Genomic DNA, 72,089 nt, shown 5'->3' on the forward strand with positions numbered 1-72,089 from the left:
TCTTCATGTAGTTCAGTCATTAACCTTTTAATTTAAACTTTTTAATTTGAATGAATAAAGATAATTTTGACATATTATACATAATGACCCAAAAATTTAAATCCAACCAAACAAAAATTTATTTGTTCCTAAGATTATTACATAATATTCCAAAATAATAAATTTTATAACCAAACATAAAAATTAGGGTAAAATACAGAAATAAACCAAATGTAAATCGAACGAGGCTTATTCGATTTGTTAATTTTCCTACTAAATCGAACCAGGCCAAATCGAATTATCAAGAAAACATGCAAATCGATTAGCGTGAGTCGATTTAAGCATGCATGTAACGTCCCCTGGTAAATTGAATCACCATGATTCGATTTATGCATGCAAGTAATTAGCTAGTAATTCGAAACAAGCTGTTTTGATTTATCAACGAGGTAAAGGACATAAATCGAATTCACTAGGTTCGATTTATCATGTATTCGCCTAAGCCACTAGGATATCACACATTTTTATAGTACTCCTAACATTTTTTAAGTCATTCTTTTAAATTATTTTGCATGGAATAAAATATTTTTTGTGGTATAATTTAAATAAATTTATTTAAAAAATTATAAAAAATATTTACTCAAATTCTAAATACAATATTCTTCTACATAATTAATAATTTAAAAATTAAAAAAATTATTTTATTTAATGCGAAGCAATTAAAAAAAGATTAAATTTAAATATAAATATTCATGCATGTACTCAAATTTTAAATAAAATATTCTACGTAATCAATACTAATTTAAAAATAAAAAAAATTATTTTATTCCATGCATTAAAAAGAAAAAATAAACTAATTGTAGCGACCCTCAATTTTAAAAATATAAATATAAATAAGTTAAAATTTATTTTATAAAATTAGAATTTTTTTATTTTTAAAAAATTATTTTTATTATTAGTAATTGAACTAATTTTATAATAATTTGAATTTAATCAAATCTATATTATTATTATTATTATTATTATTATTATTATTATTATTATTATTATAAACATTGGATATAATTTTTATGAGTATTATATGTATTATAAGTTTATATGATTTTACTCCCTAGTATTATAAATTTACTGTTGTTATTATAATTACTACGTTACTATATATTATTATTACTATTATACGTTTATTATTATTATTATTACTACTACATGATTATTATTACTATCACTAGTATTATTATTACTATTATTAATCGTAAAACATGAAAGTAAAAGGCAGTTTATATTTTGCATTAAGTTACGTATATATTATTATTATCATTATATATTGGATTGTGTGTATATATATATATCATAAGGCTTATATAATAATAAAGAAAGCCAAGGCGGTGGCTTATAGGCTTCCTTAAGCCATACGCACACACATATATATATTGTGTGAATATCGTAAGAGAACGATAAAAAGAAAAAAAAAGGAAGAGCGTAGCCGAGAGAGAATAAAAAAAAGAACCTAAACCCTACCAAACTTCTGGTTTTGATTTCTTGCAATCCGTAACTCCAATCAAAAATCTAACCCGATAAAAGTATTTGTATCGTCTTCCTCTACATGTTGGCACCATTTTTGATCGGTGGAAATTGACGGTGACGTAATTCCTCTACTCTTTGAGTTTGGCCAACGAAAGATTTAGGAGGCACAGACGATTCTGGACGTTTTCTTCTTCGATAGCTCGGTTAGAAAGCTTCTCCAGAGCTTTGAATATTTTGATTTCGTACGAAGGTATGGTTTTGATTTCTCGTAGTTAATGTTTAATGTCACGTGAAAACTTAGGCTAGATGACCTTAAGATAGGAATGAACTGAGTGAATAATTGATGGATTGTGTATATGGTATAATATATGTGGTTTAGCTGTTAATAATAATTTGCTACTGAAGTTGGTTGGTTTTGGGAAAAGATTTAATATTGGTATTTGTTTGATTTTGAAATAATTTGTTACTGAAAACGATTTGAAGGATTGAGAGGTGTTTGATTTGATAGTTGGGACCCTTGAAGGGTGGCAGAAATTCGAGTTTTAAAGGAGATACTGCCAAAGTTTCTATAAGAATTAGAGTTTTGATTTGAGGTGTTATTCTAAAAAGGAAAGAGATTATCATGTAGCTTGTGTATTTGAGACTATTTGTTGACCCTCTGTCGCAAGATGTGACCGGGCACTCTAACTCCCCGGATTCCCCCATGGGCATGCATATAGATATGAATATTGAATATTATTGAGCTTGGAGTTTAACTCCATGGAATACTATATTATTGAGCTTGGAGTGTGACTCCATGGAATATTATATTTGAGCTTGGAGTTTAACTCCATGGAATATTATTGAGCTTGGGGATGCGCGCACAGAGGGACTGTCCAATGGTTAACTACCAGGATGTGTCGGGTTGGCTGTATAACCGACAGATGAGACTCATCAGCCATAGGACAGGCATACATCATATGCATTTGTTTGCTTTGTTTGAGTGTGCATTGTCTTAGCTTACTTAACTATTAAATTCTACTTATCTGCTACTTGTTCTACTTGTTGTAAATGCTTCTCTATTTGTGTTTTTCTTGTCTGTAATGTTGGTCTATGCAACTAAGAGGCCCCTTGTCTGGCGGAGGAATGACGAGGGTTGTTCCACCAGAGATTCGGAGAACTGGAGGAGTCAGAAAGTGAAGTATTAAGTTAAAGTCAGATTCAGAACTAGAATACCTCAGATAACTTACCTAACTTTTGGGTTAGTTTATTTTCCTTAAAAATGATTCTGAGTGTCGGAATTTTAGGAATGCCTCTGGCTCTCCCGAGACCTTTTACATTAACTATGCAGGCACCTTTACCATACTGAGAACCTCCGGTTCTCATCCCATACTATGTTGTTTTTCAGATGCAGGTCAAGAGACACCTCGTTGAGCGTCTGGGTATTCTCCTTACAAGCGAAGAACTACCTTTTTGACTGTCATATTTTGATTTTGGGCTATGTATACATGTTTATAGAATCTCCACATGTACATTTTGTGTTTTGTCCCTCCTAGAGGTCGACTTGGAGATACAGGGGTTTACTTTGTGGTTTGACTTTTATTTTGGGTTGTATATATATAATCATATACTCTGGCCGGCCTTAGCTTCGCAGGTCGAGTCTGGAGCTTGCTATCTAAGTTTTGGAACTCTGATATGTATATATGTTTTCAGCTTCCTTTTGATTTTTTCCTGTCCGTTTTACATATATCCATGCGAGTGTGACACGATTTCCTGTTTATCATTTTTGATTAGCTTATCCTTCAAGGCTCCTAGATATGACTTCATCCAACTATATCTATGTACATATCCTTTTCTTTTAGAAGTCGTAATACCTTGCCACCTCTGCTTTACGACTTAAGCGTAAGGCCCTGTGTGGTAGGGTGTTACACTAATAAAATATTTAATTATGAGACTTATTTAAAATTAATATTTATTTATTAAATAAAAAATAACATATAAAATAATATATTTTAATATTCTTTTTAAGTACTTTCAATATCTTATTATTATTATTATTATTATTATTATTATTATTATTATTATTATTATTATTATTATTATTATTATTATGTATGATCAATTTTTTATTTACTTTATCCAAAAAGGATCAACAATTCATATTATAAGAAAATTATAATAAAAATTTCAATAGAAAAATAAAAAATTATAATATGAATTGTTGACCCTTTTTGACAAAATAAATTTAAATTGATATTACAATTTTTTATTTTTTTATTGAATTTCTTATTATAATTTTGTTATAATATGAATTGTTGATCTTTTTAGACAAAGTAAATAAAAAATTGATCATACATAGTAATAAGGGCAATGTACTGAAATAAATAAATTGAGTGAATCCTTTACCTATATACATGATTTGGAAACTTGTTACGTGCATGTGCAAATTGATTATTATGTAATCTGTGGGAGCCAACCACGGTTTTAAGTTTATACATAAACCGTGACTACATGGCACGGTTTACGTTTGAAGAAGATGGATCATAAACCGTGGTAAGCTACCACGGTTTACTAGGGGAGACAAATATACATAAAACCTTGTAAGCAATAACAGTTTATGAAGGACTTTCAATAGGCATAAACCTTTGTTAGCTGCAACGGTTTAAGAGGAGAGAAACTATATATATATATATATATATATATATATATATATATATATATATATGTAAGTGACATTCAAACTGCTCAAGAGATCATTGTCACCATGGCAAGTGAGGAAAAGAGTTTTCTTGTCTTAGTGCATTGTCCTGGAAAAATCCAAAGAAGCAAAAAATATGGTGTGAAGTTCACTAACAAAGAACCATTGAGTGTATTCACAGTTTATGCCTTGAGTAATATAAAATTATGTGACAAACGAATAATATTAAATTAATTAATTTTTTTGCAATATAATTTAAAAAATTAATAAATGTCAAATCAAGTACCCTATATAATTTATATCAAATTCAATAGTCTACATAATTAATAGTTTAGATAGTTTAGGAAATTAATATACTAATGTTTTTAAACGAACTTTCTTGCGTCTTATACCAATTAAATAAATTGGCCAATATTCAAAACAAATATTATTGTAGTAGACAAAATTAATAATTTAATTTAGTTTCAAAGTAAATATTTATGTACTCAAATATCAAATATAATACTCTACATAATCAATATTTTAGAAAAATAGTACTATATCTTTAATTTACTTATATAATCTATATTCTCAATAATTCTTCTATCTTTTTAATTTATTCTAAACCTTTTACGTATAAAAATAGTACTATGTCTCTTTTTTTATCAATTTAATGTAAAAAAAATTATTTTTTTTATCTTATCAATTTGATGTAGAAAGAAAACGATTTTTTTATTTGATATATATTTTTATTTTTTGATATGTCTTTACCTATTAACAATTGAATGGAAAAAAGTTCCATAAATATTTTGTTAACTTATTTTTTCTTTTTAAATTGCTTTGTAATAATTTTTTATTTTCTAAAATATTGATTATGTAGAGTATTATATTTGATACTTGAGTACATAAATATTTACTTTGAAACTAAATTAAATTATTAATTTTGTCTACTACAATATTATTTGTTTTGAATATTGGTCAATTTATTTAATTGGCATATATATAAGACGCAAGAAAGTTCGTTTAAAAATATTAGTATATTAATTTCCTAAACTATCTAAACATTAGTAAACCGTGGTAGCTTGCCACAGTTTATGATCCATCTTCTTCAAACGTAAATCGTGCCAGGTAGCCACGGTTTATGTATAAACTTAAAACCGTGGTTGGCTCCCACGAATTACATAATAATCAATTTGCACATGCACGTAACCAGTTTCCAAATCATGTATATAGGTAAAGGATTCACTCAATTTATTTATTTCAGTACATAATAAACCAACATTCATCTAATATTACGCATATCATCCAAAATGAAAAATATAACGCTAATCACCCAAATCACATTTTTATGTAAATCGAAACAGATAGACTAGATTTAGCTTTCTATATAAATCGAAACAGTTTGGTTCGATTTATACATATTTGCATGTTGTCATAGTAAATCTAATCGGGCTGTTTCGATTTATGTATGCATGCATGCTGTCCTAGTAAATCTAATCAGCATGCATAAATTAAATCAGTGTGTTTTGATTTACAATATGTAATTTGAGAAAAATATATAACATACTATATCAACAAAATTATCATAATTTATGAAATTAAGTATAAAATTATTTCTTTAAAATATTGATACACTATACACATACACATACATTAGGATTTTTTAAATAAATATTTTATTTGTGGATATAAGTAATTTGTAGCATATTTATCAATTTTTTTTTACATATTCCATTTACCGTGTAAACAAATTAAGATTGCTTATATCTCGTTTACACTGTAAACGATATAAGATACGATTTTATTTGGCATTAATAGAATTTTAAAAAAATATACATAATGAGATAAATTCATAGTTATCTTGTTTATACAGTAAACGAGATATATGAAGTTATAAATATAAAACTATAATTTTTGAAAATAATAAAATAATATTAATAATTTAATTTAGACCAATTTAAAAAATAAAAATTGATATATTTTTTTACTATTTAGATTGACTTTAATTAAATTATATCTCATCTATATTTTAAATTTTAAATTAATAACTTTTTCATGTTTATTCGTACTGAACTATTTAAAATAGATGATTTCAAATAACAGTATAAATAGACTATATCAATATTTTAAAGAAATAATTTTTATAAATATGAAAATATAATTTTTTATAAATATAAAAATATAATTTTTGAAAATAATAAAATAATATTAATAATTTAATTTAGACCAATTTAAAAAATAAAAATTGATATATTTTTTTACTATTTAGATTGACTTTAATTAAATTATATCTCATCTATATTTTAAATTTTAAATTAATAACTTTTTCATGTTTATTCGTACTGAACTATTTAAAATAGATGATTTCAAATAACAGTATAAATAGACTATATCAATATTTTAAAGAAATAATTTTATAAATATGAAAATATAATTTTTATAAATATAAAAATATAATTTTTGAAAATAATAAAATAATATTAATAATTTAATTTAGACCAATTTAAAAAATAAAAATTGATATATTTTGTTACTATTTAGATTGACTTTAATTAAATTATATCTTATCTATATTTTAAATTTTAAATTAATAATTTTTTCATGTTTATTTGTACTGAACTATTTAAAATAGATGGTTTCAAATAACAGTAGAAATAGACTATATCAATAAAGAAATAATTTTTATACTTAATTTCATAAATTATGATTATTTTGTTGATATAGTATGTTAATTATTTTTCTCAAATTACATATTATAAATCAAAATACACTGGTTTGATTTATGCATGCATGCTATGCTATGCTAGTAAATCTAATCAGGCTGTTTCAATTTATGCATGCATGCATACTATCCTAGTAAATCTAAACAGACTGATTAGATTTACTAGAACACCATGCATGCATGTATAAATCGAAACAGTTTAATTAGATTTACTATGACAACATGCAAATATATATATGAATTGAACCAGACTATTTCGATTTACATAGAAATGTGATTTGGGTGATTCACGTTACATTTTTCATTTTGGGTGATATGCGTAATATTGAATGAATGTTGGTTTATTTATGTAAATTATCCTAATAATAATAATAATAATAAGATTATTGAGAATACTTAAAAAGAATATTAAAATATATTATTTTATATGTTATTTTTAATTTAATAAATAAATATTAATTTTGAACAAGTCTCATAATTAAATATTTTGTTAGCTTATTTATTTTAATGCATGGAATAAAATAATTTTTTAAATTTTAAAATATTATTAATTATGTAAAATATTTTATTTAAAATTTGAGTACATGCATGAATATTTACATTTAAATTTAATTTTTTTAATTGCTTCGCATGAAATAAAATAATTTTTTTAATTTTTAAATTATTAATTACGTAGAAAAGTATTATATTTAAAATTTGAGTAAATATTTTTTTTAATAAATTTATTTAAATTATACCACAAAAAAATATTTTATTCCATGCAAAACAATTTAAAAAAATGACTTAAAAGATGTTAGGAGTAGGGATGTCAATGGGGCGAGGCGGGGGTGGGGGATGCCTCCCTGTTCCCCATCCCCGCCCCCAGAATTAATCTCCGTCTGCGCCCCGTTCCCCGCCATGGGAGAATAATTGTCCCCATCCCCGTTTCCCGCGTTCTCCACGGGCCCCATTCCCCATCTCCATATGTTTAACATTCATATGGAAATTATAATAAAAAAATATTAAAAAAACCAAAAAATAAACTATAAAATATTATTACAAACACACAAATATATCTTATCCAAGATTATAAGTCCAGAAATATAACATAGCAAATCATAGTCCATAAAATAAAATATTGAACAATAGGGTTAGGGTTTTTCAATGAGTGAAATTACAAAAAAACTCCTATATTAGAAATAAAGTAAGGGTTATTAAGTAAGTTCAAAAATTCGGAGAATTATCGGGGATGGGACAGGGATCCCCGCTCGGGTCCCCGTGCCTGTCTCGGGAGAATTTCGCTCTCCATCCCCATCCCACGGGAAAAATTCTCCACTATTGGGGTCCCATTCGGGGCGGTCCCCGCCGGGATCTCCGCCTCCTGGAGATTTTTGACACCCCTAGTTAGGAGTACTATAAAAATGTGTAATATTATAGTGGATTAGGCAAATACATGATAAATCGAACTTAGTGATTTGATTTATGTCCTTTACCTCGTTGCTGAATAGCTTGTTTCAAATTACTAGCTAATCACGTGCATGCATAAATCCAATCATGGTGATTCGATTTAGGGCAATTCACGTGAATAAATTGTTTCACCTTCAAATTACGCAAATGCATTATTTTCAAAACGAAAATGCAAATGCATTATTTCAGGTATCTATGAAAACTGCTACTGGCAGTAGTGGTTTACAGAAGCACAGAAACTGCTGCTGCCTGCCGCGGTTTCCACATGATTATGTTTGGTTATAAACCGCTACTGCCAGTAGCGGTTTATGTGCGTTGGTCTGCATGTGTAAACCGCTAGAGCTTATAGCGGATTACGTTCAGTCTGTGTGAAAGGGGCTGCCTGTATAAACCATGGAGGGGCCAAATGTGGAGGAAGAGTGTTATTCACAAATGGAGGGGGAGGATGGTTTTGTGGCTCTGGTCCACTGCTCTGAAAAAATTCAAAAGAGCAAAAGGCATGGTGTGAAATTCATGGATAGAGAATTGCTTAGTATTTTCATCCGATCTTCGAGTATGTTGGCAGAGATTAAGCTCAGCATATTACGGAAGCTCGGTGCGTGTGAAACGAAGTGGGTAAAAAAGTTATTTTACAATATTTCTATTACCGTTGTGTCAGCAGGTGTGAGATGAGACCTTTGTGATAGGGTCGGATGAAGACCTGCAGGTCTTGTTTCACTATAGGCGTAGTTTTCCGGAGGTGAGGATATCTGAGCTGCTTGCGAAGTTAGAAGATGGTGTCAACAGCTCTGGGGCATCAGCACCGAATCCTCCGTCGACCACGGTCGGTGGTGCCTCGACATCGTTGCCTGTGGTAGTAGCGGCAGTTCTGATTCCTGAGGCCGAACGTGCTGGGGCTGTTCATGCTAGTGTGCCTACTGTTGTGCCTGATTTTGATTTTGAGGCAGGACTGGATCGAGTTAAGAATGCGTTGCGTGACGATGATTCGGATGAAGAGCCGGTCGATATCGGTGGGGACAGTGATGATAATATTCCAAGAGGTGCACCTACAGCCCATGGAGGTTCCGGTTCTGGAACACAAGAGTACCATCCACACTTGTCGTCCTTGAACTTGGAAGCCATCAGCCAACACCAGAATTTAGAGGCAACCTTCGTGGGGCAGGGTATGCATGATGGGAATCCTTTGACGGAATTCCAAATTGGCCAATCGTTCCAGAGTAAGGAGGAAGCCGTGCTGAGTGTAAAAGATTATAGCATTCGGCGTGGAGTTGAGTACAGATTTATGGAATCAGACAATCTGAAATACCAAGGGAGATGCAAGGAGTTTGGTAACGGGTGCACGTGGTTGATTCTTATAGTCATGCGAAAAAGGAAGAGCACATGGGAAGTTAGGAGGTACAACGGACCACACACGTGTATGGCCACATCGATATCGAGCGACCACAAGCAGCTTGATTATCATGTCATATGTGCGAGGATCTTTCCATTGGTTAGAGCTGATGCGTCAGTGTCTATTAAGGTGCTGCAAGAGGCAACGGAGGCGACATATGGTTTCAGGCCTAGTTATCGGAAGGTGTGGTTGGCGAAGCAGAAGGAAGTAGCATAGATCTATGGCGATTGGGATGAGTCATATGGGGATCTGCCCCGCTGGATCCTTGGGGTCACATCCACCATAGACGGTTCCGTTGCTCTGCTGAAGACCTCCCCGGTGAGAGTGTGTGATCAGGTTGATGAAGATAGAGTCTACTTTCATCGCATGTTCTGGACATTTCTTCCATGTATTGAGGCATTCCGACACTGTAAGCCGCTCGTCAGTATCGACGGAACACACCTATATGGCAAGTATGGAGGGACGTTGTTGTTGGCGATTGCTTAGGATGGGAACTCGAATATATTGCTTGTTGCATATGCAGCTCACCGAATAGGTCCTGAAACCACTCCCAAACTGGTCGGCCACCCTCCATGAATTTCTCAAACTCAGCAAGGCAACCACTCACAGCTTCCCCATCCACAGGCAACCCTAGCTGAAACGCCACGTCTTGCAATGTCAAAGTGCACTCTCCGAAAGGCATGTGAAATGTGTGCATCTCAAGACGCCACCTCTCAACGAACGCGCTAACCAATGACTCATCCAACCAGAACCATTGGCTGTTTAGCCTAGCCAAATGGTACAATCCAGCCCTCTCTAAATATGGGATGATCCTTTCATGCATGGGCATATTTTGTTACCGTCTCACACTGTATATACACCTAGTTGGCTGCACAGAACATGAAAGAAATACAGGAAACAATTAAATTCTACTATCCACAATAAATTCTCCTATCTAACAATAACAAATATCATAAACCATCAACAAATAAGGAACCAATAAACAAATTAATCTATGAACCTATAACTCTGTCGTCAAATAATTGTAAAAAATAAAATAAAAAAGGGACAAATCATATATAAAACGGATCATATGAGCCTAACCAATAACATTTTCCATAAAATAAACCAACAACATGTAGAATAACATTCATTGAAGAGAACTAAATTCAGTTAATTAATCATATTTACAAATTAACGAAAAAAAAATCCCAACCCAAACCGACTAAACTAACATCCTAACATGCAAAGCCTAATTTCAAAATACAGGAATTAATCTATAAATTCTAATTCATCTACCTTACATAACATTTTTCTAATTAACAAATGCTAACGCTAAAAAAATAGTAACTAACCTCGTCACCAATGGAACCGGCAATATGCGCAACACCGATCAGTCGGTACAACCTCCTTCTGTCTGCCATGATATCCCGCCGGAGGTTGCCACTCAGATACCTGGGACCTGCTCTCAAGTTGCTCTAACCTCTCTCTAGAATTTCCTCTCTCTAACCAACCTCACAAACAATCCAAATGAATAATCCGTGGCTGCCTTCCACAGTTTAGTAGGGAAATTGGTAAATCGAATAAGCCTCGTTCGATTTACATAAAAACGTCCATTTGGGAGATCAATGTAACGTTTTTTGGTTTGGGTGATTTGTGAAATTTAATATTGCATTTGGTTTATTTTTGTGTTTTATCCTATATTTTAAGATAAATTCAATATATTTATTTTTAGATAATGTTTATTTTTGTTTCCAAAAATACCCCTAAAATTAAATTTCTTTTATTTTTAAAAAAAAATAAAATATATAACTAATCGAATATTACTATGTTTTTTCATTTAAATTTTTCTTAAATTTACAAAAGATACCTTTTATAATAATTTACTATAATACCACTAATAATAAATTTATTATAATAATCCTAATAACAAAATATGTTATTCTAATTTTTTAAATTTACTAAAATACCCCTAATATCAAATATCTTTAAAATTAACATTATCACAATTAAAATCGAAGGGCAATTTACATAAATAAATTGTTACACCTTCAAAATTACGCAAATACATTGTTTCCAAAATGAAGACATAAATACATTGTTTTACATATCTATATAAACCGCTACTAGCAGTAGCGGTTTACGAATACACAGAATCCGCTACTGTCAGCCGCGGATTACGAGGAAACGTGGCACCACAGAAATCGCTAGTGCCTGTCACGGTTTCTATTTGATTTGGCTTGGTCATAAACCGCTACTGCCAGTAGCAGTTTATATGCATTTGTGTCCGTGCGTAAACCGCTAGAGCCTATAGCAGTTTACGTGGAGGGGGGCTGCCTATATAAACTGTGGAAGGCAGCCACGGATTATTCATTTGGAGTGTTTGTGAGGTTGGTTAGAGAGAGAAAATTCTAGAGAGAGGTCAGAGCAACTTGAGAGCAGGCCCCAGGTATCTGAGTGGCAACCTCCGGCGGGATATCATGGCAGACGGAAGGAGGTTGTACCGATTGAACGGTGTTGCGCATATTGCCTGTTCCATTGGTGACGAGGTTAGTTACTATTTTTTTTTAGCGTTAGCATTTTTTAATTAGAAATATGTTATGTAAGGTAGATGAATTAGAATTATATAGATTAATCCCTGTAGTTTGAAATTAGGCTTCGCATGTTAGGATATTAGTTTAGTCGGTTTGGGTTGGGGTTTTTTTCGTTAATTTATAAATATGATTAATTAACTGAATTTAGTTCCCTTCAATGAATGTTATTCTACATGTTGTTAGTTTGTTTTATGGAAATGTTATTGGTTAGGCTCATATGATCCGTTTTATATATGATTTGTCCCTTTTTTATTTTATTTTTTACAATTATTTGACGACTGAGTTATAGGTTCATAGATTAATTTGTTTATTGGTTCCTTATTTGTTAATGGTTTATGATATTTGTTATTGTTAGATAGGAGAATTTGTTGTGGATAGTAGAATTTAATTGTTTGCTGTATTTCTTTCATATTCTGTGCAGCCAACTAGGTGTATATACAGTGTGAGACGACAACAAAATATGCCCATGCATGAAAGAATCATCCCGTATTTAGAGAGGGCTGGATTGTACCATTTGGCCAGGCTAAACATCCAATGGTTTCGGTTGGATGAGCCATTGGTTACTGCGTTCGTTGAGAGGTGGCGTCCTGAGATGCACACATTTCACATGCCTTTCGGAGAGTGCACAGTGACATTGCAAGACGTGGCGTTTCAGCTAGGATTGCCTGTGGATGGGGAGGCTGTGAGTGGTTGCCTTGCTGAGTTTGAGAAATTCATGGAGGGTGGCCGACTAGTTTGGGAGTGGTTTCAGGACCTATTCGGTGAGCTGCAAACGCAACAGGCAATATATTCGAGTTCCCATCCTAAGCAATCGCCAACAACAACGTCCCTCCATACTTGCCATATAGGTGTGTTCCGTCGATACTGACGAGCGGCTTACAGTGTCGGAATGCCTCAATACATGGAGGGAATGTCCAGAACATGCGATGAGAGTAGACTCTATCTTCATCAATCTGATCACCCACTCTCACCGGGGAGGTCTTCAGCAGAGCAACAGAACCGTCCATAGTGGATGTGACCCCAAGGATCCAGCGGGGCAGATCCCCATATGACTCATCCCAATCGCCATAGATCTGTGCTACTGCCTTCTGCTTCGCCAACCACACCTTCCGATAACTAGGCCTGAAACCATATGTCGCCTCCATTGCCTCTTGCAGCACCTTAATAGACACCGACGCATCAACTCTAACCAATGGAAAGATCCTCGCACATATGACATGATAATCAAGCTGCTTGTGGTCGCTCGATATCGATGTGGCCATACACGTGTGTGGTCCGTTGTACCTCCTAACTTCCCATGTGCTCTTCCTTTTTCGCATGACTATACGAATCAACCACGTGCACCCGTTACCAAACTCCTTGCATCTCCCTTGGTATTCAGATTGTCTGACTCCATAACTCTGTACTCAACTCCACGTCGAATGTTGTAATCTTTTACACTCAGCACGGCTTCCTCTTTACTCTGGAACGATTGGCCAATCTAGAATTCCGTCAAAGAATTCCCATCATGCATACTCTGCCCCATGAAGGTTGACTCTACATTCTGGTGTTGGCCGATGTCTTCCAAGTTCAAGGACGACAGGTGCGGAGGGTACTCTTGTGTTCCAGAACCAAAACCTCCATGGGCTGTAGGTGTACCTCTTGGAATATCATCATCACTGTCCCCACCGATATCGACCGGCTCCTCATCCGAATCATCGTCACACAACACATTCTCAACTCGATTCGGTCCTGCCTCAAAATCAAAATCAGGCACAACAGTAGGCACACTAGCATGAACAGCCCCAGCACGTTCGGCCTCATGAATCAGAACTGCCGCTGCTACCACAGGCATCGATGTCAAGGCACCATCGACCGTGGTCGACTGAGGATTCAATGCCGATGCCCCAAAGCTGTCGACACCATCTTCCAACTTCGCAAGCAGCTCAGGTATCCTCACCTCCAGAAAACTACACCTGCAGTGAAACAAGACCTGCATGTCTTCATCCGACCCTATCACAAAGGTCTCATATCTCACACCAGCTGACACAACGGCAATGGAAATCTTGTAAAACAACTTTTTTACCCACTTCGTCCCACACGCACCGAACTTCCGTAATATGCTGAGCTTAATCTCTGCCAACGTACTCGAAGATAGGATGAAAATACTAAGCGATTCTCTATCCGTGAATTTCACACCATGCCTTTTGCTCTTCTGAATTTTTTCAGAGCAGTGGACCAGAGCCACAAAACTATCCTCCCCCTCCATTTGTGAATAACACTCTTCCTCCACATTTGGCCCCTCCACGGTTTATATAGGCAGCCCCTTTCATACAGACTGAACGTAAACCGCTATAAGCTCTAGCGGTTTACGCACGCAGACCAACGCACATAAACCGCTACTAGCAACATAATCATGTGGAAACCGCGGTAGGCAACAGCGGTTTCCTTGCATTCACATTCCTGCATAATTCGCGGCTGGCAGCAGCGATTTCTGTGCTTCTGTAAACTGCTACTGCTAGTAGCGGTTTCCATAGGTACCTGAAACAATGCATTTGCGTCTTCATTTTGGGAAGAATGCATTTGCGTAATTTTGAAGGTGAAACAATTTATTTACGTGAATTGCCCTAAAATTAACACAAAATATTTATTTGATTTTGTAATATGTCAAAATTATCTTTAATCATTTAAATTAAAAAATTAGTAATTAAACTTCATAATAAACACATAAAAAAAATTTACATACGACTATATTTTCAATTAAAAGGTTAATATTATTATTCTTGGACAAAAAATATTTTTCTTTCCAAAAACGCCCTAATATCAAATATTTTTAACAAAAAATACCCCTATTATTATTTACATTTTGAATTTACAAAAATATTTCTAATAAAAAATTTACTAAAATATCCTTAATAAAAATATGTTTAATTAAAATTATTATCGATTCTAATTTTTTAATTTATTAAAATACTCCTAATAACAAATAACTTTAATTAAAATGAATATTTTTACAATTAAATTTACTAAAAAAATTTTATTATTATCCAAATGAAAGTTACAAAGAAGTCTCAAAAGTAAAAAATTACTAGCACTAATAAGCATGCATGCACAACTCTTGTAGAAGAACATAAATACATTAACAAAATGAAATCAATGTTACGACGATAGACAGCAGCCTCACACATAGAAAAATGATCACAATTATCGAGCGTGATGTCTTCTCCTTTATTGGTTCCACATTTTTTGTGCAAGTTAATTCCTCCATCTACCACAAGTATCACTCGTCTCAATATGGTAGATCGTCTCACCATCTACTTCGAACATATTTTAATCTTTTATCTCATCAATAGGATCCACAATCATTACTCTTCTAATGTGATTATGCAAAAGGCAACAAGCAGTTATAATTCTTCCTTGAGTCTTAATAAGATAAAATGATATTTTTCTTAAAATTCTCCATCTTGCTTTTAATATTCCAAATGCCCTTTCAATGATATTCATAATTTGTGAGTGTTTCATATTAAAAAAAAATTGAGCTATATTGGGTTGATTACGTGGTTAAACTCTCTCAAATGATATTTTTATCCTCTATAATGTGTCAAAAATCCTTCACAATTCATGTATCCAGCACCACATAAATAGTAATGACCTACTGTGACGTATAAAATTAAACAAAATTAATGAAAGATCAAATAGTTACTTTGATAACATACTAAAGTCTCAATAAAATATCTTGGAGAACACTAAACCCATTGCAAAATAGTGCATCTCGTAATACTATGGAATCCGTAGCTGAACCCTTCTGGTGCACGAAATTGTGATCTCTAATAATGGCTCCAAAGACTTGGTGCTCTTAATCTTAATTCATAATTTGTCACAACTTCGATACAACTAACCAGCAAGTGCACTGGGTCGTCCAAGTAATAAACCTTACGTGAGTAAGGGTCGATCCCACGGAGATTGTCGGCTTGAAGCAAGCTATGGTCACCTTGTAAATCTCAGTCAGGCGGATATAAATTAGTTATGGAGTTTACGAAAATAGAGAAGAAAACAAGGATAGAAATACTTATGTAGATCATTGGTGAGAATTTCAGATAAGCGTGTAGAGATGCTTTCGTTCCTCTGAACCTCTGCTTTCCTGCTGTCTTCATCCAATCAGTCTTACTCCTTTCCATGGCTGGCTTTATGTAAGGATGTCACCGGTGCCAATGGCTACTTTCAATCCTCTCGGGAAAATGGTCCAAATGCTCTGTCACAGCACGGCTAATCGTCTGGAGGCATCACCCTTGTCGATGGCTGCATCCTATTCCTCTCTGTGAAAATGGTCCAATGCGCTGTCACTGCATGGCTAATCATCTTGGAGGTTCTCGATCATACTGGAATAGGATTTACTATCCTTTTGCGTCTGTCACTACGCCCAGCACTCGCGAGTTTTAAGCTCGTCACAGTCATTCAATCCCAGAGTCCTACTCGGAATACCACAGACAAGGTTTAGACTTTCCGGACTCTCATGAATGCCGCCATCAATCTAGCTTACACCACAAAGACACTAATAACTCGGACTCGGTCCCCTGTATTAGATATCCAAGAGATATCCATTCAATCTGATGTAGAACGGAAGTGGTTGTCAGGCACGCGTTCATAGGGAATGATGATGATTGTCACGTTCATCACATTCATGTTGAAGTGCGAATGAATATCTTAGAAGCAGAATAAGTTGATTTGAATAGAAAAACAGTAGTACTTTGCATTAATCTTTGAGGAACAGCAGAGCTCCACACCTTAATCTATGGAATGTAGAAACTCTACCGTTGAAAATACATAAGTGAAAGGTCCAGGCATGGCCGAATGGCCAGCCCCCATGATCTAAGAACCAGGCGTCCAAAGATGTCTAATACAATAGTAAAAAGTCCTATTTATAATAAACTAGCTACTAGGATTTACAGAAGTAAGTAATTGATGCATAAATCCACTTCCGGGGCCTACTTGGTGTGTGCTTGGGCTGAGCTTGAAGTCTACACGTGGAGAGGTCATTCTTGGAGTTGAACGCCAGCTTTTGTGCCATTTTGGGCGTTGAACTCCACTTTGCAACTTGTTTCTGGCGCTGGACGCCAGAATTGGGCAGAGAGCTGGAGTTGAACGCCAGTTTGTGTCATCTAAACTTGGGCAAAGTATGGACTATTATATATTGCTGGAAAGCCCTGGATGTTTACTTTCCAACGCAATTGAAAGCGCGCCATTTTGAGTTCTGTAGCTCCAGAAAATCCATTTTGAGTGCAGGGAGGTCAGAGTCCAACAGCATCAGCAGTCCTTCTTCAACCTCTGAATCTGATTTTTGCTCAAGTCCCTCAATTTTAGCCAGAAAATACCTGAAATCACAGAAAAACACACAAACTCATAGTAAAGTCCAGAAATGTGAATTTAACATAAAAACTAATGAAAACATCCCTAAAAGTAACTAGATCCTACTAAAATCATACTAAAAACAATGCCAAAAAGCGTATAAATTATCCGCTCATCACAACACCAAACTTAAATTGTTGCTTGTCCCCAAGCAACTGAAAATCAAATAGGATAAAAAGAAGAGAATATACTATAAATTCCAAACTATCAATGAAACATAGCTCCAATCAGATGAGCGGGACTTGTAGCTTTTTGCCTCTTGAATAGTTTTGGCATCTCACTTTATCCATTGAGGTTCAGAATGATTGGCATCTATAGGAACTCAGAGTTCAGATAGTGTTATTGATTCTCCTAGTTCAGTATGATGATTCTTGAACACAGCTATTTTATGAGTCTTGGCCGTGGCCCTAAGCACTTTGTTTTCCAGTATTACCACCGGATACATAAATGCCACAGACATATAATTGGGTGAACCTTTTCAGATTGTGACTTAGCTTTGCTAAAGTCCCCAATTAGAGGTGTCCAGGGTTCTTAAGCACACTCTTTTTTTTGCTTTGGACCTTGACTTTAACCGCTCAGTCTCAAGTTTTCACTTGACACCTTCACGCCACAAGCACATGGTTAGGGACAGCTTGGTTTAGCCGCTTAGGCCAGGATTTTATTCCTTTAGGCCCTCCTATCCACTGATGCTCAAAGCCTTGGGATCCTTTTTATTTGCCCTTGCCTTTTGGTTTTAAGGGTTATTGGCTTTTTGCTCTTGCCTCTTGGTTTTAAGAGCTTTTGGCTTTTTCTGCTTGCTTTTTCTTTTTTTTTTCTTTCTATTTTTTTCGCCTATTTTTTTTCCTTTTTTTTTCTACAAGCTTTGTTCTTTGTTGCTTTTTCTTGCTTCAAGAATCATTTTTATGATTTTTCAGATTATCAAATAACATGTCTCCTTGTCATCATTCTTTCAAGAGCCAACATATTTAATATTCTTAAACAACAACTTCAAAAGACATATGCACTGTTCAAGCATTCATTCAGAAAACAAGAAGCATTGTCACCACATCAATATAATTAAGCTAAGTTCAAGGATAAATTCGAAACTCATGTACTTCTTGTTCTTTTGAATTAAAACATTTTTCATTTAAGAGAGGTGATGGATTCATAGGACATTCATAACTTTAAGGCATAGTTACTAAATACTAATTATCATGTAATGAAGACACAAACATAGATAAGCACTTAACATAGAAAACAAAAAATAGAGAAAGTAAGAACAAGGAATGAGTCCACCTTAGTGATGGTGGCGTTTCCTTCTTGAGGAACCAATGATGTCCTTGAGCTCTTCTATGTCTCTTCCTTGTCTTTGTTGCTCCTCCTTCATTGCTTTTTGATCTTCTCTAATTTCATGAAGGATGATGGAGTGCTCTTGATGTTCCACCCTTAATTGTCCCATGTTGGAACTTAATTCTCCTAGGGAGGTGTTGATTTTCTCCCAATAGTTTTGTGGAGGAAAATGCATCTGAGGCATCTCCGGGATCTCATGGTGATGAGCTTCTTGCGCCACTTGAGCTCCATGAATGGGCTCTCTTGCTTGCTCCATCTTTTTCTTAGTGATGGGTTTCTCTTCCTCAATGTGAATGTCTCCTTCTATGAAAGCTCCAGCTGAGTAACATAGATGGCAAATAAGATGAGGAAAAGCTAGCCTTGCCCCAGGAGAGGGCTTTTCGGCTACTTTGTAGAGTTCAAGGGAGATGACTTCATGAACTTCTACTTCTTCTCCAATAATGATGCTATGGATCATGATGGCCCGATCCACAGTAACTTCAGATCGGTTGCTAGTGGGGATGATGGAGCGTTGGATGAACTCCAACCATCCTCTAGCCACAGGCTTGAGGTCCAGTTTTCTTAATTGAACCGGCTTGCCTTTGGAGTCAATCTTCCATTGAGCTCCTTCCACATATATGTCCATAAGGACTTGGTCCAACCTTTGATTAAAGTTGACCCTTCTAGTGTAGGGGCGCTCATCTCCTTGCATCATAGGCAAGTTAAACGCCAACCTCACACTCTCCGGACTAAAATCTAAGTATTTCCCCCGAACCATTGTAACATAATTCTTTGGATTCGAGTTCTTACTTTGATCATGGTTCCTAGTGATCCATGCATTGGCATAGAACTCTTGAACCATTAGGATGCCGACTTGTTAGATGGGGTTTGTTAGAACTTCCCAACCTCTTCTTTGGATTTCAAGTCGGATCTCCGGATACTCATTTCTCTTGAGTTTGAAAGGGACCTCGGGGATCACCTTCTTCTTGGCCACAACATCATAGAAGTGGTCTTGATGAGCTTTGGAGATGAATCTTTCCATCTCCCATGACTCGGAGGTGGAAGCTTTTGTCTTTCCTTTCCCTTTTCTAGAGAATTCTCCGGTCTTAGGTGCCATCAATGGTAATAGAAAAACAAAAAGCTTATGCTTTTACCACACCAAACTTAGAATTTTGCTCGCCCTCGAGCAAGAGAAGAAAGAATAGATGAAAAAGAAGAAGAAAATATGGAGAAGAGGGGGGAGGTGTGTTTCGGCCAAGAAGGGAAAGAGAGTGTTGTGTTATGTGAAAATGAAGAGGAATGGAGGGCTTTATATAGGGAATGGTGGGGGTTTAGGTTCGGCCATATGGGTTGATTTAGGTGGGAAATTAATTTTGAATTTTGAAGGTAGGTGGAGTTTATTGGGTAGGTTTATGGGGAAGAGTGGGTGGATGTGAGTGGTGAAGGGTTAATAGGGAAGAGGGATGGAGGTGATAGGTGAAGGTTTTTTTTTTTTTGGGGAAGAGTGTTTATTGGGAATAGAGGATGATTGAGAAGAGAGAAGAGAGTGAGTGGAGGTAGGTGGGGATCCTGTGGGGTCCACAGATCCTGAGATGATCCTGTGGGGTCCACAGATCCTGAGGTGTTCAAGGATTTACAACCTTACACCAAATTAGGCATGTAAAATGCCCTTGTACACAACTCTGGGCGTTCAGCGCCAGGTTGGTGCCCATTTTGGGCGTTCAACGCCCATTTGTTGCCCATTTCTGGCGTTGAACGCCAGAACCATGCTTGTTCTGGGCGTTCAGCGCCAGCTCTTCTCCAGGGTGCAATTCTGGCGTTCAGCACCCAGATGCTGCCCATTTTGGGCGTTCAGCGCCCAGATACTGCCCATTTTGGGCGTTCAGCGCTAGAACCATGCTCTGTTCTGGCGTTGAACGCCAGACAGGTGCTTCCTCCAGGGTGTGATTTTTCTTCCGCTGTTTTTGATTCTGTTTCTAAATTTTTCGTTTATTTTGTGACTCCACATGATCATGAACCTAAGAAAACATGAAAAACAAAAATAAAATTAGATAAATAAATATTGGGTTGCCTCCCAACAAGCACTTCTTTAATGTCAATAGCTTGACAGTGGGCTCTCATGGAGCCTCACAGATGTGCAGAGCTTTGTTGAGACCTCCCAACACCAAACTTAGAGTTTGGATATGGGGGTTTGACACCAAACTTAGAGTTTGGTTGTGGCCTCCCAACACCAAACTTAGAGTTTGACTGTGGGGGCTTTGGTTGACTCTGCTTTGAGAGAAGCTTTTTCTGCTTCCTTTCCATGTTTACAGAAGGATAACCTTGAGTTGTAAACACAAGGGAGTTCCCATTCAATTGAAGGACTAATTCACTTCTGTCAACATCAATCACAGCTCTTGCTGTGGCTAGGAAGGGTCTTCCAAGGATGATGAATTCATCCTCATTCTTCCCAGTATCCAAGACTATGAAATCAGCAGGGATGTAAAGGCCTTCAACCTTTACTAACACATCTTCTACTTGTCCATAAGCCTGTTTTCTTGAATTGTCTGCCATCTCTAATGAGATTTTAGCAGCTTGCACCCCATAGATTCCCAGTTTCTCTATTACAGAGAGGGGCATGAGGTTTATCCCTGAACCAAGGTCACACAGAGCTTTAAAGATCATGGTGCCTATGGTACAAGGTATTAAGAACTTTCCAGGATCCTTTTTCTTCTGAGGCAATGTCAGTTGATCCAGATCACTTAGTTCATTGGTGAACAAGGGAGGTTCATCTTCCCAAGTGTCAATACCAAATAATTTGGCATTCAGCTTCATGATTGCACCAAGAAACTTGGCAGCTTGCTCTTCAGTAACATCCTCATTCTCTTCAGAAGAGGAATACTCATCAGAGCTCATGAATGGCATAAGGAGGTTTAATGGAATCTCTATGGTCTCTAGATAAGCCTTAGACTCCTTTGGTTCCTCAGAGGGAAGCTCCTTATTGATCACTGGACGTCCCAGGAGGTCTTCCTCCTTGGGATTCACGTCCTCTCCTTCCCTTACAGGTTCGGCCATGGTGCTTATGTCAATGGCCTTGCACTCTCCTTTTAGATTTTCTTCTGTATTGCTTGGGAGAGTACTAGGAGGGATTTCAGTGATCCTTTTACTTAGCTGGCCCACTTGTGCTTCCAAATTTCTAATGGAAGACCTTGTTTCATTCATGAAACTTACAGTGGCCTTGGACAGATCAGAGACTAAGTTTGCTAAATTAGAAGTATTTTGTTCAGAGTTCTCTGTCTGTTGCTGAGTGGATGATGGAAAAGGTTTACTGTTGTTAAACCTGTTTCTTCCACCATTATTAAAGCCTTGTTGAGGCTTTTGATCCTTCCATGAGAAATTTGGATGATTTTTCCATGATGGATTATAGGTGTTTCCATAAGGTTCACCCATATAATTCACCTTTGCTATTGCAGGATTTTCAGGATCATAAGCTTCTTCTTCAGAGGATGCCTCTTGAGTACTGTTGGATGCAGCTTGCATTCCATTTAGACTCTGAGAAATCATATTGACTTGCTGAGTCAATATTTTATTCTGAGCCAATATGGCATTCAGAGTATCAATTTCAAGAACTCCCTTCTTCATAGGCGTCCCATTATTCACAGGATTCCTCTCAGAAGTGTACATGAACTGGTTATTAGCAACCATGTCAATGAGTTCTTGAGCTTCTGCAGGCGTTTTCTTTAGGTGAATGGATCCACCTGCAGAAGTATCCAATGACATCTTTGATAGCTCAGATAAACCATCATAGAATATATCCAGGATGGTCCATTCTGAGAGCATGTCAGAAGGACACTTTTTGGTCAGTTGCTTGTATCTTTCCCAAGCTTCATAGAGGGATTCACCTTCTTTCTGTCTGAAGGTTTGAACATCCACTCTAAGCTTGCTCAGCTTTTGAGGAGGAAAAAACTTGGCTAAGAAAGCCGTGACCAGCTTATCCCAAGAGTTCAGGCTATCCTTAGGTTGAGAGTCCAACCATATTCTAGCTTTGTCTCTTACAGCAAAAGGGAAAAGCATGAGCCTGTAGACTTCAAGATCTACTCCATTAGTCTTAACAGTATCACAGATCTGCAAGAATTCAGTTAAGAACTGAAAAGGATCTTCATATGGAAGTCCATGAAACTTGCAGTTCTGCTGCATTAGAGAAACTAGCTGAGGTTTCTCAAAATTGTTTGCTCCAATGGTAGGGATAGAGATGCTTCTTCCATGTAAATTGGGATTAGGTGCAGTAAAGTCACCAAGCATTCTCTTTGCATCATTGTTGTTGGGTTCGGCTGCCATCTCCTTTACTTGTTCGAAATTTTCAATAAGGTTGTCTCTGGATTGTTGTAATTTAGCTTCTCTTAGTTTCCTCTTCAGAGTCCTTTCAGGTTCTGGATCAGCTTCAACAAGAATGCCTTTTTCCTTGTTCCTGCTCATAAGAAAGAGAAGAGAACAAGAAAAGAAGAGGAATCCTCTATGTCACAGTAAAGAGGTTCCTTGTTGTTAGTAGATGAATAAATAAATGGAAGGAGGTGAGAGAGAAGAAGAATTTTCGAAAATTATTTTTGAAAAAGAGTTAGTGATTTTCGAAAATAGTTTTTTGAAAAAGGTTAGTAATTTTCGAAAATTAAAATCAAAAATTAAAATAATTACTTAATTAAAAAGAAATTTTGAAAAAGAGGGAAGATATTTTCGAAAATTAGAGAGAGAGAGTTAGTTAGGTAGTTTTGAAAAAGATAAGAAACAAACAAAAAGTTAGTTAGTTAGTTGAAACAAATTTGAAAATCAATTTTGAAAAGATAAGAAGATAAGAAGTTAGAAAATATGTTTTAAAATCAAATTTTTGAAAAAGATATGATTTTGAAAAAGATAAGATAGAAAGATATTTTTGAAAAGATATGATTGAAATTAGTTTTGAAAAAGATTTGATTTTTAAAATCACAATTAATGACTTAATTCACAAGAAATCATAAGATATGATTCTAGAACTTAAAGTTTGAATCTTTCTTAACAAGTAAGTAACAAACTTGAAATTTTTGAATCAAAACATTAATTGATGATGTTATTTACGAAAATTATGAGAAAAATTAAGAAAAAGATTTTTGAAAAATATTTTTGGAATTTTTGAAAATAGATAAGAAAAATGAAAAAGATTTGATTTTTGAAAAATATTTTGAAAAAGATAAGATTTTTAAATTGAAAATTTGATTTGACTCATGAAAACAACTAGATTTTAAAAATTTTTGAAAAAGTCAAATCTAATTTTCGAAATTTTAAGAGAGAAAAAGGGAAAGATATTTTTTTTATTTTTGAATTTTTAATGATGAGAGAGAAAAACATGAAAAAGATGCAATGCATGAAAGTTATGGATCAAAACAATGAATGCATGCAAGAATGCTATGAATGTCAAGATGAACACCAAGAACACTTTGAAGATCATGATGAACATCAAGAACATATTTTTGAAAAAATTTTAATGCAAAGAAAACATGCAAGACACCAAACTTAGAAATCTTTAATGCTTAGGCATTAAGAATTCAAAAATGCATATGAAAAATACTATACAACACAAAACAATAAAACATCAAGATCAAACAAGAAGACTTACCAAGAACAACTTGAAGATCATGAAGAACACTATGAATGCATGAATTTTCGAAAAATGCAAGATGAATATGCAATTGACACCAAACTTAAAATTTGACTCAAGACTCAAACAAGAAACACAAAATATTTTTTATTTTTATGATTTTATAAATTTTTTTTGTATTTTCTTTTAATTTTTTTTTCGAAAATCATTTTGAAAAAGAAAAATAAGGATTCCAAAATTTTTAATATGAATTCCAGGAATCTTATGCTCTTTAGTCTAAAGCTCCAATCAAAGGGTCAGGCATGGCTTAATAGCCAGCCAAGCTTTAGCATGTAACATCAGAGAATATACTGCTCATTACTTATCAAGGTAACTTGCTTCTATGCTGATGGTTTGGAAGCCTCAGTCCAAAAGAATTTAGACATGGCTTTACAGCCAGTCAGGCTTCATATGCTTCATGAAACACTAGAATTCATTCTTAAAAATTCTGAAGAAAAATATATTTTTTTGAAAACATTTTTTTTTTAAATTTTTTTGAAAACAAAGGAGAAGTTTTTGAAAGATTTTTTTAAAAAAATTTTTGAAAATAAAACAAAAAGAAAATTACCTAATCTGAGCAACAAGATGAACCGTCAGTTGTCCAAACTCGAACAATCCCCGGCAACGACGCCAAAAACTTGGTGTTGTTGCCGGATCAAAACTTGGCACTGATGTTACCGGACCAAAAGCTTGCCGAAAACTCAAACAATCCCCGGCAACGGCGCCAAAAACTTGGTGCACGAAATTGTGATCTCTAATAATGGCTCCAAAGACTTGGTGCTCTTAATCTTAATTCATAATTTGTCACAACTTCGATACAACTAACCAGCAAGTGCACTGGGTCGTCCAAGTAATAAACCTTACGTGAGTAAGGGTCGATCCCACGGAGATTGTCGGCTTGAAGCAAGCTATGGTCACCTTGTAAATCTCAGTCAGGCGGATATAAATTAGTTATGGAGTTTACGAAAATAGAGAAGAAAACAAGGATAGAAATACTTATGTAGATCATTGGTGAGAATTTCAGATAAGCGTGTAGAGATGCTTTCGTTCCTCTGAACCTCTGCTTTCCTGCTGTCTTCATCCAATCAGTCTTACTCCTTTCCATGGCTGGCTTTATGTAAGGATGTCACCGGTGCCAATGGCTACTTTCAATCCTCTCGGGAAAATGGTCCAAATGCTCTGTCACAGCACGGCTAATCGTCTGGAGGCATCACCCTTGTCGATGGCTGCATCCTATTCCTCTCTGTGAAAATGGTCCAATGCGCTGTCACTGCATGGCTAATCATCTTGGAGGTTCTCGATCATACTGGAATAGGATTTATTATCCTTTTGCGTCTGTCACTACGCCCAGCACTCGCGAGTTTTAAGCTCGTCACAGTCATTCAATCCCAGAGTCCTACTCGGAATACCACAGACAAGGTTTAGACTTTCCGGACTCTCATGAATGCCGCCATCAATCTAGCTTACACCACAAAGACACTAATAACTCGGACTCGGTCCCCTGTATTAGATATCCAAGAGATATCCATTCAATCTGATGTAGAACGGAAGTGGTTGTCAGGCACGCGTTCATAGGGAATGATGATGATTGTCACGTTCATCACATTCATGTTGAAGTGCGAATGAATATCTTAGAAGCAGAATAAGTTGAGTTGAATAGAAAAACAGTAGTACTTTGCATTAATCTTTGAGGAACAGCAGAGCTCCACACCTTAATCTATGGAGTGTAGAAACTCTACCGTTGAAAATACATAAGTGAAAGGTCCAGGCATGGCCGAATGGCCAGCCCCCATGATCTAAGAACCAGGCGTCCAAAGATGTCTAATACAATAGTAAAAAGTCCTATTTATAATAAACTAGCTACTAGGGTTTACAGAAGTAAGTAATTGATGCATAAATCCACTTCCGGGGCCTACTTGGTGTGTGCTTGGGCTGAGCTTGAAGTCTACACGTGGAGAGGTCATTCTTGGAGTTGAACGCCAGCTTTTGTGCCATTTTGGGCGTTGAACTCCACTTTGCAACTTGTTTCTGGCGCTGGACGCCAGAATTGGGCAGAGAGCTGGAGTTGAACGCCAGTTTGCGTCGGCAAAGTTTGGACTATTATATATTTCTGGAAAGCCCTGGATGTCTACTTTCCAACGCAATTGGAAGCGCGCCATTTTGAGTTCTGTAGCTCCAGAAAATCCATTTTGAGTGCAGGGAGGTCAGAGTCCAACAGCATCAGCAGTCCTTCTTCAACCTCTGAATCTGATTTTTGCTCAAGTCCCTCAATTTCAGCCAGAAAATACCTGAAATCACAGAAAAACACACAAACTCATAGTAAAGTCTAGAAATGTGAATTTAACATAAAAACTAATGAAAACATCCCTAAAAGTAACTAGATCCTCCTAAAATATACTAAAAACAATGCCAAAAAGCGTATAAATTATCCGCTCATCACCTTCCAACCCGCCAGTACATAGATAAATTGCATACCGGGAGCAACCATTTCAAGCACATTGGTTGTTATGTCACCTTTTCTGTTTTGATATCTAGGCTTATCAGCCTCAAGGACATTGACTTTGATATGAGTATCATTTAAGACTCCTAGGCAATTCTAAAATCCAAAATAAAAATTAATTAACTCGATCCTAAAAAACACCAAGCATATGAGGTTTAACAACATTAGCAAGATAAATTACCTTGAACCATTTCCATCGTTCATCTATTCTATCCTAGCTAAATGGTTGAGGTTTCTTCAGGAAGAGATTATAACATCTCAAAATAGCAAGCAATACATCATTAAACCGCCTATTAATTATTTCTTCAGATCTCACAAATTGTCTTTTTATTACTTTAATTTTGACGATACGTGCTATAATATGTAAAAACATGGCAACCATTACTTCCATACTCATATTCCTACTTGTTCTAACCTTCTAACCCCTTTAAGCATGTTACACAATGCATGAAAGGCACATCTATCCATTTTTGTGTTTTCTGATCCCTAAAATAAATAATTCTATCAACACTAACATCCCTTATTACTTGTTTACTATCACTATCATTTCATTTTCTTTTCTTTTTACTCAATTGCAATATAATCAAAACATAGCAAATCATCAATAATTTAACTATAAGGTCATTCATTAATTCGAATATAAAATCAAGTAGGCAATAACTTTCATTTTCTGTTTGAGATCCATTATGTCAAAAAAAATATTAAAATATTTAACTAAAAGATTTTACTATTTATTTATTTATTCTATATAAACTTTTTTTCATCATTTAAAAAATAAAATTAATAGCCAAAAGAATATCCCACAACACATGAGATATATATATATATATATATATATATATATGAAGTATAAAACCAGTCACATGGCTGATTATATAATTTACTATGATGGTTTTGAAATGACTAAGTTCTATAGATGACAAATATTTAATAAAAGAACCTTATATTAAAGATTACATTCAAAAATTATGAAGAAGATATGATACATAGAATATTATATAGCTAGTAAACTGAATTCACAATTCTCATCATTAGTTTCTCCTTTTGCAACTAACAGTATATAATACGGTTAATTATGCAGCATTAACATGTTGTCTTATTAGAAGACCAAAAAATATTACTCAGATAAAAACAATGAGACACTGAATTGAATAGTGAAGTTTATAAGTAGTACAATAGGTTTGGAATCCTTAAAAAATCATAGGAATAGAATACACAAATAAAATCAAAACATAAAAAATTTATTAAAAAAAGATTTAAAAAACACAAAAAAAAAAAACCTAACTAGTCTCAGTGTGTGTTTTTCATTCATATCTGACAACAATTAACCATGGAGACAACAACAGGCAAAAGAAATCTACATAATTCATGTATGTATTCAACATTTTCAAATCAAACAACAGGCACAGAGCTAATACAACTACATGGAGGTTATTATTATGAAGAAGGGCCAAAGGCAGTTACAAAAGTGTGGCCTAGGGATGAAGATAGAGGGAGGTATCCTAGATTTTTAAGATGTCAAAGAGAAACATAGATGAATACCTATATTTCTAAGATGTCAAGCAATCATAGATACATAAATCTTTTATTAAAATACTGAGGTATCCTTAACCCAAATCTTATCTGAAGAAAAAGATTTTGTGCTTGAAAAAGATGAATATGGTTGCAGAAAACAAATTAAATTCTCTCTGGTGGTTTAATGCAAATCAGTCCGATTTCTACTTGTCAGTAACTAATCATAGGACAACTAGAACCGTAAACATGGTAACCTTGGCAATCACATCAAATCCAGAGCATGAATTATGAAGAAGCTAATATACCCTCTTTCCCATACAACAATCTACAATGAGGTCAACACATTAAAACAGAGCAATACTTGTACATGAATACTCAGCGTGAAACACAAACACAAGAATACATGACCATCAAAATTGCTATTTTGCTATTTTTGTTTGTGTGATTGTATTGGTAACTCAGCAACTAGTTTAGTTTTGCTGTTTTTGAATGACACAATGCAACCTACCTACTGTTTTGTTGTTCAGATTCTACAATCTACTTTTATATTTATATATATAGGTAAACATGGATTATTTTGTTAGAATTTTCTTGTGTGAATACGGTGAGACCAGATTTGTTAATCGTGTTGGAAGAAAGATTGGTAGAAAGGTTTAGTCAGTTTGTGGTGTGTGTCTTTGAACTACTTAAGAAGTCCCACATCAGCGGCGCAGAAGAGGAAAGAGGGAAGGCATTAGTATAAAAGAAAGAAATGAATATGTGAGAAATCATACCTTTCTCGGCCTTTTGGCTAAGATCAAGTGTAGTATCTGTTCTTATCAGTTTAATATCTGATATGTGGGCCATTGGTCCACACGATATTAAATTTATTTATTGAGGGGGATGGGCCACTACAGTAGCTTGCTACTGGGCCCATCGAGCGTCGCCTAGGCCTTACACTATAGCCTGGGCCTGGCGCGCCCCACCAATATAGTTCAAAGATTCTTAATTCATCAAGAACAAAAAAGGATTCTTAATTCATTAAAAAAATAGGCCATTTAATTAAAGGAAATTATATGGTACAGATTTAAATCTGTACATATTTAAAGATTTGCTTTCTTAAACCACACTTTCTAAAGCCACACTTTTCACTTAAAACCGTAGCTCTTAGCTCTTCACAAAGAAAAAACGTCACCTAATGGAAAAAAGTAAATTAGAAGAATTAAGAGAAGAAATAATTAAGTTATCGAAATTAATAGATCAAAAATTAATGATTTTAACTAATGTTAACTGTAATGACACCGAATTCTTAAACTCAAAATCTTTATTTTAATCTTTATTTTACTATAAGTTTTATTGAAGGACTTCAAAAACCTGAAAAATTTTATTTTTCATACGGAATTTCTAAGAAATGTTACCATGGAAATGATTTCCCACATCTTTATCATACTTTTAACCCACAATTAAATTCTATAGTAGATATGCTTGAAGAAATATTAGTATCTATAAAATTTCAAAGAAATAAGGAAAAAGAAAATTCCAAAGAAGAAAAATTTCAAAATATAATCAACATAACAGATTTAAAAGTAAAACCACCACTAAAATTATGAATATTGAAGAAAAATTAGAAGAAATTACAATGCTTTTTAAACAATTAAAAATGGCTCAAGAAAATAATATTATGGAACAGGGATTTCAGATAGAAGAAGAATTAGTAAATTCTGAAAATATAGAAAATGAAGAACACATCCTAGATTATTCAAGTGACGAAGAACCAGCAATTCCAATACAAGTAAAAAATGAAGCTGGAACATCTAGGGATAATCAATCTCAATTTAAATGGGAAACAGGTTTTGATAATTATGCTTTTAAAAAAGGATTTATAAATAAAGATTCAAAATATACAAAAACACCATCAAAATACGTTCCTAAAATTCAGGAAATGGAAGGAGAAAGAATGCTCGATTTAGACTGTAAAAAGAATGAAAAAGAAATTTTCGAAAACTGGTTGAATTCCTTCTTATTAGAAGCCTTTACTAATCCAAAACTTAACGAATTATCTGGAAGAGATATTTGGAATTACATAGGGTTTCATACTAAAGGAGCTATAAGAGATTATATGACATCAATAGAAAACCAAATAATAGAAGAATTAGCAACAAAAACAACAGCTTATGATAAGATATTATATATAATGATGATCCTATATAAAGAATTTTTTGGAAAAAATATTATAGATCATAAACAAGAAGTCTATAATAAAGAATATCAAGAAGCAAAAAATCATTTAGCTAACATTCAGATATATGATCTATGTAATGTGGAGTCTTATATATGTGAATATAGAATACATTATTACAAATTAAAAGAAGAAGATAAAAATCATTATCTTAGTATGTATATAACAAAACTTCCATATCCTGCTAATGAATTTATTATGGGAAGATTTATAAGAGAAATAAATAGAGGAACAATTGAAAATAATTTTGGCGGAGCAACCTCTGCAATAAGAGAGGAAATAAAAGAACGTTGTATGCAAGAAGCAACTCAAAAAAGATTTGCAAATATAATTAGAATTTGCTGTCAGGATAATGAAGAGATACCTCAAAAATATGGTCTTAATAAAAATTTTCAAAGAAAAAGAAAATATCAATTTAGAAAAAGAAAATATTATCCAAACTGGAGAAAAAAGAGGTATTTTAGAAAAAGAAATAACAACAAAAGACAAAAAAGTGATTATTGCCCAAATAAAAAAGAAAATTGTAAGTGTTGGTATTGCCAAGAAGAAGGTCACTATGCAAATGAATGTCCGAAAAAGAAGGATAAAAAGGATCTTACTAAACAAATAGAAATTGCTAAGTCCTGTTTTATGGAACCATTAGAAGAATCTGATGATAACTTAGACTATATTTTTGAATATGTCTCGGAAACAGACTCAGAGACTGAGTAATAATGCTACATTTATTACTATAAAAATAACAGAAAAGTTTATAAATGCTTTCATAGATTCTGGAGCAACGCAATGCTTTGCTAGTTCAAACATAAAACTTGATTGGAAAAAATTAAAGAAACCATTAAGAGTTAGAATAGCTGACAAATCAATACATAAAATTAACCAAAAAGCAGAGATGGTTGAAATTTTTATTCAAAATTATAGGTTCATTGTTCCATCTATATATATGTTAGACTCTGGAATGGATTTTATCATAGGAAATAATTTTTTAAAGCTATATCATCCATTCATTCAAGAATTAACATATATAGTTTTAAAAGCACCACACGATTCTTCAATAAATCAAAAATCAAAACGTATAAAAATACCAACTACCACTATAGATAAGATCTTAAAATTTAAAATATTTTCTATATTAGAGACATGTTATTTAAATCTATACTTTCAGATAAATATCCCAAAAAATAGTCTTGAAATAAAGATAGAAGAACTTTTGGATGAAATTTGTGCTGAAAATCCTTTAGATGTTAAAAATACAAATAACGAATTAGTAAGTATTAAATTAAAAGATCCTACAAAAGAGATAAATGTTCCAAATAAAATTCCTTATTCCGCAAGAGATAGAGAAGAGTTTTCATTAGAATGTAGAGATCTTTTGGAAAAAGGAATTATAAGATTAAGTAAAAGTCCTCATGCGGCTCCAGCCTTTTATGTCGAAAATAATAATGAAATTAAAAGGGGAAAACGAAGAATGGTTATTAACTATAAGAAGATGAATGAAGCAACTATTGGTGATGCTCATAAACTTCCAAGAAAAGATTCTATTTTAGAAAAAATCAAAGGAGCAACTTGGTTTTCATCTCTTGATGCAAAATCAGGATATTGGCAGCTTCGTTTAGACGAAGAAACAAAGAAATTAACTGCTTTTACTTGCCCAACAAAAGAATCAACAAGTGTGTTACTCTATGAATGGAATGTATTACCATTCGGATTAAAACAAGCCCCAGGTATTTACCAAAGATTTATGGAAGAAAATCTAAAAGAGTTAAATGAATTTGTTTTAGTGTATATTGATGATATACTAATTTTTACAAAACAGGATAGAGAAGATCATCTTCAAAAATTATTAATAGTTTTAGAAAGATGTAAAGAAAAAGGATTAGTTCTTAGCAAAAAGAAAGCAAGAATAGCAAAACAAGAAATAGAGTTTCTCGGATTAATTCTATCTACTCAAGGAAAGCTAAAACTTCAACCAAATGTCCTAGAAAAGGTAAATTTATTTCCTAATAAAATAGAAGATAGAAAACAATTACAAAGATTTTTAGGATGTATAAATTATATTTCTGATCAAGGATTCTTAAAGAATATAACAGAATACACTAAAAGCTTATTTCCAAAAATAAGTACTAAAAAAGAATGGAAATGGGATGAAAAAGATAGTATGCAAATTCAAAAGATTAAAGAATTATGTGAAAAACTTCCAGAACTTTATATTCCAGAAGAAAATGACTACTTAATAGTAGAAACAGATGCTTCAGACATAACCTGGTCAGGATGTCTAAAAGCTAAGAAAGCTATAAAAAGTTTGGAGCAAGGAAAAGAATCACTAGATTCTAAAAATTCCCCAAAGGAACTACTTTGCAGGTATATTTCAGGAACTTTTACTCCAACAGAACAGAGATATACCACTCATGAAAAGGAAACTCTAGCAGCAATTAAATCTCTTAAGAAATGGAAAATTGATTTACTACCCAGAGAATTTACATTAAGGACAGATTCAAGCTACCTAACAGGTTTCATACGATATAATTTAAAAGTTGATTATAATCATGGACGATTGGTAAGATGGCAATTATTTTTGTTACAATATCCAATAAAAATTGAATATATTAAGGGTGACAAAAATGTTATTGCAGATACATTAACAAGAGAATGGAGTTCGTCTTCAACGCATTAGATCAAGAAATTCAGAAATACGAACAAGAACTCGAAAAATGCAAGCATTGTCAGCAAATAAGGACACAGATCCAATCCCTCAAGAAGGCCATCGAGGCAATGAGATCAACACAACAACCAAAACCATCAGAGCTCAGCCAGCTAAGCGTGGTGGACAAATCAGGTGAAGAAAAATTTCCAGAAAATAAAACAATTGCTGAAATTATCAAAAAATCCACCCAAGATAAAAAATATTATGTAATTTATAATGGCCCCATGAAAGGAGTATATGATGCCTGGGAAAAAGCAGCACCATTTACACATCAATCAAGGATAATTCATAAAGGAGGGTTTTTAACACTAGAAGAAGCAAAGGAATCTTTCAGGGAATATGAAACTCTTCATCCAGAGCAAACCCTAAAAAGAGCAGATAAAGCTCCAATTCAAACCCAGAGAACAGGGATAATAAGAAACATTCCTACAAGGGCTGAAATCAAAGAAAAGAAAAGGGTCTGTAGATCAAATCTCAGAGAAACCCTTAACATAGTTCTGAACTGGACTGAAGAAAGAAGAGCAATTTTGGGATATTATCCTATTGCCAAAGAACAGCTAACAAAGCTGGTTATATTTCCAGATGCATCCCCATCGGACACCTATCAGTTTTTCCAGTATGGATTAATTGATACAATTTTAATTTTTAATGATCTAAAAATTATTAGTGAGTTTCCTGCAGGATTCGTTGATGCAGTGAAGAGATTTAAAAATATGATTGATAACGTAAATCCAAGGGATATATCCCTAAAATTTACGAACAGTCAACCTATTTTTAATGAAGAAGAAGAATGCTTGGTTCCAGCACACCAAGTAATATTCATGTCCGTCTTCCCAGGAAATTTTCAACCAATTGATCAAGTTCAAGATTTAACAATCTACAGTCATGAAGGAAGGCTAGCCAGCACACTAGCAAGGGTCTTCGAAAGAACTCAAAAGATAACAAGGGAATCTCATACAAGAATTAATTATAAAAGCAGAAATACTTTGCTTGTGTCTAGTAAAAGGAATGAAATTGAAGAAAGAGAGATGAGACTCTTAGTGGAATTTGAATCAGCATTCTACAACTTGTCTGGACTCTTAGAAAAGCTCCCTGAAGGGATAAAGAGGAATCTCTGCTATCTGATAAAAGAGAGAGAAGACCACAAGTGCCAGCTATGCGTCTCAGAGTTATCTGAAGAAAGCAATAATAAAACGGAATCAACCCACATGATAAAAGAAGAAGACAACGCATCTGAAGGACACATAATGAAAAAGGAAGACAGCACATCTGAAGCATCTCTCAACATTATTGCATAGTGACGTAAGCGCTTAGGTCATAGAGCACCAACAATGTAGCTGGTGCAAAATAATAAACAATGACGTAAGCAATGACGTCATAAGAAGGGTAAGGATGGGAATTGTCCATCAGACCCAACCATTATAAATAGGTTGCTTAGGCAATTGTACAAGGCATCAGAAAATAGAAAGCAGGAGGCAAAGAGTACTCAAATGCTAGGAGAGCAAGGAGGAAGCTGCCGAGGCGATTCTATGATCTGAAGAAGAATTCCCATTAGGGAAAAATAGTTCTAAACTCCCCTCTGGAGTTAGTATTTACAATCTCCCCTCTGGAGATAAAAACACCTTATGTAAAATATATTAAATAAAGGAAGTTTTTCTCCAGAAAGGTATGTATTCATTCTAAGTCTTTCAATTATGAATTATTTAGAAAGTTTAGAATTAACAGAAGAATCTGATTATTATAGATTAACTGCTTTATTAGATAATGAAAAACAGGCTGTTTTAAAAACAGAATTAAATCTCAAATCAAACGAAAATTTTAATAAACAAAACCTTTTAAAAGAAGTTTTTAATAGAAAAAATATAATATACTATGGAAAAATTCAACTTGAAGCCCCTATAAAGATAAAATCCGCCAATGGAGAACTTGAAATAGCTTTGATAAATGATGAAGAAATAAGTAAACAGATTGAGAAAATTAAGGATCAACAAAAAAGATCTAAAATTGGATGGATTCATATTAGTACTATACAAGTCTTAATCAAATCTACATATATGAAAGGAATTAATTCACCAATAAGCCTAGCAATCTGTGACAAAAGAATTACTGATGACCCAATAGATCAAATAATTGGAATTGTTCATGGAAACTTGGCAAACGTAAATGTTAAATTTAATGCCCATCTGGGATATGCTATACCTTTATCAACTGAAAATCTTGGAAGATCTATAAGTCTGGCTTATAAATTTCACAGAAAGAATTTAATGGAACAAGATGATGAACCATTTTCAATTACATATGCAATAAATTATGCTTTAACAAATAGCCATCATAGTATAATATTTAAAAACAGAGAAAGAATTTATGTCGATGAATTATTTCAGAAAATTGTAAAAACAGAAATACCAAAATATAAAGCTATTGAAAACCCAGTTCTATTATTAAAAGAACCGTCAGGAAAATTAGTTTCATCGAATTTTCAAATAAGAGAATCTAAAATTAATAGCCCTTTAAGTCTATCTAAGTTGAAGATTAAAGAAGAAAATTCTGAAATAAAAGAATTAACAAAAAAGGTCGAAAAATTAAATGAAACCCTAAACACTAAATTATGACAATAAATAAAGAAGAAATATATGTAACTTATCAAGACAAGAAACAAGAGCTCTTTGAAAGAGAAAATCGTTTGAATTATTTACAGTTTTCTGAAATAAATCAAAGAGCATTTGAAACTCTAAAAATAATCTATGACAAGTTAAAAAGAGAAGTTGAAGAGCTAGAAAAATTAATAGAATCTCTAGAAAATAGTAATGAATCAATGATAGAGTTTGCAAAGATTTTAAAATAAATAATGAAGCATAAGAAGATTGAAAAACCAGAAAATAAAATAAAAAGAAAAAGAGCAGAAAAATTAAAAAGTAAAATAAAAGAGTATAAAAGGGAATTAAATGACCTTCAGATCAAAATTGATGACCTTATAATAAAAAGGATAGAAATAAGAATAAATATAAACAAGTTGGAATTAAACTTAAAAAATTTATAAATGCCTGGAAAACCATATTATGACTTAAAAGAATTAAAGCTGTTGAAAGAAAAAATGGAAAATGAAGTTGAAAAATTAAGAAGGTATTTAGAAACAACAGAAAGTGTAGAAATAAAAGAAGTTTTTGAGGATTTAAGAAATTATATTGAAGAAAAAGACAAACAGATAAAAAATTTTATATACAATAATCCATGCAAAAAAGAATATTATAAACTAAAACAAGATTGAAAACTATAAAAATGAAATTACATTATACAAGGACTAGTAAAAAAATGGTATCATATTTTAAAAATGATTGCAAATTTGGTATCAGAGCCAAGTTAACGATTAAGGGTAACACTTTCTCCTTAAGCAACACTTTTAGTGATACACTTTTAAACCAAATAAAAACAAAAATCTGTAAATCTGTACCAAAGTGCATCTGTACACTAGATGGACCCTTTAATTAAATGATAATTTATGCCTAGTATTTTATTCAATTATGGGAATGTTTTAAGATACAAGTTATTACCTGGATCGCAATGCGTATTTTCACTATTTTCCATTCGGCTTGAATTTTGAGAGGGAACGGAATGGGAGTGTTGCAATGTACCCATGTATTAAAGCCTTAACGAAATGATTTTCAGCAATTGACTTGTTCAATCTTATGTTTTCTGTTCATGTTTAATGTCGAAGTGCTTCAAATTTATAGAGAAATCCTTAACGCTATCATTTTTATTCAACTCGCATTCAGTAAAGTTGCGGCAGAATATTAAGAACTAGGACGGCCCAAGTTATATGAGGAAATTTTGGCTACTAATTTTGTAGTTTCTAAAATTATTATTTTGTACACCCTATAAAAAAATAGGGGCACATTCATATAAAAAAATTTTCCTATTATTCATCGTAAGAGGTTAAAAGCTACAATACTAATGACGCGCTTAAATGAATCTCTACCCTCAAATGTTGTTTCCAGCACAGTTCTTCCTTGTTAAGGTACAAGATAGCATTATCTTAAATTTATTTTTGTTCAAACTGAGTAAATTTTAAATCTATACCTAACGTCACCACAAAAAGTCAAAGCTATGACAATTACACTTAGCTTAACTACCAATTCCTAACAAAATCCACCTATAAATTCAATAACATGCCATATATAGTATAATATAAACTTCTAAGTTCTAATTAACATTCATATTGTTTGTTTGAACCATAACATTTGATTCCAAAACAATTTTATTTTAACGTTTCTGTATAACTTATTAATAGTGATAAAATACGAATTTGATTACTTCTATATAACATAAGCATGAACTTAGTTTAATTAAGCAATCTAATGTGGCCAAGCAATGGTAGCTTCATATATATGTGGACAAAGCAAAAACCTACCAAACAATAAATTGTAGTCCTAATTGGTTGAACAACTGCATTTAGAAACAGACCAATCTGTTCAACTTCCAAGAAGAAGCAACTTCCTTATTAGTTTCTTCCCCATTAGACCTTGTTTATGTAGTACACCTTGTTTGTATATATAATTCAATGGTGTTTTGTTATTGTTATTATGTTCCTTAATTTGATATTAATTACCTTAGCTTATAGAAGAATTTAACAATTTTATTTGAGAAAAATGGCTACTAGCAGCATCATCTCAACAATGAAGGATCATGAAGGAGTAGAGATAGTTTATGGCATGGAAGAGTGTCATCGCCACTCGATCGAGCTCTTGGAAGAGCTTGGTTTCCCAAAGGGTGTTCTTCCATTGAAGGACCTTGTGGAGTGTGGCAGAGTCAAGGAAACAGGTTTCGTGTGGATGAAGCTAAAGGCGCCATACGAGCATTACTTTGAGAAGACAAACACAAAGGTGAGCTATGCTGCCGAGGTGACCGGATATGTTGAGAAGCTAAAGATGAAGAAGATGAGTGGGATCAAGAGCAAGCAGATGATGATTTGGGTGCCAATATCTGAGATGAGCATGGAGGATCCTAAAGGGAAGAAGATTACATTTAAGACTCCTATGGGGATAGGAAGGTCTTTTCCTGTTACTTCTTTCATGACTCAAGAGGAAGAGGAGAAGTACCTCCTTGAGTTGAAGGAGAATCAGATTAAAGAAATATAATTGAACTAGCTTGAATTATATGTCATGTTCATGATGATTTATGAATAATTGGCAACTAGATTATGTTGTGGTCTGTTTTTTGTTTGAACTGTTGGATGTGGCATTTACTTATTTCTTGTATAATATATACTTTGTTACAGAAACAAAAGATAAAAAATAAATAAAAAATCAATGTTTTATGATTTCAAATTTACCAAATGCTAGTATTGATTTGGTTATTGTCTGGGGTGTTATGATCAAGTGTTTGATATTATTAGCAACAAAATTGACATGTTTTCATGGAGTAAATACTCAAATTGGTCTTGCAAATTACACTTGCGTTTCAATCTATTCCTCAAAATTTCAATTTACTCATTTTGGTCCTCCAACTTAGCATTCGTGACTCACATTAGTCTTTCAATCTATTCCTCAAAATTTCGATTTACTCATTTTGGTCCTCCAACTTAGCATTCGTGACTCATATTAGTCCTAATCTTGTTTTCGTCACATAAACTGTTAACGTGTTGAGATGGTTTGACCACTGTCACGTTGAACTTCTTACGATGTGTCAATTAAATCTTTTTACCTCACTTTTCTCCTTACAAAAGCCTTTAAAATCCTAATCTTACTTCCACTTAATAAGGTGCCTATTAAAGAAACTAACAATGGACTTATTCATTCAAGAACTTTGCCAAGAAGACTATTTATGCAATATAAAATTTAGTAGAATCATGTGAAAAAGCCTGAACTGTTGCCGTTGTCATTATTATAGGTTCTATGAACAGTTGAGATTTTACTTTATGTTAACACCTAACATTTTATATTATTAGTCATTATAGTCATTGCTTAGCAACCGCATTTTCAGTGATTTTGGTGGCTATAATGCTACTTTAGAGGTAGCAGTAGAGGTAGTTCCCACAATAAAACTAATAAAGAGAATGGAAGAGGACAAACTATTGTTCCATAATAACAAAGAAATAACTCACTGCAATTATAGACAATAATAAGCACTTCTTTTTCTGTTTTTGATGATCTTTTTTTCCCTTGTCATTTTACACAATGCAGCAGCAATACTTCCCTTGCTTCAGGGTCCTCATGAGTGACAAAAACAAAGTATAAGGGCAAGAATAACAATGAAACTGTACACAATAGTGCAAGCAGGGATCTGTTTGCTGTCTCTTGTATTTCATACACAACAATCTATATATTCCTAGCATCTACATTTTTTCTGAGCTATAACAACAAAATAAGTATATAAAACCATTTCAGAGTAACATGCTTTGATGGCCAATGTGGTAATCATAAAACTCATAGTATGCTCAAAAGAATGCAAAAATTGACCCTTCATTAGTATTTCTTCCAATTTGTACAGCCTTCCTGGCTTTACTTCCGTTGGTTACTTCTGCCATTTGGCTTGGAATCTGGATTGTCGCTCTTATCTGTATCAGAAGCCTCCTTCTGACCATCCAGCTCCGCGTTTCCGGCCTGATTTTTTCGGCGTCTTCGGTCCTGAAATGTTGATAAACTTCTTTGAGAAAACACCAATTGCAAATCTTAACATGGAATAACCAAGTGATATCAAAGTAGGTGGTTCAGTCATGACTTTCTTCAAATAAAGAATTTAAATGATGTACCTCTCTAGGTACGGGATATTCCTCTGATTCAAGCATTCGGACAACTTGACTCATTTTCGGTCTTTTCTCAGAATCTGGATCAACACACCTCAACGCAGTCAAAAGGACCCTTTTCAGGGCACTTGTCGATGGCCTGGTCTCAATGTTGGGATCCACCACCTCCTCTGCTCGCCTGTTGCCTACCATCATCTTGAGCCAGTCAACAAGATTTACCTACAAAGTCCAATGATTTTAAGTTGAATAGCAAAAGTTGTCGAGTACTTAGGGAAATTTCGATGGTTATTTTTCATATTTAGAGTTCAAGTGAAGCTATGCATTGACGAAGATAATGTAAGTTTCTTAACTCTCATATGATGCTACCACAAAAAAATAAAAAACAAAAAGAAACATGATATGCATGCACGACTCACCTCAGCTGCTGGTCGGCTATAATCCACTGGGTCTCTTCCAGTTATTGCTTCGAGGAGCAATACCCCGAAGCTATAAACATCACTCTTCTCATTCAATAAGCCAGAATTGGCATATTCAGGAGCTACATATCTGAAAAATGCAAATCAGGCATAAAATGGAGGAAAATATGTTAGTCAACAATAACCTAAAAGATTAAGTTCATTCACAATTTGTAATGTACAACATAAAAAGGTACAAATGGGAAATGAGAAGGAAATTTACTTTTGAAACATAAAACAAGTCCTAAATTGTTAGAGAAACATCTTACCCGAAAGTTCCCATTACTCGAGTTGTAATATGACTTTTTCCAGCACCAAGTAACTTAGCCAGCCCAAAGTCGGATATTTTGGCATTGAAATCATCATCAATTAAAATATTGCTTGACTTAATATCTCGATGTACTACTTTTGGTTCGATTGCCTCGTGCAAGTAAGCCAACCTGCAATATGATCAAGATCCATAAGTCGAAAGAAAGACCCAGATCAAGTAGTGAATGTTTTTTATGTCTAAAAGAGCATACGCTTTAGCTGTTCCAAGAAGAATTTTAATCCGAGCATCCCAAGTGAGAAAACCATACTGCCGCATGGCTCCATGAAGCCATTGCTCTAAATTGCCGTTGTTAACATACTCATAAACTAACAACCTGAAATTCGCAGAGAAGCACTAAGGGTTAAAATAGAAATGTTCCCATATGCAGCTTCATTTTCAACCATGAATGCCGTTTACCAAGAAATTTCATGCAACAAAATGTTCCAGTAATTAATAGAAGTATTAAATATTCATTTTTTATGGTCAGATCCATATAAAAGCAGCCATCAAAAGTCAAACACAAATGGATACAAGTTAAAAAAAAGATAATAATAATTATGCAGTTACCATTTTGTAATGACTCATTTATCTCCATATAATAATGATAATAACAAAAGTGGAGATCTTGATGTTTAATTAAATGGAATGCAGAACAAAACAATTTGATACCTGTGAGTGCCTTCAATGCAATAACCTAGAAGTCTGACTAAGTTCTTGTGCCGCACATGACCAATAGCCTCAACTTCCACCCTAAATTCCTTCTCGGCTTGTCCTCTGCATCAGGTGAGACGATAGTGTTAGTTAAACTAGCTGCATACACACATCCTAGTAAAACAAGACAAGAAAGATTCCATAAAACCAATTTTGAAATTGAACATACAAATAGCCAAAAAAACTGATAATCTAATTCAAAAATCTTACAGATTATTGAGGAGCTTCTTAACAGCCACAGGACTCCCATTGATTAACTTGCCTTGATAAACAACTCCATATCCCCCTTCACCGATAACATTGTCTTTCGAAAACCTGTTCGTTGCAACTTCTAGGTCCCTTAATGTAAACCAGTGCCCCCAGCCAAGGTGAGAGAACTCAGGCAGACCAGATAAAGGTGAAGCTGAAGAAATTCTATAAGCAGAAACAGACTTGGCTCCGCTTTCTTCTCCTGATTGGGAACCACCTGTGTCTTTCTCGGCATGGATAAATGAACCTGAGTGACTGCTATTATCCCCATTCTTTGTTTGGATCAATACCTTTTCAGAGTCCCTGTCACTAAATTTGTCATACAGACTCATAAAAGCACCACTTTGGGGTTGATTATTTGCCGAAGCTTGATCAACTCTAATCTCTTTGATCTCATCCGAAACAGATAACATGCGACTAAGGGGAATCATTCCATTGACTCTTCTGGATTTCTTTCTTGATGTGAGACATATCGATAGCACTACGAGAATGATTACAATGAACAACCCAACTAGTATCCCCATTAGTTCCCATGCCTTCAAACCAAAAACAAACGTTTTCTTGGACAGCCCTGAACTCAGATCAGATGCCATTTATTGTTGCCAATATATCTGTAGAACCCAGTGTTAAATATAAGAATGCACTTCAATGCAAATAACCAAACCAAGCATTAACATCTTATGGTACTGAGTTCCTCACAAGTCACACCATACATGGAAACATGTTCAAAAAAGAAAATCACACATCTAAATTGTTTAACACCTTTTCCACATGGAAATAGATGGAAAAGGTCCGTTCCTCTTACTGAATATTTGACTCGGTACGTGTAAAAATCAAGCAAATATGAACCAGAACAGTGTAAAAAATTAAAATGCAGCTCTATTGCTTCAAAAGTTTTTTGAAAATATAAATCTTTAAGAGGCCAAAAGAGCATTAAAAAATGTTTAAAATCATATTTGAAAACCGAATTCAGGAGGAAATCTAACACTATTAAGTTTCTATCAGGAAAAATGAGGTCAAAAATAAAAGTTCAAATTTGTTATTAAAAAAAAGAAACAAATGATTAAGGCAGAGTCATGTGTTAACATCTCTGAGATTTTTCCAGCAACTAAGCAGAGAATCAAAAAGAAAAATGGCATATAAGCGAGAGGAGAAAGTGAATACCTTTCCAGAACCCAATTACTGAAATCCTTCACAGAATTCTCAAAAAAGCTAGAATACTAGATCTCTTGTGCACCCAAAAATACCCTCTTGGATATGAACCCGTTGGCACATTCCCATCTCAACCCCATTACTCAAAATGTGACTTTGAATTCTGGGTTCTCTCAATTGTGCAAATGGGTCTCAGCTTCCAACCTCAAAAATGGAGCTTTTTCAATTCTAAGAGCAGCACCATTGCCCCCTCCCTCCTCACACAAAAAGATGAACCCTTTTTAGCCTTTTTGTGAAGTTGTTGTTGGAGGGAATTGGAGAGCACAAGAGGCACATGAAATTCTGAGAATGAAGAGGGAAATTGGTGTTGGTGGGGTTAATAACAAGGCATGGAATTATCAGTGGTAGGTGATGGGAAGTGACATGAGAAGAAGCGAAAGGAATGAATGAATCACTCCCTCACATTACATTACAGTAAAAAATAAGCATCAAAAATCCAAACTTTCTTTGCTGTTTCTTCAAATTTCTTCCCTCCCCCACACACCACCCTTTTTAATCTCTTTCAATTTTCCCTGCATGTTTTCTTTCCTTTTTCTATTTTTTTTTTTAAGAAAAAGAAAAGAAATTATTAATTAAATAAAATAAAATTCCACTTCCAATTCTTTTTATATTCCCATGATTATTTGTGCAGACTGTGACAGATAAACAGATGCTTAAGACTTAAATGGTAGTATTTGACATTAATAATAAATACATCAGTACAATAATATACAATTGTGGAAATGGAAAAAGATACTGTATTAAATTTTTATTTAAAAAAGTACTACTAAATTCTAATTTTATTAATAATTAATTTACCTTGGTCTTTTTCTATATTTCATTTTTGCAAGTCAGCCATCAATTTTAAAATATCAACAGCGTAATTATTATTGCACATTGAGACAAGTAAACAATGGGTTTATTGAATTAAATTGAAAATAATGGTCTAGACTTTATAGTACTGATTTGTGAAAGAAAATAATAATTAAAAATTAATAAAATAATTGAAAAAATACTTTGAAAAGGTCAAGTGAACAGACTGCACAACGAATAAGCCCAAAGTCATATTTTTTTTTCTCCAATTTCCATATACCTTGAATTGCGTAAATTACTAAATTTCATTTTAATCCAAGTATATTTATTATTTAATGGGACTTTGTTTTGTTATCTCATTCAGTAAGCTGGATAGTCAAGGAAACAGACTGGACACCATATCAATTTTCTCATTGGTCCATTATACCCTTCTTCCATATTTCATTTTCCAATTGTGTCATTTGTGATTGTGATAGGGAAAATAAAACATGTCACTACTACTATCTTTCTTTCTTGCATCCCAATTAGGCTATATGCATATAATGAAAATTTTTGAAAACTCAATTGAGTCAATTCCAATCCAATTTTCACTTTTCAACCTTTCCAATTGTTTAAAGAGAAAACTGTAGCTAATTGTTTTTCTGAATCAAATATTTAATCAACACCATGCCAATAAGGTATGAAGGTGCTGTATAAGGTGTGTTAATAAAATATTGTAGAAGAATTTCTTCATTTGCTATGTTATGAGCAATCTTTGAATGAGCGAAAGGGAAAAGACTGTCCCATATTGAAACTTAAATAAATGGTTATCTTAGAAAATTTTAGGGTAAAACACATACATTTTTTTTTATTAAAGATAGGAGATTCGAACCCACAACATTTTAATTAAGTATGGGGAGATTATGCCATTTGAACTATAACTCATTGGGATAAAACACATACTTAAACTAAAACAATGTCAATATTACATGAATTTTTTAAAACAAATAATGTTATGTGGATGTCTTCAATCATACTTTTATATAAATCGAATTAAAGAAATTTAAATTATACATTATAATACTAAATTGAAACAAGTGTGTTCGAATTACATGGAAACATTGTAAATCGATATAATTAGCTTTGATTTGCATGTGAATTCACTCATGGTATTATGACACATAATAATTCGATACTACTTTATTCGATTTAGCCATGGTATTGTATCCCATGGTAAATTGAATAATATAGATTTGTATTATATCACATAGTAATTCAAATGAACTCAATTCAATTTAGTAGTGGTGTCGTGCTCATAGTAAATCGACAAAAGTAAATTCAATTTAGCATAGATTTTCCTATATATAGAATTTGAATTCATTTGTTTCGACTTACATTTCATCATACTAAATCCCTCCAAAACGAAAAATCCAGAGTAATTTTGGAAATCTATACTAGAAGATTCAAACTGCGGAAATAGAAGACGACCCGAATAGAATCTATTGGTTGGACGGAGTCACCCATGTTGCTGGTAACGTCCATGAAGAGGTTAGTGAATGAAATTTAACATTGTGCAACTGTTGCCAAACTCCTTACACTTCTATAGTACTTGTGATGATCGAATTCTAACACTCTGTAGTCAACCCCACGGCAGATGTTATAAGTCTTCACGCTTAAGACGACCTCTTCTTTATCCCCAAACTGTTGATCAACTTAAAACTCAGCTAGTCTTTTTGTATCTTGTGTATCTCTGGCCCCAAATCCAACAGGTACGCCAGGTACCCCCTACTGTATCATGGTATCCAAGTCCAAAATTAAAAATTACAGGAGTACTGCTGAGTTCCTGAACTAGCTGCTCCACTACCCCCAACTGGATTACTCCTCGCTATGTCATCATCACTATCATCAGCAATCGTGGCGAGTTCCACATCATCATCATCATCATCATCATCATCATCATCATCATCATCATCATCATCATCATCATCATCATCTCGCAATACATCCTCCAAACCATCCAGGGCTCCACCCTATCCGAAAACCGGGACCGTAGCAAGAGTACCAGCCATCACAATTGCAAGCTCACCAAAGGGCCGAGTATCACCTATTTCTCCGTCACAATTGCTGTGTAGATCAGCTGCGAAGGACAGAGACACAACTAAAACTGTCTCAGGTGCAATCACGAGCACAGATGATGAGGCACCAAGAGGTATTAAACTAGAGTAGGCTGGCATTGCTGAAGGTTGAGAATTCCAGTTCAAACCTCCTGAACTACATACCACATCTATAAGCTTGGCCAATAGCTCAGGGGTCCTCACTTCGGGAAACTAACGACGACAATGAAACAGAACTTGCAAATCTTCGTCACTGCCTATGACGAATGAATTGTACTTCACATCATCCAGCAACATGAAAATCAGAATTCTATAAAATAACTTATCCACCCGTTTCACGCCTTGCATCTCCAGTTTTTAGATTATAGTATTCTGAAACTCGGTAAAACTCGTTGAAGGTTTGAGAAAAATACTAAGCGAATTCTTATCAGTAAATTTAATTCCAAATTGCGTTTTTTTCTTAATTGACCCTCTATAATGCATCAGAACTAAAAAAACTATCATTACTAGTCATTGTGAGTCTCACTATAATGAGAAATTCGATTTATATATATAGCTCAATGCATACTAATTCGAACATAATGGATTCGATTTACCATTAGCCATGCAACTATTGAGCATAAATCAAATTTGTTACATTCAAATTACTAAGGGAATGTAAATCGAAATGACTTAATTCAATTTAGTAGTGTACCATGTAATTCGAGTTATACTGATTTGATTTAGTAATACGAGGACAAATTCGAATTTCATGAATTTGATTTATACTTAAATCCAAATTTCCATGTAATTCGAACACACTTGTTTCGATTTAGTTCTATAATATATAATTCGAATTCTTTTAATTCGATTTATATAAAAGTATGATTGAAGACATCTACGTAATATTATTTATTTTGAGAGATTCATGTAATATTAACATTGCTTTAGTTTATGTACATTTTGTTAGAAACAAGAGACTAAAGTGGAGAAAGCATTTGTGTATTATTGAGTGTGTTCAAATTATCTTAAATGATACAATATAAAAGGGTATTTATAGATGGTAAAAGAATCGTAATAATAAAGACGTAATATTCTATAATAAATATTCATATATACTAAATAATTCTAATAAATGCTAATTGATCCTAATATATTCTGACATCCCCCTCAAACTCAAGTTACATATTTAAAACAACCAAATAAAAAAATGCATAAACTAATAGAACGGGTGCAGACAAAACTGTCGAAAAGAAGCGCAAATGGAATTGCTGCTGTCTGAAAGAAGCGTAGACAGAACTGCCGCTGTCTAAAGGAAGCGCAGACGGAACTGCCGCTGTCTGAAGGAAGCGCAGACGGAACTGCCGCTGTCTAAAAAGGAAACGCAAACGAAATTGCCACAAAGAAACGCAGACGGAACTGCAACAAGAAAACATAGACGGAACTGCCGGAAGAATGGTCAACTGCTGAAAAGATGGCAAACTGCCGGAAAACTGCTAAAAATATGACAAAGTGTAAAGAGATGACAAACTATCGGAAGGTGATGAAAAATATATAGTTTCTCCATGAGAATAAGTAAGTAGTGAATGAACTAATTGGTTAGGTGAAAAAGTATCAAAGCATTGGCAAAAGAGAAGGAAAAAAATAGCATGAAAGAAAAATATGAAAAACACGGTGATTTCACTAGAAGAAAAACAACTTATCCTCTTCAAGAAAGATACCGTAACTATGATACCATGTTAAAAAAGGTAGAGAGTAGTAGAGAAAAAAAATTATGTATATTCAAGTTATGTAAAATAATATAATATAAAAAAATATTTATAAGTGCTAAGAGATTATAATAATAAAAATGTAATATTCTATGATAAATATTTAAAAATACTAAATAATTCTAATAAATACTAATTTATCATAATATATTCTGGCATGTTTTTTTTCCAAAATTTTAACTAGAGGATACACTTTCATATATACAAGGAGCTTTTAAATATTCATAAAGCACTACTTGTACTATACTCATTGATATTTTGATATTTGAGGTTACACAATTATTCTTCACCACAATCCCCATAGAAAAAATTAGTTATCATTATTAATTTTAGCTGATTTTCTTAAATTATTTTTTAATTTTTATATTTAATATCTTTTTATATCTTTTCCTTTTTTCTTCCTAATATCACAACTTTAATCCCTTTAAACTATAAATGTTAAATTTTAATTCTAAATCTAAATCTTAAACTCTAATTTTTAAATTCTAAATCTTAATTCAAATTCTAAATTTTCCAAAATGAGAGGATTTAAAAAAATTATAATCAAAGAAACGTTAGTTAATATGAAATAATTAAAAGCTAATTTTATATATTTAATCATCATTAAAATACTATGTTTTAATGTTTAATTAGTAGGGATCATATTTAGATGGTATACCGTTATTGAATTTCTTCTGTCCACACAGTATATGGAGGAATGATATGATTGGTTTGAAAGGGCAAAGCACCAGGTTGCATACATACAATGCATTTGCCATGTTAAGTTTTAGGCCATGTATGTATGTGGTCCCATACCATGTTATTTCTTTAAGGAAAATTGTTGAGGTGATGTGGGTTAAGCACTTTTAGATCAGAGCAGCACAAAAATATTATCTATACACAAAAAATTAACCATTATATATATATATATATATATATATATATATATATATATATATTATTGATGAGTGACTAATTTAATAACTAATTTAGTAATTAATTTTGAGTGAAATAATTAGAGAAGCAATGGTCAAATGCAATTCCGTGTGATTCTCTGACTCGGAAAGATGTTCACCCTTCTTGCAATACTCTCTCAATTGCACTTAGTTTCAAAGGCATATAAGATATTAGATTTCATTGCTTCACATCTCAGTTACATAGATATAGAGAGGTAATTCTTTTATTGATTTAATTAAGTGATTACAAAGTTATCATGCATTATTATATTAAAGAATGGCTTCTTGATATGTATATAATAATCTTTTTCATATGACTCTGTTGTTTGTTGTGTCATTTATTATGCATAAAGGGAAAGTATCCAATGCAAAAATACAAAGGAAGCCTATTTCATTATAGCAATCAACTACCTATTATAATAAGTGTTATACTCCTCATATGTTTCTTGTGATTTTATACTAGTTTATTTTATTTTATTTATATAAAAAATTAAAAACTATCTGAATGAATTAGAATAAGCATTGTCCAGTTAAAAGAAACACATGCGATTGGATATTGTGATTTAGTAAGAAATAAGAGACAAGAGAGTAGAGACATGTCTCTTTTGTACAAGAATAATTATGTGCTGCTTGCAAAACAGATCTTGCAGTCTAAACAGAGCACAAATTATTTTTTGTTTTTGTTTATTGATTCTGTGTTTTTTTTTTTTTTCTTTAGGATGAGTTAAGACAATTCTTAATTCTAAGTATTATTACAATATTACAAACTCATACATTATACGTACAACACTTCTAAAAATTTCTATCTACTACTGATCTCAATTGCCGCCAAAGTCTCGACCACACTGATTTTATGCTTTAGTAATCATGCGGTGTTTCTCTTCTCTTCATCAATTGAAATGGTCCCCCTAAGAGAAAAAAAAAATTAGAGAAATTAAACATATCACTAGGTGGTAAATATCAACCTTAATTTCTTCATATAAAGACTAAAGTTGAATAAAGTGAGAGATTAGGTAGACTTAAGAAAGGTGTAATAGTAAAGAATCCGAACATGGTTGAGATAAATTAGAAATACTTTTAAAAAAATATTAGAGAATTATCAAAATTTAATAATTTTTGTCATTAATTAATCATTATATGTGTACATATATCACAAAAGAATGAGGTAGGAGATGTGATTTTTAAAGTTATAGAATTTAAGAAATTAGAGGCACCGATTTCTTTTTTGGTTGTACAATGGCATCCAAAAACAATCATATCTATCAATTTATATTGTTCAACTTAAAAAAAAGATTGTTTGATTTGTGATTTTGAAAATTAAAAAAATTTTAATATTGAAATCAGACTCTTTGATTTTTATCTTTAAAAATAAAAAAAAATTAACAATTAAAATCAGACTATCTGATTTATAATTTGTCTTTCCTCTTTAAACAAATCAGATGGTCCGATTTAATTATTATCAATTAAAAAAATAACTCCGTATAAAAAAACTTAAACTTCTAATAACAACATACTACATATATTTAATCTATATGAAAAAAATAACCCTCAGAATTAAGGTATATTTTCTAAAAAATGTTAATAAATTACATACTAAAATAAATTTTCAACAAAGTAAATTAAGTCACGTTCTTAAATATGAGACAACTTTTATGAGGTATACCAATTTTTTTTTTAATCTTTTAATTTGCTTTCTTTCTCCATATAGAAAAGAAAAGGAGAGCGCATTATATGTTCATAGTAGATGGGAAGCATTATACAATTATTTGCTGAGATTGGTAAATATTTATTGATCAGAAGTTGATAAATTACAAAGCAAGAGTCTTCTTTTGACCAGACACATTCCTAAATAAAGCTATAGAAGCTGATGATCTGGACACACACATAAATAATTAAGGGTTGCCAAGTTTATGCCTCTGCATAATTAGCATTCTTTTTATTAATATAATGTGTTGTGTTACCTGGATGCACTGCCATATTGTTGACAACATATCCTAAACTTTTTTTTTTTTTGTCATTGCAATTATAAACACCAGAATCGAATAATCATAGGAATGAACCTGCACAGGAATTGTTTTGCAAAGAAGGGTAAATTACAAAAATAGTATTATGGAATTATAAATTTGTCCCTTTTTTTTAATAAACATAGTTTTAATTTTTAATTTTATGTAATATCTTGCATAGTGACTTAGTAGTAAAGAGATGCATAACAAAATCATGGCACGTCCTGCTAAGATTTAGTATTATGGCTAATCCCTTGCATTACAGTGTTAAAAACCAGCAAAAAGATGTAGGCTATAATATTAAATATTGAAAGGGTGCCACAATGTAGCTGTGGATTCTTCTAGTACTAAACTATAGGTAACCAACAAGATTTTTGAACAATATGTAAACAATATGAATAATAGGGTTAAAAAAGTAAATTTAATTAGTAGCATTAAATTAGGGTGTAGTGTATTTTTATTTGATTGGTGGTTGTTCATGTTGTTCAAAATTTTCATTGTTCTCCTAGCACTCTCCATTGTTAAAAGGTGCAAGATATTACGTGAAAATTTTAAAATCATGTACTCTGTAATGATTTATATATAAAAAAGATAAATTTGTAATAAAAGTTGGTGTAAGATAATCCAATAATAAAAGATTTTATTTTATTTTATTTTGATGAAAAAACATCAGAAAATTTATGTTACTAATAAAAATAATCGCAAAAGATTAGAAAAAATTTACAATTATAACAAACAACTTTTATATTTGACAAATAATTTATACATTTGACTCAAATTTGTATAAGGATATTTGAATAACTATTTAAAAAGTGTATATAAAAAATCAAAGTAAAATACTCAATCTCTAGACTTTTTTTTTCTTATTTTCCAAAATTAGTTTTGGTTGTTCACAAAATAAATCGTGAAAAAAAACACTTCGGTAAAATTACTAATTTTATAGACAATTTTTTTTAATCATTCCTGTAAAAAATTATATCAAAATTCATTATTAAAATTTTTTGATAATATATATTCAGTATCTGATTATTTTTATTAGTTTTTAAATTTTAAAAAATTTATTTATATTATATCTTTGGAAAATATTTTTTTCAACTATATAAAATTATTGGATATTAGTAGTTTACCTTACAAATAAATCAAACTTTAATTACAAAAATACTATTAGGGTCCGTAATTGCATTTTTTTCTCATCAATATTAATGTCTGGTACACTAAAAGATGTATATCCAAAAAGAAAGGCACTTTAAAACATTTAAAATATATAATCCAGATTTAATTAGTCAGAAGCAACTCAAAATAAATAAATGGATTTTATTTATTTATTTATTGAAAAAGTTTTTTCTTTGATCGAAGAGGGCATCTTAGAATCTGAAAAAGCATATTTATTGTTTAGAACATAATCGTTTTGGACTATAATGATAAATTAATAATGTTGATAAAATGAGCAAATTAAAGCAGCAATTAAAGTTAAAGAGAAAAAGAGAAATTATTCTCAAATAGAAAATTAATTAGTTTTCTTTTCATTTTTGTGAATTGGGTAGCATATCCTTAGAGATAACATAAACAAAAAGCAAAGGCTTGTCTTCTGCCGACAATTGCTGGTACATAAGTTTTTGCAACAAAGTGAAATCAGAGTCAAACCTTCAAAGACATTTGCCTTCTATACTTAGATTTTTTTTTTTTTCTCTAGCATTATAGATTCGGTTACATGACCAAGTGACTAACAACACAATCCAACTTTGTAGTTTATTTGATTAATCTGTCATACACACAAAATAAAATAAGTAATAAGTAAAACAATGTAAATTCATTATCTTTTACCAAAGACAATAAGTAAAACAATACAATTTTTTTAATTATTCTCTAATGATATTATTGGTTTGTCTTAATGATCCGCTTTTGAAGGGGTCCTCGGTCCCCTTATGTTTATTGAACAAATGCTTGTGGGACCCAACACCCAAAGCCTTAAAAAAGTTAAGTGTGCTTCATGCATTATAAAGTCAACAAAGTTCAATATACCAACATCACATAATAAACATGCATTTTGACAAAATACAACACAATCAAGACTCTTCAACGTATAAACATTATACCTTCAAATCAATGCGCTTTTGTAAATCGGATTAAGTTTCGACTCTACCCGGCTCTAAGTTAAATAACTCCTTAAAGATCATATTTTAATTGACATCATTTACACAATATTCTGTTATTTTAATACTGATATGATTTTTTTTGGTAAAATTTAATTATTCGGTTGATTCCTATAATTTTATTAAATTTATAATTAACTCCGCTTATGTTACATTTGCAGTACATAGCCGGTCTCAAGCCCGGATAAAGGAGGAGGGTTGTGTTAGGTCTTCGACAACCAATATAAAAATATAGTCGAACCCCCATGACATGAATTAAGGACATTATTGCGCTAAAACTAGGTTGTTGCCCGGAAGCAACGTGCTGTATGGCTCGAGTACAGTGTCAAAACAAGAGCCGTTGCATCGGTGTCTGGATGTAGTGTTAAATGAGCAAGGGTTCTCGCGTTTTCGTGAACGGACGAGGGTAAATAAGCTAGTTCACAAAGTAAAAGGTAAGGGTCGAAGCGACAGAAGGTTGAGATTTGGGATATGGAACATAGGCACTCTAACAGGAAAGTCCATGGAGGTGGTGGACACCATGACAAGGAGGAAGATTAATATTATGTGTCTATAAGAAACAAAATGGGTTGGTGCAAAGGCTAGGGAGTTGGATACTTCTGGTTTCAAACTTTGGTATACAGGAAAGGTGAAGAATAGGAATGGGGTTGGAATAATTGTGGATAAGCAGTGGAAGAAGGACGTAGTGGATGTCAAGAGGGTGGGAGATCGGATCATCTCTATCAAACTTGTGGTGGAGGGAGGTGTTTTCCATGTGATTAGCGCCTATGCACCGCAAGTGGGTTCGGACGAACAACACAAGATAAGGTTTTGGGAGGATCTAGAGAGTTTGGTTCAAGGCATACCTTTGGGAGATAAGATTTTCTTAGGAGGAGATTTAAATGGCCATGTTGGGAGAGAAGTGACTGGATATGGGAGCATTCACGGAGGCCATGGTTTCGGGGTGATCAATGCCAAGGGTAAAACTATTTTGGACTTTTCCTCAACCTTTGATCTTCTTATCGCAAATACATGTTTTAAAAAGAGAGACGAACATCTTATAACCTATAAGAGTAGCATGACAAGTTCTCAAATCGATTTCTTCTTGTTGAGGAGAGTCGACCGGAAATTTTGCATTAACTGTAAAATTATCTCGGGAGAGAGTTTGACAACACAACATAGGGTGCTCGTCATGAATTTTCGCGTTGAGCAAAAGTTGAGGAAAAGACATCATACGAAGAACCCAAGGACGAGGTGGTGGCGGATGAAAGGTGAGGAACAAAGAAGCTTCCTAAGACGGGTAGGAGAATAGGCAAAGTGGAATGGGAACAGAAGTGCGAAAGAGATGTGGAGGGAGATGGCAGAAGTTATTAGAAGAACAGCAAAAGAAAGTTTTGGTGAATCTAAAGGAACAGGACCAAGAGACAAGGAGTCCTGGTGGTGGAATGCGAGTATACAAGAAAAGATAAAGATAAAAAGGGAGTGCTTTAAAGAGTGGTCTTTATGCCGCAATGCAGATAACTAGGAAAAATATAAGGTGGCTAAGAAAGAGACAAAAGTGGCTGTAAGTAAAGCAAGAACAAGAGCATATGAGGGTCTCTACCAGTCTTTGGGCACGAAAGAAGGAGAAAAAGGTATATATAGAATCGCAAAGAGCCAGGAAAGAAGAACGAGAGATTTGGATCAGGTTAAGTGCATAAAGGATAAGGATGGATAGGTGTTGGCTCAAGAGGAGAAGATTAATTAAAGGTGGAAGAGCTACTTTTACAAGTTATTTAATGAGGGACAGAAGACTCTTTCGAGCCTTGGTCGATTATGCACAAGGGAAGAAGATCAAAACTTTGACTACTATTGAAGGATTCGAGACTTTGAGGTAAAAGAGGCTCTAAAGCAGATGAAAAATGGCAGGGCAGTAGGACCTGATAATATCCCGATTGAGGTTTGGAAGGGTCTTGGAGAAAAAGGCGTCAACTGGTTAACCAAACTTTTTAATGAGATTTTAAGGTCAAAGAAGATGCCTGACGAGTGGAGAAAGAGCACCTTGGTACCTATCTACAAGAATAAGGGGGATATACAAAGTTGCAGAAACTATAGAGGGATTAAGCTTATGAGTCATACTATGAAACTATGGGAAAGGGTGATAGAACGGAGGTTGAGAAAAGAGACACAAGTAACAGAGAACCAATTTGGATTTATGCCAGGCAGATCTACCACTGAAGCGATATACCTATTAAGAAGGATGATGGAGAGTTATCGTAGTAATAAAAGGGATCTACATATGGTGTTTATTGATTTGGAAAAAGCGTATGATAGGATACCAAATGAGGTCTTATGGAAGGTTTTAGAAAAGAGGAGAGTAAGGATCGCATATATTCAGGCAATTAAAGACATGTATGATGGGGCCACAACTAGTGTGAAGACTCAAGGTGGTGTGACAGAGAAATTTCCTATTGGTATAGGATTACACCAGGGATCATCCTTAAGTCCATACCTTTTCACATTAGTCTTGGAAGTACTCACAGAGCACATCCAAGAGTCTGTGCCATGGTGCATGCTTTTTGCCGATGATATCGTCCTTATGGGAGAGTCAAGGGAAGACCTAAATAAGAAGTTGGAGTTATGGAGAGAAGCTCTAGAAGTGTATGGTCTGCGCATAAGCCGTAGCAAGACGGAATATATGGAATGTAAGTGTTTGAGAAGGAAAAACCTCAATATAGAAGTGAAGATTGGAGAAAATATCCTACGAAAAGTTAAAAGTTTTAAGTATTTTGGGTGCATCATACATGATAATGGAGAGATTGAACAGGATGTAAATCATAGGATCCAAGCAGGTTGGTCAAAATGGCGGAGTGCATCTGGTTTTATATGCGACAAAAAAGTGCCTTTAAAACTTAAAGGTAAATTCTATCGCACCGCTATAAGACCGGCTATGCTTTATGATACGGAGTGTTGGGCGGCTAAAGGGGAGCACGAACATAAGCTGAGTGTGGCAGAGATGAAGATGTTGAGATAGATGAGTGGTCATACGCGATTGGATAAAATAAGGAATGAAGATATAAGGGAGAGAGTTGGAGTAGATTGGAGAAAATATCCTACGAAAAGTTAAAAGTTTTAAGTATTTTGGGTGCATCATACATGATAATGGAGAGATTGAACATGATGTAAATCATAGGATCCAAGCAGGTTGGTCAAAATGGCGGAGTGCATCTGGTTTTATATGCGACAAAAAAGTGCCTTTAAAACTTAAAGGTAAATTCTATCGCACCGCTATAAGACCGGCTATGCTTTATGATACGGAGTGTTGGGCGGCTAAAGGGGAGCACGAACATAAGCTGAGTGTGGCAGAGATGAAGATGTTGAGATAGATGAGTGGTCATACGCGATTGGATAAAATAAGGAATGAAGATATAAGGGAGAGAGTTGGAGTAGCACCCATTGTGGAAAAGATGGTTGAATCACGTCTCAGGTGGTTTGGACATGTGAGAAGAAGACCGATAGAACATCCAGTCAGGAGGGTGGATGAGATGGAAGATGGACAAAGGGCGAAAGGCAGAGGAAGACCTAAGAAGACCATCCATGAGGTGGTCAAACGAGATCTACATGTAAACGGTCTCTCTGTAGACATGATACATGACAGAGCACAATGGCGTCGTTTGATTCATGTAGCCGACCCCACTTAGTGGGATAAGGCTTTGTTGTTGTTGTTGTTGTTATTTTTAATTTTATAATTAAGTCATTATTAGTATAAAAAATATTAGAATTAATAAAATATTCTTTTACAAATTAAAAATATCCATAATTAAAAATTTAATTAGATATTTGATTACATAGTTTTTGAAAAAAAATATTATATTAATTTTATCCTTTTTGATACGAAAAGAACCTATTTACAAAATTAAAAATAATGTAGGGATCTAATTAAAAGAAAAAATATAAAGAATTAATTACAAATTTAGCAAAACTATAAAAACATCTCCAATAGAATATTTTTAGAGTATCACTTTTAATACTTTTAAGAAGTGAATTGATTTAAAATCGAAATCTGCTTTAGAATTGATTTATGAGACAAGACTCTTGAGTTAAGAAATTAACTAATGAGTTTTGATTATTTTGGTTGAAGCGATGCAAGCCACAAATCAATTCAACAGCCCAATTAGACAAAATTAGAACAAAGCTGGTGGGTTGATAATACAAGCAAATCCTAAAAGGAAACAAAGCTGAGAAATCAAAACGGGTTGCCAAATGAATTGATCCAATCCAAACCCGTTAGCAAAGCAAACCCCTCCCATGTGCTTTCACCAAAAACAATGTACACTTTCTCCCTCTTGGTCAGAGAAATCAAAAAAAGAAAGAGAGAACTTCTTCCCTAAACTATTCACCAAAGAAGCAAGAAAGAGAAGGTTAAGCAAATGGTAGAAGTCTAATCACCCACATCAATCTGTATCAAGAAGAGGTAAGAAGTTAAAGGTGATTTTATTTCCTTCTATATGCATCTTATTTTCTTCTCTTCTTCCTAACTCTCTGCCAGTCCGAAAATGGGATACAAAGGAAAGTTGATTTCTGTTATAAACTGCTATGTATCTACCGTCACAAGTGTGTCTTGGGGACCAAGTAGTTTTTTAATGGCCAAAATATGGGTTTACCATTGAGGATATCTGTTTTCTGCTTTCTTATAGTTTTCGGTCAACAAGAGAAAGTCAGACCCAAAGTGTCTATTCTGAGGATTAATGGGAAAAAGTGAGATGGTGGGTTGGTGAAGCACAAGGCTCAAGAAGTTGACCTTGGGAGAGAAACCCAACAACATGCAAGGAGATAAAAGAAGATTTCTGTTCATTTAGAAAGTAAGGAGAGATAACCCAGAGTATTGAGGTTTTGTTCTGAGAAGAAGCTCTCTGAAAAAGTTCATCTACTTGGACAGTGCTTTCTTTCAAAGGAGCATTCTGCCAAAAATGAAGAACTGAATCAGAGACATGCAAATCTGGTTTATCACATAGCAAAAAGGCTGTTGAAGAGTCAATCTCCTTCATGTTTTATAGATTGTATTTTACTTTTCAATATTTATCTTTCTGTAATTTCTTGAGTGAAAAGGCATATTGAGAGAGCTCAAGTAAAAGCCAATGAGTGGAAAGAAGATGAGTGATACACTTGAGAGAAAAGCCTAGAGTTATTTCAGATTTCTTTAGGTAAGTCTGTGTCTTGTTTCTTGTACCTGTGAGGTATCCCTTTCTTAGTTGGGTTAGCACTAAGAGTGAAAAGTTAAGTATTAGCATAGCCAAAGTCAAGTTAGGTTAGAACTTGAGTGTGAAAGGATTGTGTCAATCCTATGGAATTGGTGTATGTAATACTTTAACTATAGTGGAAATTCCACCACTGTTGTGGTGGAGACTGGATATAGGTTGCATAGCACAAGGCAACCGAACCAGGATACATGAGGGTGTTAGCTTTTCTCTTCTCTATTCTGTCCTGTTTTCTGATATTCATGAGACAAAATGAAATTGTCTCATAAATTTTCCGCTGCTGAGTTCAAACAGATTTAAAGAGCAAATCAGTTTTAAAGAGTTAAGTTTATTAACACAAAAGAAGGTCATAGATTCAACCCCTTCTCTAAGTCTTCTACAACCTTCAACTGGTATCATCTTGAAAATACGGTATCACCTTGATAGAGAACTAATAAAATTTTGCCACTCGTATAATTATGTTAATAAAATAATTTAAAATAATATAAAATTATAATTGAATTAATACTAAGCATTGGAAGAATAAATTTTATTTTTAATTTTAAATTATTATTATTTATAATATATATCCTACAAATAATTTTATAAAATCTAAAATTAAATAAAAATTAAAACTACCATTAAAAATATTCTAAGAACTAACAGAATAATTAATTTTTTTTAATATATATGGTCAAATATCTTTATGTTTTGTTTCTTCTAGAATAAACTTGTAACTTTAATTTGTTGTTAAAAACAAAGCCCAAACAATTAATCTGGGCATAGCTTCTCCTGTCATTATGTTCAAAGTTTATCAGACAATAAGGTGCACATGTTTAGGGGTGAACGTGAATTAGAATCGAATATAGTCAAAATTTCGATCCGCACTAAAATCATCATATCGAATCAGATCTAATATCTGTAATTTTTAAATTTGAATCCAATTAAATTCGATCAGGACATATATCCACCAAAAAATATAAATATTTAAAAAAAATTATTTTTATTAAAAAATATCAATAAAATACTATTTTTTATTTTTTTAAACATATTTATTATTAAAATATTATTAAACATATTTTTTTAAATAATAAAAATAAAATAATATAAGATATATAATAATTATTAATTGAAATAAAATATAAATAAATATTTACTTATTTATTTATTTATTTATTTTTACGAATTTGTGGATATACAGATACCTAAATAAAATTTATAATCCGATGCTATTAATATAAATTGGATTAATATTTATAATTTTTGAATCGAATTTAAATAAATACGATAAATATACTAATCGAATTTAATCCATAAATATACCATGCTGAATTCAAAAGATCATCAGATGAATATCAAATCCTCCGAATTAGCTTAGTCTTGATAAATAGCTAATTAATACATTATTATAAACGAAATCCCAACGGATACACAATACTTTTTAAATCAGAAAGGTAGTAACAAGTAACAACATAAAAGAAAAAATTATATAAAGGGAAGGATAAACGGAATCAAGAATAAGTATATTTTTAAGGTTTACGATAAATATACAAATATTATTATGCTAACTTAACCATCAAAGTAATTTTATAAGTTATTTTTTCGGTCTGATCGTAAAAAGGTTTTTTATTTTTTTAAAATTTGGGTAATCATAAGATTCTCTAAATATTTATTATATATAATTTTTAAAATAAAATGATAAATAATTATATTTTAGACAGATTATTAGTCCTTAAAAAAAACAAAAGTACTAACTAAAAGGATTTTTTAGAATAATAAATATAGATAAATTAATTTAAATTAAAATTTAATATTAATTTTTATTCTAATTAAATAGACTAATTTAAAAATAATATATTTATATTTACTATTCTAAAAAATTTTATTGATATTTTTTTTTGTAAAAACTAATTTATCTAAAATATAAATTCTTAAAGAATTTATTTATCACTTTATTCTAATTTTTATTTTTAGATAAGTAACGAAAAAGTTGAGATGATCCAATTTAACTTGGTCACTAATTGAATTATTTTCAAGCTAATTTTAAAGCCGAACTAATCTAGAAATGTATAAAAAAAAAATAGATATATCATAAGTTAGATTAAATTAAAACATAAGGATTTATAAGCACTTTATACCAACAACAACAACAAAATCTGCCCATTAAATGAGGTTGGCTATATGGACTAAACGATTATTTTATGTTTAGATTTTTATTATAAAAATATTTATTTTAAAATTGTTTCAATAAATTAAAGTGATAAAAGAATTTAAAAAAAAGTCAAAATTTTTATATTTTTAAAAGTTCTTAAATAATATTTTAAAAAATTAAAAATATATTTAAAAAATTATATCAAATAATATAATATAATTTTTCATAAGTCAAGTCTAAAAAATTAACTTTTAAAGTTTTTTAAACAGACTTTGAACCAGAAACACGTCTTTTGTTTAATCTGATCCAACCAATTTCGTATGGAAGTAATTCAGATAAGGATACATAAAATGTTTTTTTTAAGATTTTTTTAATAATTAAAAAAAATATTTTTTAATAATTAAAATTTAATACATATAATCGATTAGACGGTGCTATTTTTGTTATAATTAGGCCAGACAAATTAATTTGACCAAAAAAGTAATAAATCAAATCTTAAATTGGTCTAAATTTTTCATAAAAAATGACTACAATAATATCTTTATTATAAAAAATGACTAAAATACTCTTATTATATATATTAATTTTAATAATCCTAAATTCTAACCCTTTACTTCTCTATCGTCATAGAGTTTTAGGATTTAGAGTTTTTGATATATATATATATATATAAAATAGGAATATTTTAGTCATTTTTTTATAATAAAGGTATTGTAGTAATCTTTTATAAAAAAAATATTAATTTAGACCGTTCAAATTTTGATTCACTATTTTTTCGATCAAATTAATTTATCTGGATTAATTTTGACAAAAATAACACACGATTTAATTAATTATATGTGTTAAATTTTAATTACTAAAAAATATTTAAAAAAAAAAAGATGTTTCAAATGTCTTTATTTGAGTGGCACCCATCTCGTATACCTCCCTAACAAATACCTTAATCAAATTCAACTCCATAAAAAAAAAATTAATAATAATAAAATGAACTATGAAGGATCGAGGAATCATGCTTGAATTATATGGTCTACCGGCATAGATTTCATTTCAATTAAATACCGTCCTTCATGGGACTCATTCAAAATGATTTGTTCTTAGTCCATATGAACAAGAATCTTCAATTCGGTGGTGGAATTAATGAATTATTGAAGCCAAGGAAAATTAATTAATTATATTTCCATAGAAATAAACATATCTCTATTAATAAGATATTATTTCAATTAATCATGTTAGACAAAAATAAAAATATGATTCTGTGGCTGGTAGGGTATCAAATTTTTGGGATGTAAAGGTTTGGCGTTTGAGGACATTGTCCACATATATGTGTGATGTGTGATTATCATTGTTAATAAAAAAGGTGTTGGTTTCAGACACGCAACAACATTATTATTTTCAGCACATTCTGGTTTGATGCTGCTGTTGCTTACGGAATGTGGTACTAGTTGTTGAAACTGCTTTGTCCTTTGAGGTTATGCTTCTAATGTTAATGTAGTTAGCTTAGCTGCTTGTGTCAATTACGGTACTTTCTTTAATTTCATTCATCCCCTAATTCAATTTTGTAGTGGATAAATAATATAAAAATATGGTCCGTAATTTGATTTGATTGTAATAAAGTTCTTAGTATATATGTTTCAGTCTCAAATAACATTATTATTATTTATATTTTGTGAATAATAAATACGATAATTCATATTATATATTTTCACTTTAGAGAATGGAATGAAAGTGTCAAACAAATAAAATTAATTAAATATTTAAATTTTATTCTACCATATAATAAAAGAATAAGTCACGCAAACATTACTCGTATTTTAATAATAATAATAATAATAATAATAATAATAATAATAATGATGATGATGATGAATATGTACGTGTGCTCTAGCAGAATTATGTGAGACCCTATAGTTTTCCCAATTGTATATGTTTAATTAAAAATTTTGGTTGGCATTGGTTGAGGTTTACATATAACTTCTTTTTAGGTCTAAATAAACTAAAATACTCCTCCAATTTTTATATATGGCTTAATTAAGTATATATACTTGGTGCTCACAAATTAAATGAATTTTTTTTTTTATAAAACACAAATTAATGTTGCCCTAAGGATAGAAAGTATTTGTCATGAATATAATGATGGATGTTGACTGAAATCTCCTACCTAGAAATGGACATATGCAGATTGGGAGTATCTTAGAAGTTCAAAAAAAAAGTGCCAATTGTTCGAATTCTATATATTTAAACCCTCTTGTTTCTTTCCTCCTTCATGCTTCAAAATTTGTTTGTTGAAAAGGAACATTCAATTCGTGCATATTTTAATCTTTTAGAAAACGTTTGCTAAAAGGATCATTTAACTGTCAAATATGAAAATTTAATAAAAAATTTATTTAAAATGCATAAACTTTGCCGGCATCAAATTGAAAAATCAATAAAAATTTAATAACCTCGGTCGTTTTGTACGTGTTATATATTATAAGATATCGAGCTTATTATGCATATTGAAATTATTCTAGAAGTTCTACAGTGGTGGCGGCTTGTCTTCATTAATTTTGCTTCTTTCTTGTTTCTTTTAAGTTTAGAAAAATATAAATAGTGTATAGTATCGATTTTATCCCCAACATTTAGGGTAAGTTTTAAAGTTGTCCTTAACATTAAAATAGTCCTATTTATGTTTCCAACATTTAAAAATTGATTTAATATTAGGTTACTATGATGATTTTCAGTGGCTAAGAGAAGGGGGTTGAATCTTAGCCCCATTTTTGCTCAGTAACACTTGCTGGTCTTTGAAATAACTTCAGGAGACTTTTTTTATTTTTGTCTCGTCACTTAGCACGAGACTTTTATTTTTGTCTCGTCACTTGGCACGAAATATTTTTCAGTTTTAGCTCCTGTGCAGTAGAAACAGAAATGGAGTAGAGAAGAGAGAAAATTACACCCAGATATATCCTAGTTCAGCTGCTAAGTGCAGTGCAGCCTACATCCAGTCTCCATCACAACCATGATGGAATTTCACTATAATCTTCTTGATTACAGACTGTAAAGTGCTAACCCAACTTACAAGGGGATTTCCACAGAATCATGAAACACAACATAGATGAACAAAGGAACTCTAAGGACAACTATGACTTTTTCTTTTAATTTTGCACTCTCTGCCTTTTTCCGCTCTATGGCTTTTTCATTACAAACCTCACTATTTGCCTTTTTCTATGAGATTCAAGACATGACAAAATTAAACAGAAAAATACAAGACAGAATACATTGAAGGAGAAGAGAAATCTGTTAGCTCAGGTAGCTCTGAGAACTCTGTGCCTTGCATTCTCACACTTTCTCCTTGCCTCAACCCTAACTGTTCACCCTTACTTATAGGAAGAACCTTCCAAGGTTGAAACCAAATAAACCAAGCCAACTTCTTTTTCTCCAAGAACAAAACCGGTTCGGCCAAAGAGAGAGAAGAGATAACCCATGCAATAACCAACATGCAATTACCTTTAGTCCTTCCTTGGTCATCAATCTTCATCAATCCGAGCGCTCCATCCTTGGCTTGCTCTCCAAGATGAATTTCTGGCCCTTGATACTTCATGATGATGATGGCTTCTTCTGCACCACTTTTGCTTCCTCCCTCACGTAGCCACCCTAGCTACCTTCTGTGATGAGTGAACCCAAAAGCAGTGACAAGCCATCTCTCCAAGGATGTTCTCTTTGCTGGTCGAATCTCCTTCAACCATTTTTGGTATGGAGAAGCCAAGATCTCATCACAAAATCTTACTACAAGTGATAAGAATCTCAGCCATAGCATACTTTATGTTTTCTTTTTCGTGCCATCATTTTGATGGTCTTGTAGCGTGCTTCTTTTTCTCTTCGGTGGCTATGCTTAGCTTACATGGTTTCTCTGTGTTATGACCGAATGTTAGAAGCAAAGAGAGAATAAGGAAAGGTATGAACATTAACTAAAGGATTTAGACAAGATAAATTAAATGTCCACTTCCCTTTTGTTTCTTAGTAGCGTGCCTTTTATTAAGGCCATCAATCAAATCAATGAAACTTTCTCTCTCATAGTTCCAATGCATTTATTAACTTCACTCTAATGAAATTTAAATTCCATCACATAGTGAAGTGTGAGATCCGTTGAAGGCATAAAGCAATAACAACATTTGCTTTCCTGATTAATTGTTTTCGGATCATGCATTGGGTGTATAGCAAAAAATGATTAACTTGGGCTTGTAACAATAATGGATCAATTTGGCCCAAGTAACATAATAATCAATTCAGCCATATAATATAGGAAACTTTCAGCCAGGCTGAATGTAGATCTTGATTTTGGGCTTGCAAAGTTTCTTTTATTTTTTGGCCCAATAATAAACCTGCATCACAAAATTATTAATTAACATATGTTTCATGAAAATCAGAATTAATAATTTTGCAATTAATTATTTCAATAATTTTTGTTCATCATCAAATTTAAATTAGAATTTTCCAAACTTATCAATCTCCCCCTTGATGACAAACATTATTAAAATTGAAATGGAAAGAAATTTAGAGATTAGAGTATTAGGTACTCCCTTTGAATATTTGAATTTCTCCCCCTTTCTAATTGTCACATGGCTCCCCTTTAATATATGTTAAGGGAAGCTCCAACCTGTAACAATTTTATCAAGCCTAAGGCAACAATGTTATTCAACATATTCAATGTAAGATGTTGAATGGTTTGATTTATGAGCAGATTTGAATGATATACAAAACTCATTTGTTATCAATAATTTGATTGTCTGCTCAATCATTACACACATCAATTGAGTACATAAAAATTTCTGTTCAAATGATTTTCAAATATTTTCTAATCAAGATATCATAGCAATATAATTATGGTGAGGAAAATACTTTGAATCACACATGATCATTTCAAAACATGGCAGCTGTTAGATACATATCACAGCTTTAAAGAAATTGCCAAAAATAAAGTATCAAGCATGTTTACCAAGATGAATCAGAATATTCCTATTCCACTAGTAGCAAGCATATTCATCCAGATAAATCCATCACAAGAATACATGTTAACACTCAATTAACAGCCAGACAGTCATATACTCAAAACAAGTACCTCACAATTATAATCAACCAAGCATTATTAGTATGCATTATCAAGCATCAGGTGTATCCTTTTAACAAGGGTGATCATGAACTTTCAAAAAGAAAATTTCATCCCCTATTTTTCAGATTCAATTTTCAGCACTTTCTCCCCCTTTTATCATAAAAGGGGCACCTGCAAAAAGATTTGACATAGGAAATAGAGTATGCAAAATATAACCCAAAAGTATCCACAAAGTATCACAGAGTTATAGTACTAACAGTATCCAACCTAACAAAACAAAGTATCAAATTGAGCCTAAGAATGCCAATATCAAATAAAGGAGACAGTAATTAATCATCAGAGAGATTAAGATCAGATTCTTCAGCGCCTTCTTCACTACCACCTCCCAACTCCTCTTCAAAGTTTTCCAGCATCAGATTCACTCTATCCTTGCATCTCATCCAAGCCCTTTCATTTTCATAGGCTAGCTTGCGAGCCGCCCTATGAGATTGCACCATTAGTTCAGACATATTTGAGAATTCAGTGAGTATTTCCTTGATTGATTTAGTTGCTTTGGAGGATTCAGGCCGGCTCTCAAAGTCGCTATCCAAAGGCATGGATTTCTTATCCTTGGTTCCTTTAACAGCTCCACCCCCTTTGATCATAGAGACTTTGTTTTCTACATCCTCATTTGTTAAATTTACCTTAAAGTACTCAAAAATACACGTGAGAAACATTCCATAAGGTAAATTAGCCTTTTTGGTACTTTTTACAGACTCCCACATATGTCTAATCATGAGATAACCAAATGAAATAGGAGATGAAGTAACAAGAGCTAAGATTATGAGAGAATCAGATACTGTTACCCTGTTATGAGAGCCACTCTGTGGGGTAAGAATGTGAGTTATGATGCGGTGCAGTAGTGAGTTGGTTGGTCCAAGAGCTTTGTGAGTAGGGACAGTGCCGTCTAGTCCAGACAGATTTACACAAATATGTTGAAGAGCTTGCTTGTATGTGACCCCAACGTGTGCATCCCATTTGTCAGTCATGTATACCCTCGGTCCTTCATCCGTGTAACCAAGGGCAGAGCCGATGGTCTCAGCGTTCAGAGTGATATGCACACGCTTCACATAGGAGTGAAGACTACCATCAATCAATCTCAGATTAGCATAAAATTGTCTCACAAACCCTGGGTAAACCATTTTGTGAATGAGGAGCAATGGGGACCATTTAAGATTGTCAAACAGAGATGTAAATTGATCCCTTTGGCAGCCAGAGAATCCAGATTCACCAAGTATGAGAGACACAGATGCCGCTTTTCCAATACCTCCTGGTGGAATTCATAGAATGCACATGTAGAAAACCTTGAAGGATCATAGTGAGAATGTGGTTTATGAAATCTGTTCTTGAATTCCAATGATCCAAGGTTTGCGGGTTCCCTAGTCTCTTGCAACACGAAACCTTTGGTCTTCTGAGGGCTTTTTTCATATGCATGTGGAGTGGACTTCTTCGATGGTGGTGGAGGGGGTGATGTGTGAGATTCCTCTTCCTCTTCTTCCATGCTTGGTTCCTTGTTCTTTTCGCTTTTCCTCCTTTCAGAAGATTTCTGGGCTATTACTTTGCGCCTCATTGATTTGGGTTGCTTGGTGGGAGGTGAGGGAGAGGATGAAGAAGTGGAATGAATATGTATGTGTGTGTGAGTTTGGGGAGTGGAAGGCTTTTGAGAGAGACGAATTCTTTCGCTCTTTCTAGATACAGTTTTCTTTTTCATTATGGGAAAAAGATGAATGGAGATGGAAGTTGAAGAGAAGGCCGAAGGGTGAGGTGAGTGGAGGGAGGTTAGAAGGACATTAAATGTTGATTGGAAAGAGATAGTGGAGGGAGTTAATGACCATCAAGGGCGCGGTTATTAACCAAGGAGGTTTCCATTTATTTGAAATAAAACTGAAAAAAATTGGTTTCCTTGAATCAAGGGATTAGTTGAAAGAAAATATTTAATTTGACATTATCCTCTTCCAATTAGATTTGATGAGACAACAAAAAGGATTGTTATTTTCAAAAATGAGGAACTAACAAAACTGTCATAGTGGAGGTTAAAGAGATTTGGTAGGGCCCATGAAAATTAATTCTGCGCTGCCTCCCCCTTGTTCAGAGCCCATTCAGCTCACTCTGATTTTTATCTCCTCCATTCCTACGAGATAAAACTGGCAGAATCAATATTTCACAATTTATCAATGGAACTTAAATCAAACATTTCCAAACTTTTTCTTAAAGAGCAGAATCTGTCTTCACAGAGGGGTTTTGTAAAAATATAAGCAAGTTGGTCTTCAGATTTTACAAATTGAATATCAATAGTACCCTTTTGCACATGCTCTCTAATAAAATGATATTTTATCTCTATGTGCTTGGTTCTTGAGTGCAAAACAGGATTTTTTGAAATATTTATAGCACTCATATTATCACAAAATAAGGGTATACTATTGATCTTTAATTTGTAATCTTTCAACTGCATTTTTAACCAAATTAATTGTGAACAACATGCGGATGCAGAAATATATTCAGCTTCAGCCGTGGATAGAGCCACTGTGGCTTGCTTTTTGCTTGACCACATGTTGAGTGAGCTTCCAAGGAAGCAACACATGCCGGATGTACTCCGTCTATCCACCCTATCTCCCGCATAATCTGCATCACAAAACCCCGCTGCACAAAAGTCATCAGATTTAGGATACCATAAGCCATAATCACTAGTCCCCTTAATGTATCTAATGATGAGCTTAACGGCCGTAAGATGGGATTCTTTTGGGTGAGATTGAAACCTTGAACATACACCCACACTTTGAACAATATCCGGTCTAGAGGAGGTAAGGTACATAAGTGAACCTATCATTCCTCTATACCTTGTTTCATCCACATCTTGGCCATCATCATCCTTTTCAAGTTTTGTGTTAGGATGCATTGGAGTACTCATTGGTTTGGAATTTTCTAGGCCAAACTTTTTGATAAGTTCTTTTGCATACTTTCCTTGGTGAATAGAGGTACCACTAGGAGTTTGTTTAATTTGGAGGCCAAGAAAGAAAGTAAGCTCCCCCATTAAACTCATCTCAAACTCACTAGTCATGAGTTTTCCAAACTCTTCACACAAGGATTCGTTGGCCGATCCAAACACAATGTCATCAACATAAACTTGAACTAGGAGTATATCATCATTAGATGCTTTAATAAATAAAGTAGTGTCGGTGGTACCCCTTTGAAATTAATTTTCTAACAAGAAAGCACTAAGCCTTTCATACCAAGCTCTTGGAGCTTGTCTAAGATCATAAAGAGCCTTAGATAGTTTAAAAACATGATTTGAAAAATCTTTATGTTCGAAACCGGGGGGTTGTGCCACATACACTTCTCTATGAATAAAGCCATTAAAGAAAGCACATTTAACATCCATTTGAAACATTTTGAAACCTTTATGGGCAGCATAGGCAAGAAGTAATCTAATTGCTTCCATTCTAGCTACCGGAGCAAAAGACTCATCAAAATCTATACCCTCTTCTTGATCGTAACTTTGGGCCACTAATCTAGCCTTGTTACGAACAACTTGTCCATCCTCACCAAGTTTATTTTTAAATACCCACTTAGTACCCGTAACTTTCTTACCATCTAGATGGGGTACTAGTGTCCAAACCTCATTCTTGTCAAATTAAGCAAGCTCTTCTTGCATTGCTTTAACCCATGATGGATCTTCAAGTGCTTGTTTGACATTGTTGGGCTCCATTTGTGACAAGAGAGCAAAATTGCTTGGTTTGGATTGCCTTTTGGTTGAGGATCTTGTTGTTACACCTTGAGAGGGATCACCAATAATAAAGTCATGAGGATAACCCCTCATAGACTTCCATTCTCTGGGCTTTCTAAGTGGTGTTGAGCTTTGATGAGCTTCTGGTGGTCTCAGTGTCTCAGTTTCTCGTGTTTGCTCAGGAGACAAAATGGAAATGTCTCCTCCAATCTGACGAGACAAAACTGGGCTGGCAGATTCTTCATTTTGAGCACATTTGGGATTTTCTTTACTCGTTCCAGTTTCTTCACAATCTGAATCATTGTCTATCACAGTACTGGAAAATAAATTAGAATCACAAAAAGTAACATGTATGGATTCCTCTATGGTTCTATGTTCTTTGAGATAAACTCTACAGGCCTTGCTTGTGATGGAATATCCAACAAACATTCCTTCATAGAATTTTGGATCAAATTTTTCAAGGTTTTATTTATTGTTAAGTACAAAGAATTTGCATCCAAAAACATGAAAGTACTTAAGATTTGGAGGGGTTCCTTTCCATAGCTCATAAAGGGTTTTCTTCAACCCTTTTCTAATGATTGTCCTATTCAAAATGTAACAAGCTGTATTCACAGCTTCAGCCCATAAAAATGTAGGAATCTCATTCTCACAAAGCATAGCCCTAGTCATCTCTTGAAAGCTTCTATTCCTTCTTTCAACCACCCCATTTTGTTGGGGGTTCTAGGGCATGAAAAGTTATGAGAAATTCCTAAGTCATCACAGAATTTTTCAAAATCTTGGTTTTCAAATTCTCTTCCGTGATCACTTCTTAAATGGGCAATTTTTACATCCTTTTCGTTTTGAATTTTCTTGCAAAGAGTAGAGAAGGCATGAAAAGCATCATTTTTATGAGCGAGGAAAAGTACCCAATCAAATCTAGAGTAATCATATACCACCACAAGACCATAGTGTTTACCTCCTAAACTTTGAGTTCTTGTTGGACCAAAAAGATCAATGTGTAATATCTCTAATGGCCTTTTGGTTAAGATTCCATCTTTAGGTTTAAAAGAAGATTTCACTTGTTTGCCCAATTGGCAAGCATCACAAGTGAGATCCTTATCAAATTTGATATTTGGAATTCCTCTAACCAAAATTTTCTTGACTAGCTTAGAAATTTGGTACATGCTTGCATGACCCAACTTTCTATGCCATAGCCATTTTTCAGATTCAAGAGATGTAAAACATGTCACATTTTGTTCTTTCAAGTCCTCAAGAGTCAATCCATACACATTATTGCATCTTTTAGCTTCAAATAAAATATCCCCAGTTTTCTCACAAACAACCAAACATACAAACTTCCTAAAAATAACTTCAAAACCCAAATCACACAATTGACTAACACTAAGTAAATTATGTTCAAACTATTTACAAGAAGGACATCATTTATACAAGATGAAAAGTTTTTACCAACTTTTCTAACAGCCACTATTTTTCCTTTTGCATCATCACCGAAAGTGACAAGTCCTCCATCATATTCATCAAGCTTTATGAAGAAGGTTGTCTTTCCGGTCATATGCCTAGAGCATCCACTATCCATATACCACATATTCTCCTTCCGTTTGGATGCTAGGCACACCTACAAAACAAGCTCAAGTGACCTTAGGTATCCAAATTTTCTTGGATCCTTTCACGTTAAACCATCTCTTATGTCCTAAGCCATTATAATCAAAAATAACTTTGCAAACTTTATCACCAATCATTCTTTCACCAAAAAAATATTGTATAGGAAAGTGTCCATTTCGGTTACATAGTCTACAAAATCTTGGAGTTGCTGTTTTGTTAAAGTAGGTGGGGTCTTGAAATCTTGTATCATTAGAAGAAGAAGCAAAGTTTTCAAAATGAGATTTTTCAGCAGATTTATAAAACCCCAACCCAGCCTTATCATAAAGAGGTTTTTGACTAGCCAAGATTTGATTCAGATTTTCAGAACTTTGAGTGAACTTGGCTAAGTCCTCCTTAAGCCTTTTGACATCTTTAAGCAACTCTTCATTTCTTTTAAAACAGTCCACATATGCAACAACAGAATGATCACTTTCATAGCTCCTAATTTAGGCTTTTAACTGCTTATTTTCTTCAACAAGATCACAAGCAGTTTTGGCCTCCCTTACTTTTTCTTTAAGAAAACTGTTTTCAGCTTTAAGAATGGTGATTTGTTGTTCAAGTTCTTAATTTTCCAGCAAGAAGCATCTTATTTTTTCAGAAAGGTGGTCTATCATAAGATGAAGATCTTCAGTGTTAGAGTTATGAAAGACTACCTGATCTATGTGATCTGCCATGAGACATGGTTGTGACTTGGTCTCGGATTCCTCATCATCATCATCTGAGTCATTTTTCAAATCTTCCCATGAAGCCATCAGTCCATTCTTCTTTCCTCTTTTTGGCTTCTCCTCCTTCTTTAACTTGGGACAATCAGATTTGAAATGCCCCAGTTCCTTGCAGTTGTAGCAAGTTACTTTGCTAAGGTCTTTCTTCATTTTCTTTGAGCTGCTGCCTTTGCCTTTGAGCTTTACCATTTTCCTGAATTTTTTGGCAAACAACACAAACTCATTTTCAGAAGAGTTATCACTGGATTCATCATCCAGATGGTTAGTTACAGAAGAAAAAGTAATTCCTTTCTTTTTTGAATCTTTTTTCAAATAAGTGTTTTCAAAAGCAAGAAGGTTTCCTCTCAAATCATCACATGTCATGGAATCTAAGCTACTGCTCTCAGAAATAACTAAAGCTTTTGTTTCCCACTCTTTTGTGAGATATCTCAACACTCTCCTCACAAGCACAGAATCAGGATACGTAATTCCCAGAGCATCTAAGCCAACAATGATGATGTTGAATCATTCAAACAGTTCATCAATGGACTCTCCTTCCTTCATTGCAAACATTTCATATTCTCTGT

The 72,089-nt window shown here is 33.2% G+C and overlaps 5 protein-coding genes and 2 non-coding genes across 7 annotated transcripts; 5 read left to right on the forward strand and 2 right to left on the reverse strand.

Annotated features, from left to right (window-relative positions):
* Positions 1–8,717: 8,717 nt before the first annotated feature.
* Positions 8,718–9,930, forward strand: LOC107612362 (uncharacterized). The gene is made up of 2 exons (XM_016314115.1): positions 8,718–8,919; positions 9,011–9,930. Exons 1-2 carry the CDS (start codon positions 8,718–8,720, stop codon positions 9,928–9,930), a joined length of 1,122 nt encoding a protein of 373 aa, XP_016169601.1.
* Positions 9,931–13,090: 3,160 nt separating this feature from the next.
* On the reverse strand, positions 13,091–13,606 carry LOC148578522 (uncharacterized). The gene has a single exon (XM_088503078.1). It carries the CDS (start codon positions 13,604–13,606, stop codon positions 13,091–13,093), a length of 516 nt encoding a protein of 171 aa, XP_088359204.1.
* Positions 13,607–22,797: 9,191 nt separating this feature from the next.
* Positions 22,798–22,901, forward strand: LOC148578523 (small nucleolar RNA R71). Its single transcript, XR_015904302.1, has one exon. It is a non-coding gene; the product is annotated as a small nucleolar RNA R71 (small nucleolar RNA).
* A 6,510-nt stretch (positions 22,902–29,411) lies between these two features.
* Positions 29,412–29,607, forward strand: LOC148578524 (U2 spliceosomal RNA). The gene has a single exon (XR_015904059.1). It is a non-coding gene; the product is annotated as a U2 spliceosomal RNA (small nuclear RNA).
* Positions 29,608–33,506: 3,899 nt separating this feature from the next.
* On the forward strand, positions 33,507–34,859 carry LOC148578525 (uncharacterized). The gene has a single exon (XM_088501566.1). It carries the CDS (start codon positions 33,507–33,509, stop codon positions 34,857–34,859), a length of 1,353 nt encoding a protein of 450 aa, XP_088357692.1.
* Positions 34,860–37,916: 3,057 nt separating this feature from the next.
* On the forward strand, positions 37,917–38,894 carry LOC107635442 (DUF538 family protein (Protein of unknown function, DUF538)). Its single transcript, XM_016338920.3, has one exon. The coding sequence runs from the start codon at positions 38,208–38,210 to the stop codon at positions 38,694–38,696; it is 489 nt and encodes a 162-aa protein (XP_016194406.1). The 5' UTR covers positions 37,917–38,207; the 3' UTR covers positions 38,697–38,894.
* A 772-nt stretch (positions 38,895–39,666) lies between these two features.
* On the reverse strand, positions 39,667–43,764 carry LOC107635432 (putative receptor-like protein kinase At5g18500). Its single transcript, XM_016338910.3, has 8 exons — positions 43,193–43,764; positions 41,990–42,639; positions 41,738–41,842; positions 41,280–41,402; positions 41,028–41,198; positions 40,720–40,849; positions 40,310–40,522; positions 39,667–40,184 (listed from the first exon to the last, which is right to left on the reverse strand). Exons 2-8 carry the CDS (start codon positions 42,619–42,621, stop codon positions 40,059–40,061), a joined length of 1,500 nt encoding a protein of 499 aa, XP_016194396.1. The 5' UTR covers positions 42,622–42,639; positions 43,193–43,764; the 3' UTR covers positions 39,667–40,058.
* Between the last annotated feature and the right edge of the window lie 28,325 nt (positions 43,765–72,089).

This window comes from Arachis ipaensis, chromosome B1 (genome assembly GCF_059453495.1).
Source record: "Arachis ipaensis isolate K30076 ecotype BB chromosome B1, ASM5945349v1, whole genome shotgun sequence".
Lineage (NCBI taxonomy): Eukaryota > Viridiplantae > Streptophyta > Magnoliopsida > Fabales > Fabaceae > Arachis > Arachis ipaensis.

What these genes read in the sequence shown, in the direction of transcription:
- LOC107612362 (XM_016314115.1), top strand. Translation starts at nt 8,718, where the DNA reads ATGGAGGGGCCAAATGTGGAGGAAGAGTGTTATTCACAAATGGAGGGG. An exon ending in CAGCATATTACGGAAGCTCG is followed by an intron (nt 8,920 to 9,010) that starts GTGCGTGTGAAA and finishes CCTTTGTGATAG; the next exon opens with GGTCGGATGAAGACCTGCAG.
- LOC107635432 (XM_016338910.3), bottom strand. Translation starts at nt 42,621, where the DNA reads ATGGCATCTGATCTGAGTTCAGGGCTGTCCAAGAAAACGTTTGTTTTT. An exon ending in AAGAAGCTCCTCAATAATCT is followed by an intron (nt 41,843 to 41,989) that starts GTAAGATTTTTG and finishes CACCTGATGCAG; the next exon opens with AGGACAAGCCGAGAAGGAAT. An exon ending in CGAGTAATGGGAACTTTCGG is followed by an intron (nt 40,850 to 41,027) that starts GTAAGATGTTTC and finishes TGCATTTTTCAG; the next exon opens with ATATGTAGCTCCTGAATATG.
- LOC107635442 (XM_016338920.3), top strand. Translation starts at nt 38,208, where the DNA reads ATGGCTACTAGCAGCATCATCTCAACAATGAAGGATCATGAAGGAGTA.
- LOC148578525 (XM_088501566.1), top strand. Translation starts at nt 33,507, where the DNA reads ATGGAGTTCGTCTTCAACGCATTAGATCAAGAAATTCAGAAATACGAA.
- LOC148578522 (XM_088503078.1), bottom strand. Translation starts at nt 13,606, where the DNA reads ATGCGAAAAAGGAAGAGCACATGGGAAGTTAGGAGGTACAACGGACCA.